The 68937-nt window shown below is 50.5% G+C and overlaps 16 protein-coding genes across 16 annotated transcripts in view; 8 read left to right on the forward strand and 8 right to left on the reverse strand.

Annotated features, from left to right (window-relative positions):
• Positions 1 to 462: 462 nt before the first annotated feature.
• On the forward strand, positions 463 to 2816 carry PC9H_008891 (uncharacterized protein; the record flags this gene model as incomplete). The annotated part of the gene is made up of 9 exons (XM_036778398.1): positions 463 to 673; positions 724 to 993; positions 1050 to 1267; positions 1317 to 1754; positions 1833 to 2003; positions 2057 to 2224; positions 2287 to 2363; positions 2419 to 2511; positions 2564 to 2816. 9 exons carry the CDS (start codon positions 463 to 465, stop codon positions 2814 to 2816), a joined length of 1899 nt encoding a protein of 632 aa, XP_036629826.1.
• A 3725-nt stretch (positions 2817 to 6541) lies between these two features.
• Positions 6542 to 9179, reverse strand: PC9H_008892 (uncharacterized protein; the record flags this gene model as incomplete). Its single annotated transcript, XM_036778399.1, has 3 exons — positions 6542 to 7749; positions 7798 to 8233; positions 8286 to 9179. The coding sequence occupies 3 exons, from the start codon at positions 9177 to 9179 to the stop codon at positions 6542 to 6544; spliced, it is 2538 nt and encodes an 845-aa protein (XP_036629827.1).
• A 9254-nt stretch (positions 9180 to 18433) lies between these two features.
• Positions 18434 to 19018, reverse strand: PC9H_008893 (uncharacterized protein; the record flags this gene model as incomplete). Its single annotated transcript, XM_036778400.1, has 2 exons — positions 18434 to 18649; positions 18704 to 19018. The coding sequence occupies 2 exons, from the start codon at positions 19016 to 19018 to the stop codon at positions 18434 to 18436; spliced, it is 531 nt and encodes a 176-aa protein (XP_036629828.1).
• Positions 19019 to 22155: 3137 nt separating this feature from the next.
• On the forward strand, positions 22156 to 23572 carry PC9H_008894 (uncharacterized protein; the record flags this gene model as incomplete). Its single annotated transcript, XM_036778401.1, has 7 exons — positions 22156 to 22174; positions 22228 to 22334; positions 22574 to 22651; positions 22761 to 22876; positions 23094 to 23240; positions 23295 to 23315; positions 23371 to 23572. 7 exons carry the CDS (start codon positions 22156 to 22158, stop codon positions 23570 to 23572), a joined length of 690 nt encoding a protein of 229 aa, XP_036629829.1.
• Positions 23573 to 24557: 985 nt separating this feature from the next.
• PC9H_008895 (uncharacterized protein) lies at positions 24558 to 25928 on the reverse strand (the record flags this gene model as incomplete). Its single annotated transcript, XM_036778402.1, has 8 exons — positions 24558 to 24598; positions 24655 to 24714; positions 24773 to 24832; positions 24893 to 24952; positions 25012 to 25318; positions 25372 to 25623; positions 25706 to 25732; positions 25779 to 25928. 8 exons carry the CDS (start codon positions 25926 to 25928, stop codon positions 24558 to 24560), a joined length of 957 nt encoding a protein of 318 aa, XP_036629830.1.
• A 1461-nt stretch (positions 25929 to 27389) lies between these two features.
• PC9H_008896 (uncharacterized protein) lies at positions 27390 to 27941 on the forward strand (the record flags this gene model as incomplete). The annotated part of the gene is made up of 1 exon (XM_036778403.1): positions 27390 to 27941. The coding sequence occupies one exon, from the start codon at positions 27390 to 27392 to the stop codon at positions 27939 to 27941; it is 552 nt and encodes a 183-aa protein (XP_036629831.1).
• Positions 27942 to 28254: 313 nt separating this feature from the next.
• On the forward strand, positions 28255 to 29555 carry PC9H_008897 (uncharacterized protein; the record flags this gene model as incomplete). Its single annotated transcript, XM_036778404.1, has 4 exons — positions 28255 to 28518; positions 28568 to 28939; positions 28992 to 29069; positions 29124 to 29555. 4 exons carry the CDS (start codon positions 28255 to 28257, stop codon positions 29553 to 29555), a joined length of 1146 nt encoding a protein of 381 aa, XP_036629832.1.
• Positions 29556 to 31279: 1724 nt separating this feature from the next.
• On the reverse strand, positions 31280 to 32296 carry PC9H_008898 (uncharacterized protein; the record flags this gene model as incomplete). Its single annotated transcript, XM_036778405.1, has 4 exons — positions 31280 to 31629; positions 31684 to 31894; positions 31950 to 32218; positions 32266 to 32296. 4 exons carry the CDS (start codon positions 32294 to 32296, stop codon positions 31280 to 31282), a joined length of 861 nt encoding a protein of 286 aa, XP_036629833.1.
• Positions 32297 to 34962: 2666 nt separating this feature from the next.
• Positions 34963 to 35808, forward strand: PC9H_008899 (uncharacterized protein; the record flags this gene model as incomplete). Its single annotated transcript, XM_036778406.1, has 2 exons — positions 34963 to 34977; positions 35272 to 35808. 2 exons carry the CDS (start codon positions 34963 to 34965, stop codon positions 35806 to 35808), a joined length of 552 nt encoding a protein of 183 aa, XP_036629834.1.
• A 19336-nt stretch (positions 35809 to 55144) lies between these two features.
• On the reverse strand, positions 55145 to 56134 carry PC9H_008900 (uncharacterized protein; the record flags this gene model as incomplete). The annotated part of the gene is made up of 3 exons (XM_036778407.1): positions 55145 to 55784; positions 55833 to 55954; positions 56081 to 56134. 3 exons carry the CDS (start codon positions 56132 to 56134, stop codon positions 55145 to 55147), a joined length of 816 nt encoding a protein of 271 aa, XP_036629835.1.
• A 78-nt stretch (positions 56135 to 56212) lies between these two features.
• On the forward strand, positions 56213 to 58242 carry PC9H_008901 (uncharacterized protein; the record flags this gene model as incomplete). Its single annotated transcript, XM_036778408.1, has 6 exons — positions 56213 to 56514; positions 56565 to 57090; positions 57142 to 57234; positions 57296 to 57326; positions 57390 to 57415; positions 57679 to 58242. The coding sequence occupies 6 exons, from the start codon at positions 56213 to 56215 to the stop codon at positions 58240 to 58242; spliced, it is 1542 nt and encodes a 513-aa protein (XP_036629836.1).
• Positions 58243 to 59969: 1727 nt separating this feature from the next.
• PC9H_008902 (uncharacterized protein) lies at positions 59970 to 61402 on the reverse strand (the record flags this gene model as incomplete). The annotated part of the gene is made up of 5 exons (XM_036778409.1): positions 59970 to 60772; positions 60827 to 61045; positions 61112 to 61174; positions 61226 to 61291; positions 61339 to 61402. The coding sequence occupies 5 exons, from the start codon at positions 61400 to 61402 to the stop codon at positions 59970 to 59972; spliced, it is 1215 nt and encodes a 404-aa protein (XP_036629837.1).
• Positions 61403 to 61893: 491 nt separating this feature from the next.
• Positions 61894 to 63283, forward strand: PC9H_008903 (uncharacterized protein; the record flags this gene model as incomplete). Its single annotated transcript, XM_036778410.1, has 3 exons — positions 61894 to 62390; positions 62445 to 62853; positions 62900 to 63283. 3 exons carry the CDS (start codon positions 61894 to 61896, stop codon positions 63281 to 63283), a joined length of 1290 nt encoding a protein of 429 aa, XP_036629838.1.
• A 593-nt stretch (positions 63284 to 63876) lies between these two features.
• Positions 63877 to 66575, reverse strand: PC9H_008904 (uncharacterized protein; the record flags this gene model as incomplete). The annotated part of the gene is made up of 10 exons (XM_036778411.1): positions 63877 to 64250; positions 64308 to 64457; positions 64507 to 64865; positions 64916 to 65020; positions 65079 to 65255; positions 65303 to 65728; positions 65781 to 65953; positions 66003 to 66192; positions 66243 to 66332; positions 66556 to 66575. The coding sequence occupies 10 exons, from the start codon at positions 66573 to 66575 to the stop codon at positions 63877 to 63879; spliced, it is 2064 nt and encodes a 687-aa protein (XP_036629839.1).
• A 615-nt stretch (positions 66576 to 67190) lies between these two features.
• On the forward strand, positions 67191 to 68468 carry PC9H_008905 (uncharacterized protein; the record flags this gene model as incomplete). Its single annotated transcript, XM_036778412.1, has 6 exons — positions 67191 to 67221; positions 67294 to 67367; positions 67422 to 67585; positions 67636 to 68176; positions 68230 to 68303; positions 68327 to 68468. 6 exons carry the CDS (start codon positions 67191 to 67193, stop codon positions 68466 to 68468), a joined length of 1026 nt encoding a protein of 341 aa, XP_036629840.1.
• An 84-nt stretch (positions 68469 to 68552) lies between these two features.
• The window catches only part of PC9H_008906 (uncharacterized protein), a gene marked incomplete at both ends in the record, with an annotated part of 535 nt that continues 150 nt past the window's right edge, over positions 68553 to 68937 (reverse strand). Inside the window, 3 exons of the mRNA XM_036778413.1 lie at positions 68553 to 68611; positions 68683 to 68746; positions 68802 to 68919. Coding sequence (XP_036629841.1) covers positions 68553 to 68611; positions 68683 to 68746; positions 68802 to 68919 — 241 coding nt within the window. The remainder of the gene's footprint in view (positions 68612 to 68682; positions 68747 to 68801; positions 68920 to 68937) is intronic.

Genomic DNA, 68937 nt, shown 5'->3' on the forward strand with positions numbered 1-68937 from the left:
AATCTCAACGTTCAAACTATTGAGCACCGTGATGGCATGGACACTCTGATGTGTCTTGTTCTTGCTATAGGAAGCTTCAGGGATGGAGACATATGTCTACGGGAGGCTGGCTTGCGATTGCAGCTCAGGAATGGGGACTGGCTTGTCTTTGACTCGAAAAACATAACTCATTTTAACATGCCTTATGTAGGTGAGAGGGCGTCTTTTGTCCTGCACTCAGACAAAGCTGGAGAAAGCTGGATTAAGAACCGTAACGGTTGGATTAACAACTCTAGTTTCATGTAGATACATAGTACTTATTTTTGAAGTAATAGATTTCAAGAGAGCGGACAAACTTTAAATTCACCGATATTTTCAACGATATTCAGGGAGACTTTTCCTTACGTCTTTGGCATACTGTACCTCTTTTCAACGTTGACCTCTCTCTCCTTCCTCCATCCATCTTCCACCTCACCGCCCACTATGGCCAGAGTGACAAGGTCTAACACAGCTGCTGTCTCTTCACCACCCCCGACAAAGAAGGCGAAGAAGGGCAAAGGCAAGGCTGAGGCCCAGGATGAGGATGTGGATGACTCGGGCGTAAAGTCCAAGGCCAAGATGAAAGCACAGGCTACCGCCGCAAAGGTCAAGGCTAAGAAAGCTAAAAAGGCAGAGCAAGAAGCCAAAAGCAGTGGTACGTGCATCATGCTCAGGCAGTCTTAGCTCATGCTTTCTTGATGGCAGAAATCCAAAAGCGGAATGCAGATGTCTTATCCCGAGAGAACTCACAGGAGACGGGCCAGACTAGTCTCGGAAAGTGTTCCATATCATCAGCACCTGACAGAGTGTTGCCCAAGAAGCGGAAAACAGAGGAGGGTGTCCCTAACGCTGACGAGATAGATGGTCTTCAAGATGATGAGGCTAGTGCTAGCGATACTGCTGGTGATGGTCTTGCGGCCAGATTGAGGGGCTTGGCTCCCAAGAATGCGGCTAAGACCATATATTCTGAAGACGGTGACAATCAATGAACTGGTTCTCCCTTGATTGCTAAATCATGGCCTTTTGAGCAGATGAACCACCTGTGGAATTCAAGTCTAAGAAGCCTGAGGAGGACGAGGACGAGGACGAGGACGAGGACGAGGAGGACGTGGACGTGGACGAGCCATCCGACAAGACCAGTGGCTCAGGCAGTAGCAGTTCCATGGAGGACGAGGAGTCAGATCTTGATGTCAAATCCAAGAGGCGTAAGTCGAAGAAGAGCCAAGTTGAGGAGGACTACGACATAGAGGTTGTTTCACTGCTTTGCATGCTAACCAAGCTAATGACTCTTCAACCAGATGTTCCCGTTGAAGAAGAAACCTCACAAGAGAAGCGCCCAGGTCACTTCCCTTTCTCTTTCACTAGAGATGAAGCTAACCAACATTTGGCAGACTGTAGCAGAGGATGGCGACGATGAGCTAGTTGGTCGCAGACGGGTTCTAAAGAGGAAGCGTGGTACAGGCCGTCGGAAGGGACGTCGTGGTCCTAAAATCAACATTGAAGACTTCAAACCTTATCCTGAAGCACGACGCATTGCAATCAAGGCTAGGGAAGCCATGCGATGTCACATCTGTCTTCAAGAAGCCTTCCCACGCAACATCAATAACTTCATCTGGGACCTAGTACGTAGTACATGTGATTCTCCCAATGAGATCAAGTACCTCGACGGTCTGGAAGAGGCTGAGCTGGATGACGGCGATGATGATGAAGATATCAAAGCCATGTTGATTACCTATGTAAGTTCAATGTCGTCTCTCTCCCTTCAGAAACCTTCCAGCTTATCTTTCCCTCTTCACCGTCCCTCTGATGCTTAGATCAGCTACGTGGGACCATTGATGAGGAATGCCGTGAAGGATCGTGCCACCTTGTTGGCGCCTGGGAACTATCGGTTTCTTGGCCCAGGTTCAGACGCATCCAGCATTAAATCAAAGGTAGCCTTTCTGTTGGAAAAGGGTCACCTTCATTACGCTGAAGTGAACGCTCTGGTGAGTTTGTTTCTTATTCTCACTTGGATATGAGAATCACAACTTTCATTTAGAAGCGAAGCTTTGACGCTCAAGCTCCTTTTGGCAACAGTGCCATAGCTGATGTTATTCGAAGGGTATTCTTTGACGGCTCAGGCAGTCTGACAACCCAGATGGCCTTTGGCAAAATGCTGCAGCTTAAGGCCATACCGAAGGCCCTGCTCGCCTTGGTAATCGCAGCTGTGAGTTCCCTTCCCGACCTCGTCTCTTTAGTACTACGTATACTGATTATTTTTTGTTCAAGCTTCATCATGCAGTTAACGAATATCGTGATGGATACCGTACGGAGGTCAAATTCAAGACAAACATTGTCAGGCCTATGTGAGTAATATAGTACTCTGGTTATCTGTTCTGATTTGACTGAGGGTGATTGCAGTTACGAGCATTATATGGCCAGGCTTAATTATGTCGAGCAGAAGTCGCCAAACTGGTTCAAGAAGTTTCAAGAGTCTTTATGGCGTGATATAATGTTTGTCCATCTTTCGTCCATCCCTTCATTTCAAATGACCTTTGCATATCAGGAATATTTCCAAGCCAGGATTCTTGCATGCTCATGACTACGGTGAAGATCCAGCGGACGATTTTGATGAGGTGGATTTTGACGCCCTAGAGGCAGGCCCTGGCCGGTCAACCTCCAAGTCTAGTACTGCATCATGTACTTCATCTGTGCCTGCCTCTGCCGCTACCTCGTCTACACCTGCCCCTGTCTCTGCTTCTGGACTAGCTTCACAAACACTCTCCAGAAGTCCAACTCCAGTCCCTAGTGCATCGTAGATATCACTTCATTTCTGTTCCTTCCAGCATACATACATACTATACCTACCTTACTATACAAAGTCATCTAATACCCATTCTGCCCTGCTCCAGTATGCAAATGCCAACACCAATTTGGTGGTGATTTTATGAAATCAATGTGAATTATTTCTGTATTGCTCTAATACTACTCTTTGGTATACTTCCAAGCTTCAACATCTTCAACCTCTTGCATACAGGATATGATCTCTGGTGACTAAAGGCAGATTTTGATTTGGACTAAGTTCTTCACATGTCTTGCAATGGATTTCTATGTTGAATGATGGCTATGAAATCTTTTGATAGGTTGGACAGGTTTGATTGCTTTGAGGGCTTCGGTGGCTTTCAAGGATTTGAAAGGTTTTGGGTCTTTCCAATCTTTGGGTCTTTCGTAGGTGACAAATGACGTCAAACAAACCATACATTAGGATTAGCTCAGGGAAAGAGTTAACATTTATGTTCTGATTGCTTTAACATTTCGATATCCAGTTGAACCTTTGTTTGAAATCTTAGTTGGCTTGCAGAGGTTTAATGGCTCCTGTCAGCTTATTTATGCTCTGGGCAGCTTCTGTCGGGCTTCAAAGCCCAGGGGGTTTTTCCTGATGTGAACAAGTGTATACGGGACGGATTGATGGTCGAGGGATTTCAGGGCTGGGCGAGCTGGTGGGGGTAGAATAGAGTAGTGGATAGTCGGATTAGAGGGAGGGGATGGGCTTGGGGAAGGATGCGGGGGGGATCAGAGGAGAGGGGAGAGATTGGGAGTGGAGAGATGTGGAGTAGTTAGTTAGCAGTACAGTGCTTGGGTCGTCGAGTCGTTCGAGCCGTGGAGATGTGGGATGGCACATGTGGGATGGCACGAGTGAGAGGGAACGAGGACGTGACACGGTGAGTGGTGGAAGGGCAAGGTTGAATGTAGCTTGCAGTAGCCATTGGGTGTTGTAGGTGCCATGTTGAATAGATGACAGCGTCGAAGTACCATGAGTGACGTATGTTGGGTAGAGAGGCAGAAGGCATGGGTAACTTTCCTTCACGTTCGTGTTTGGCGAGTGGCATCAGCGTTGAACGAGGGGTAATGATGAGGGTGACCCTGCACTCCAGCGCACCAGCAGAGCGCGTAAGATGTGTTCGAGAGGGAGTTCACAGAGTTCGGGAGAGAGTGATCATGTGCCTGGTGGGCCCAGTCATCCTGATATCCATGTCTGGACTGTTCCCTCCACCACGTCGTCGGTGTGATGAATTTGAACAGGATCTAGGTCACCAAGTAGGGGTTCCATAACAAGGGGAGTAGGAACCAGATCTATGCAAGGGCTGTCACGGCAGCGAGGTCGATCACTATAGGAAAGGTCTCCCTTAACCCCTTGACACTGGTGCATAAGTCGAGGGATGGGAGCGAGGCAAACGTGAACAACTGCCTGGACAACTACGTTGGTGACTTTGACCCAGGGTTACTAAGATCAGTGTCATGGCAGGTCGAGCAGACACAGCAGTAAAAGATTGGGTTCGCACAACAAGAGGGGCATGTTCACGTCGATGAGAGAGAAGCGAGAGTGCAAGGATGCCCACAACCATTGGGTGACTGCGACCTAAAACTACAATCACAGTAGGTCACTGGGAAATCATGGTAGGCCGATCCCTGCTAATCCCCAGGAGGGAACTACCCCAGAGGATACTGCACGAGCCAGTATGGTCTTAAAAAGGTAAAAGTACTTGAGTAGAGGTATTTGAGATCCGGCGGTAGAAGGATAAGGGATTGAGTCGGAAGGTCAGGCAGATCTCCCAGGGAGTTTGTGCGCGTAAACCTGAATCTAACTCCTTTCTCTTCAGGAAACTCTGTTCTCCAGACAAATAACACAGCTCAGACCTGTCAAGGCCAAGAGCTCGTCCTTTGTCCACAGAACGGATCCTTTGAGAGGGAAATCGATTTCTTTGAGGGGGGCTTCAAGTTCCCCATCTTGGGGAAGAGACCGTAAGACTGTATATGCAAGATAAGTGCTACTCTGAAAAAAACGAAGTGCCTAACATACCCCCGAGACTCAATCCTTTACCTCTTCCACGTACCAGCTCCAAAGAAGTAGAAAGGAAAGGAAGGCAGAAACCTCTCTGGGTCACGTCACTTGTGGCGAACTTGATAGCGTCAACAACAAGTCTTTCCGTCATCTCCCAACTGTGGAGGACGTTCATGACAGGTGCTGGAAGAAGACCAAGGAAAAGGAAAAGGGAGACTCGGAAGAAGCAAATTCCTAGAAAATAAGTAAGCCACTCGCAGAATTTGGAAGCACGTGATGGGCGCTAAGGCGCCTTTAAGTTCAAGTTTCATAATGATAGGAGTGCGCAATAAGAAAAGTGTGAAGGAGACTTACTCCCCCAGGTTGGACCTTGCTTGACCCTGGAACACTGGCCAACTTCGAAAAGAGAATGAGGTTTACCTCTTTCTCCAAGGAACTACGGGGATTTTACATCGCTTTTTTTACTTGGAAACTACCGATGCCGCATGTTTGGTACTAGAGCGTTGCGAGGCCTCGCTCTCGGTGTATGTTGCAGTCCACCACATGTTCATCTGACATTCAGGTGATGTTCGGGTATTCGGGTATTGTTCAGATACTGTTCAGGTGAATTTCACCAAATGTTCAGATAATGTTCAGATTCTGTTTGTAGCCTTTGTTCAGGTTCAGATAATGTTCAGATGGTGTCCAGGTGATGTTCAGGTGATGTTCAGGTGAACAGAGATCATCCAAATTCTATCTGAATGTCAGATGAATGTCATCTGAGCAGCATCTGGACATCACCTGAACATTATCTGAACATTATCTGAACATTATATGAACATTACCCAAACATCATCTGAACCACATACAAACAACACCTGAATATGGTCTCATCAATATGGTTGTCATCCATGGTGTCATTTCTATGTGATTCTACTATTTCTATCAACTACTGCAGAACAATGAAAGTAGCTCATGAGAATTCTACAAATAGTCATATAACCAGGTTGATATACCCTGCAAAAAGTATCTTGGTCTTCCCCAAAAGTATTCACTAAGTTTAATACTGACCATGGGAAAATTCTTGTTACTGTGGGAACATCAGGAAACTCTTTCTTCAGCATAATGAGTGTTTAGCATTGACAAAACAACTGCTGATAAATGTAGTAGACCTCTTAAACAGTCTATACAGTAAGAAAACTGAAAACTTTCCCTGTTTTTTCAAGTAATTTACATTTTTCTCACTAATAAGTCAAGTCCTCACAATGCCTATCTATACCGGCAGAGTCGGAAAAGATGGCTCTACAACTTCTATTTTGGGTGATATTTTCCCACTGTAACAATATACTATTTGTTAGTAGAACAGTGTTCAGAGTAAAAGATATTCTTAGGAAGAAGTATTGTTGACCTCTTTGAACAGTTTTCCCACTTAAAAGGAGCCATTATTCAAGAATTCCTGCAACAAGAAGTAGTACTAATGTATTCCACCTGAATTCACCTAACATTCAGGTGAACATTACCTGTCAAATTCACCTGAATTCACCAAATGTTCAGGTGAACAATTCAGGTGACCTGAACAAAATCTGAACCAAAAAAAAGAGTTTTGGTGGAGAAATTCAGCCAATGTTCGGATTCTGTTCAGGTGTTGTTCAGGTGTTGTTCGGCCATTCAGGTGAACTTCACCCGAACATGTGGGAGAGCGTAACGTGCTCATAATAAGGCTCACATCAATCCTGGTGGCCATAGATGTTGAATGTTATAGATGACATGCAGCATCTCGTGCGCATATTTGGACCGACCACTTCCCCGGTATGCTAGTGCCCAGAGCTTGAGAATTATCACTACCCGCCCTGAGTCTCCAGCCTTTACAGCATCGGCAAACTCCCTTGTCAATAACGCATCTCGTATGAACAGAACTCCATTCTCGAACACCATGTCTCCTTTTGCGATATGCTCATATTCTTTAGGTGCTTCCCCCTCTGGCCGTTTCTTCTTTCGGATGGCTCGAGCTTGAACCTGCTCCTCTGCCGCACGTTGGTCTCGAAGCTTAGTGACAACGTCTGCATTCACAAATTTTTGGTAGATTTGGTTGGCATGCTCTTCTATGGTTGCCCACGAGGTTACAGAACTGGTGTACTCTTCAATGGTGGCTTTGCCAGATACGCGCAGCAGGCAATGGAGTATATGGGCGTAAAGCGACACAGTTATCAAGTCCCGTACGACACGGAATGTTGGAAGTGAAGAGAGGACAACAGGTAGGCGGTCCATGACTGTATTATGGAAACAAAGCGAGCCAGGGCTTTGCTGACCTGCGTTAGGAAGGCCAAAATGGGTTTCCAGAATGCCATGACAATCCGCTATTTTTGCGTGGAAGAGGCCAGGCATTAGGACAACATGCTGCCATGCATGAAAGCCAGATTCGTGGCCAGCGTGTACGTTCAGAACCGACCGTTGGCGCGCTATTGTGAGTTGATCTCCTCCCATAATGCGGACGAATTTCAGGTAATTCACCCCTTTTTGATTCAGCCGTAATTCCTTGTCAATTGTGTTGATTACATCGACATTGCCGACAATCGAGGACTCGTCAATCTCCATCGCAGGAAGAGGGTGTATAGGTGTTGTGATTGGCAGTGGCCGCCCGTCTGCACCCTTCAATGGCTGTATTTTTGATTTCGACTTTGGCAGTGTTTCTTGAAGTCGAGGCTTCCACTTCTCAAAACCTATGCCACCGTGTTCAACTATTACTCGGAGGAGTGTATGCCTCATGCTGGCCTCGTGAAGAGCTTGCTCGGAGCTGGTAAGGAGAATGTCGTCTAGCGTTAAGGGTGGCGCATTCATAAGAGAGTGTTGATACGCCTCTGCAGACATATCCTCCTCTGCTGCCCTAAACAATGGGAATATGGTCGCACATGTACCGTTTTCCTGAGCATCTTCTTATAGTGGTAAGCAATTATCACCACTAGGGATTTTCCACTCACTTTTACGCCCTAGAATTTGCTCAGCTACTTGAAACATCATATTGATGTTATCGTACACCGTAACAAAAAGACCTGTTTTCGCAACATCTCGTGCAGTTTGCCGGCAAGCATCTGAGAGCTGCGAAAGAGTGCCTGGTGCACGCCTTTGGGCAATCTTTTTCAGCGTTGGCATCGGCGTCTGACTTGGACTTGGTGAGTCTTCCTCGTCAATGGCTTCAGACTCCTCTGAGTTGTCCGTATCCTCAGACACGGTATTCTCCCTCCTGGCGTGATGGATGATATTAGGATATGATACACTTAGACCAAGTGTAGTTGCGACACTGAGATGTTGGCGTTGTGCCCCCGTCGACATCAGATAAGTACCAATTACGGCTTGAGGGTAGCTGTTGTTGGAACTAGCTGCCTTTAACAGAGTAAATGCAGCGGATGTCGTCAACTATGTGAAGGTAAGTATAACAGTCTTCAAATGTGCTATGCAATTGACATACAACTTCTTTTTTATCTGCCCATTTCTGCGACACACCACGTTGTCTTTGCCTTGTTGTCGACGCAAAGGCATTGAATAGCCGAAATGCTAGTGGTGCTTTCTCTCGGAGTTTACGCCCAAGCTGCCAAACATCATATCCCAGGAAAAATCCCTCGTCGACAGTTTTGACAGTGCGGTTAAGTAATTTTGAATCGGTTATCCCCTGGCTTTCGGTCTGAACTATGTTCTCTGCTAGTGAAACAATGATGTCGTTGTATGTCGTTCGAGAAGATTTGTTATATGTAGATGAAGACCAGTGCTCAAAGATTTGCCGTACTGTTGTATGGTCTCTCCAGAACCCTGCCCAGCGCCAGTCGAAGGAGAATCTTCGTGATGGATTGAAGACATACTCAAGAAATTCTGCAAGGGTATGGCCATTACTTCGCAACCTATCAAGGATTTCGTTGAAGACCTTTTCCTTTGCCAGTGTGTGCTCCTGCCAGGCCAGGGTGATATGTGCCTCTTCTTCCTTAGCCTTCCTCAACTCTTCATTTGCAGCATTGGCCTTGCTTGCTGTGCGTGCTTCTTGCCGCCGTACCTCGGACCGAGCAGCGAGCACTTTTCTTTCAGTGTCCTCCGAAAACAAGGATGTATCTGTCAATATTCCCCTATCTTCTGTGATTTCTTCATCGCAGATGTGGTCGCCACTGCCGTGAAGGCGAGCCAATGGTATGTCCTCTGATGTGAGCGCCTGTTCTCCAATCAGTGTGGTGGAGGAGAATTGTTTGAACGCTTCAGCCAGTGGAATATCATCGGAAGTTGCGATAGGCAGCATAGTCCCATCTGAGACATCAGAACCATAGTCTGGCGGAGGCGAAGATGGAGGTAAGTTGTTGAGCATATTATCGTCACACATTACTGAGGTGAATGTGGCAGACTTGACCGTTGCATGGCTTGACTCCTATGATGGGTGTCACTAAAGCCCCTGTTTGCCTTTTGCTTCTAGCCTTCACGTCTCCTTCAAATCTATGCAGTAATACAGGAAGCCAGCACCCTCTCTCAACGATGCTGCCACACAAGGCTGACCGTGCGCAAATACGAAAAGAACTACTCTCACTACCGTTGCTCATTCAAGAGAGGTTCGTACTGTGGCGGACGGGCGCAAAGCCATTCCAACTGGAGGCAATGGAGGCTCAAATCCTCGGCGTTGATGTCCTTCTCCATGCTGCAACCGGTGCAGGGAAAACAGGCATTGCAGCAGGCCCCCACCTTCTTCCATCCAGCAAAGGGAAAATCACGATCATGATATCACCGCTCCTTGCGCTTCAAGATGAACAGGCATGTGGCGGAAGTGTAGAGACCCATGCCTCTTTCCTAACCACTGGCATCAGGTTGTGACGTTTGCAAAAGAATTTGGGCTAGCCGCGATTGCAATAAACAGCTCTAGCAGAACTCCTTCAAGAGCCTTGCTTGCAGTACGTGAACTTGTCTGTTTGTAGGTGACTGCTAATCAACCGATCAACAGGATATTATATCAGGCAGATATTCTATCCTCATCCTTTCACCAGAGATGCTGTTATCACGGCGCTTTATAGATGATGTACTTCGCAAGCCGGCCTTTTCCTCGCGAGTCCTTTCCATCTTTATCGATGAAGCGCATTGCATCTCCCACTGGGGAGACTCATTTCGCAAGAAATATGGATCAATCGCCATCGTTCGAGCCTTTCTACCAAAGCAGATTCCTGTGATTGCAGTTAGCGCGACTCTTGTTCCTCGTGTCCGTAGGGACATTGTTCAGAAGTTGCAATACGATCAACAAACATACAAGTTCATCAATATAGGAAACGATCGAGCAAATATTTCTCAGGTAGTCCGCGCCGCCGAGTATCCCCTCAACTCTTTTCGCGATCTCGAGTTCCTGGTCACTGCAACAGTCAAAGCAGCTACAGAGATTCCAAAGAGTTTTGTTTACTCAGATGACGTGAAGGCAGGAACGGGAATAACCGACTATTTGAACGATCGGTTGCCGTTGCGGTTTCACAACTGGGGCATGGTTCGCCCTTACAATGCTGCAATGTCTGCAGAATACCGACAGCAAGTCATGGAGCTTTTCAGGATAGGTATTGTCCGCATTTTGGTCTGTACAGATGCGGCAGGAATGGTATGGCATATAAATCATACTTCGCATTACATATAGCTTACTGTTGGATTTTAGGGCTGTAATATAGGCGATGTTGATATTGTGGTCCAATGGAAAGCACCCGCCACTCTGTCATCTTGGGTTCAGAGGCTAGGACGTGCAGCTCGTGCCATTCCATCCGGTGTTGCTATCATGATTGTTGAGAAGTCTGCATTTGACTATGACCTGTCCTCTCCGCAACCGACCACCAGTGAATCCAAACGCTCTACACGCAGTCATGGAAATTCAGCTCGAGGACGTGGGCAGCAAGGTGGTCAAGGCCAATCAACTTGGAAGCCTCGAGGCAGCACCAATCCTTTGCACTTGTGAGGGTCTCACAGTGGTCTCCATGATGTCATCACGCAGGTCATTGACATACCGCCAGTAGGTGACTCAGCACCAGCCGAAGGCCTTCATGCATACATCCAAACCCTTTGTTGCCGGCGGCGGTTTCTCTGCGTCATATTTGGAAATCCTATGCCAGGTATGTGTTGTGTCTCAAGCATTTTGTCATATTCAACAGCCTAACTGAATTGTAAGATGTCTCATCGGACCAATGCTGTGATATCTGCAATCCAAAGCTTTTTGATTTGGCCCGCCCTCCGTTGCCAATGGTGTCAACAAGAAAACCGCCAGTCAGGAAGGGCTCATTCAATGAGGACATATTTCGAACCTTGATTGCTTGGCGTGGCCATATGAAAGCAAGATATTACTCACGGCAGCCATTTGCAGCGAGTGGTCTATTGGACAATGATACTTGCGAACGTCTAGCAAGTCTTGGAAAATGTCCATTGCCACCCCAACTTCGTGCTTTGATGGAACATTCTTGGTCACATTACGACACATTGGGCCATGAGCTTTGGCACTTCCTTTCTACATCATGGCCTGATCTCCGTGTACCAACCACAGATGCACCTCTTCACACCCAACTACTGTCTAGCGCATCACCGATTCCACTTGCCACCAATTCCACTGGGTCCACCATAGCCTTGTCCACCAACACTGCATCAGCAAGCGCACCCAGCGCAGTTGGACCTGCACCCACCTCAAGTTACCATCCTATACCCGTGGTGTTACCATTCACCCCCGAGCCCCATCGTCCCTGCAACAGTGGTATTGCTGTACCAGGTCCACAGGTACTTTCGGCAACGTCAGGTCCGCACATTGATACGCCTGCAATAGTTCATAATCCATATCTCAGGCCTGGACACATTCTGCTGTAGAAATAGCTTCAATGCATTGGCAGCCTCCGTATCGTGCAGGTGCTTTGTTGACTGCAACGACCTCATATGCACAAGCAGCTCAATCATCCTACTATCCATATCCCCAATATATGCCCTCACAGCCGAGCTTCAACTCAGTTCATCGCACTTCCTCTCCAATACCTCCATCTACGTCTAGTAAGCGGCCTGTAGAAACTGATTCAGCACCGAGTTCTGGTCACAATAACAAGCGCCGCCATCTTTAAGTCTGTTGCGTATGCAGATTATATGGCAAAAAAAGTTCCAAACTTGTGTATATTAATCAACTCAGTTTTTCGTTAGCTTCAACTTTTATATATTGACTTTTGACACTTTTTTTACATATGGAGGGTATCTTTTCTAAGTCGCCTCTCTGAAGTGACTGGGGAACCAAGCCCTCAGCCAAAACGACGCCATGCGTGCCCAGCCGGCCTGACGGCCATCGAGTGTGGAATCACAAGGATGATGGTGATTAGTCAGGCCGGATGGTTCACGAGCCTACTACTATGCAAAAGTTTCCACAATAAAAGGTTTTATTAATGTATTTGAAATTTTTTCTCATGCTCAATACATCAAAAAAGGGGTTCTAACAGCTATTACAGACAAATTCCCACACTAACAAGCTCTATTGATCTATTTGAGGTTCTTTCCCATGCTCACATTTGAAAAAAGCGCCCAACAAGCAATGCCCTGATAACACTATCTGATCTATGTCTATCTAATCTGGAATCAATGATATCTAATCTGTGATCAATGGTATCTATCAGATCTGATGTCTAATCTGTGATGAATTGTGTCTATCTAATCTGGTATCTAATCTGTAATATATAAGCTCTGTCAGCTGTTCATCTTCCCTACAACAATGAAGTCCATTCCCAACTCCCTTCACACCAATATCACCTCCGCCCTTCTGAATACCAGCCATTCTCAGGCCAAGATTGCTCCCAAGTTGGGCTGTAGTACAGCTACTGTCTCTAGGGTAGCTTACCAGGTAATTTCTGACAAGGAAATCCTGGTGGGTGGACATCTTAAGAAGCTTACTATCACTGATAAGAGAGCAATTATCAGCCAAATCAACTCTGGAAAAGCTGAGAATGCTGTTCAGGTCACCAAAAACTTGAACAAAGTTCTCAGTGACCCTGTCTCCACACAAACTGTGTGCAATATCCTTAAGAAGAACAATATGAAGGGAGTGGTGATAATGATGATGATGATCTTCATCTTCATCAGCCTCTTTCATGGCTTTTCTCTGATCCCATTCTTTCAAAGCCGAATGAGTTTTGGCACTAGATGCAAGCGAAGGTTGAGTATAAAGATCCTTATCCAAATCTGTCCCACAAGACTCAAAAAATGCCAAAAGACAACAAGAGGCCAAACAGTATTTGATTGTGAAGTCCAAGAACGACTGTGTCGGCCCTCCTATACCAAAACTGTCATCAACCACAGGCTGAAAGGTATGAGTACTTGAATTATGAGAAATGCTTTGTGCAGAGCTTACTGAGATCCCCTTAGTAATCTGTAAGTGTCAGGCCAGATAACAGCAGACAATGAACACCACATTGTTGCCTAGGGGGGTGGAGTTTTTGGACTTGCGGACTAGTGTTATATCAGATTCATGCAAGTATCCCCTATGGGCTGCCTGACAAAGCATGGTCTTCGAGACATCCAGAGGAATATGAGTGGGGTTCCACAAAGAATTAGGATTGAGGAGGACAGGCGTGGAGATGACGGGTGTGGGGTGGGAGTGGACAGTGTGGAGGCTTTGGGAAGAGGGTTCTCCATGGAGAAGTAGAAGCAGATCTAGGATGGGGATGAAGTAAGTAAACTTTGAGAACAAATTATTTCATGGTTGTCAGGGTGACATGAACAAGATGGTTCCACCATTTCCACAGGGTGGTCTAGGTTGTTCCCTTTACTGTAAGTGTTGTTCATTGCCAGGTAAAAGGGGAAGCCAATAAAGCATTGGCAAGACGAGTGGAAGTGATAACTTGGCCCTTTGTGCCAAATTTGGCCCAGAAACAGAAACCTTGTAGAAGATGGTGAATAAAGAAACACTCTCCCCAGATGCTCATGTGTGATATGAAGCGGGGCCTCAGGGTCATTGGGCCTTATGAAGTCTGCTTTTTCAAAGAGAATGGTGTACTCTCTGCAAAGTCGAATCATAGCTTTGTCCATGGGGAATGGCATGACCAAGAGGATATGGTTCCATTGGACAGCAATTCCCCCCACCACCTTTGACCTGTCCCGCAACTGGGAATCTGTGAAGAGAGTTAGAAGGGTGGTCCCCTGAGAGGTTTGGGTGATGGATTCATTGTCATGCCCATTGAGTTGGAGGTTGAATACCATATACCGTGTCGTAGGTCCTCAGTCAAAACAGGGGCCCTCTTAAGTGCTTTCTAAAGGGATTCAGGCCTCATGGGAAAGTTGTCATATACTAGTCCTCACACCCCTTAGGAGCCCCCTACGCGCCTTTTGGATACTCGGACCTTCGGAGTCAGGTGTATATACACTTCCATACTCTGTTCTCCTAAGGACTAGGAGAGCAACATTATTAACAGTAGAGAGGGGCTATGTCTGCCGTACCCACCTGCTTTCCATTCTGCTTTGACTTCTTTGCAACCAGGATAGCAGCATCATCTTCACTCCTTTGTTTGCTTGCAGACAGGCCAGTGTTTCGTTTTTTAACCATGGCTGTCTGGAGTTGACACGTAATATCGAGAGTTTTGTGGTGATTAATCAAGAACAAAGATAAGCAACCCTTAGAACCAGCCTCCTTCCTGATATAGAGGTTGGTCCACAGCCTAATGCGAGAATACCGATTAGGCTACAGGATGAAGTCCAATTCCTCCAAATATGAACAAAGAGACATGAGATCATGATCTCTCCTGGTGCGCTTGGTAAACCTTTCTGGTGAAAATCTACACTGACGCAATGATGATCTTAGACGATAAACATCTACCAGCAGTTCTGCACGATCCAACTCAAAACTTTCTTGCTGCATCCATCCTCCCCTCAACCTCAACCATTCTCCCCACTCCATCCCACCCCATCACCCCGTTGACAGTTCCTTCAACCTTCTAATCCTGCAAAGGTGCCCCCGTCTGTTTCTGTACCCATTTCCTACCATCTGTGTAAGGGGACACTCCTATTTTCTCCTATTCCCCCTGTCCCGCCCCCTTCCTCCTCCTTCCTTTCCCCTTTCCTTTCATCCCCTTTCCTTTCCTTTTGTCCCCTTACCTTTCCGTTTCCCTTCCGTTCACTCCCTTCGCATCCAAGCCCGTCCGGTGACTCCGAAGTCTTCCCGCGCTTTTGTAAGGGCAACCTCAAGATGGCCGCACAGTGCAAGCCTAGCAGAGGGAGAATCCAAAGAGAACAGGATGGGGATTCTCCATGCTAGGAAGCGAAGTATATACTGTAGTAGCGTGGGAGGAATGAAGGGTAACTGTACAGTACACCAGCCACAGGTACGGACGAATATCACAAGGTACGAGGGGGCATGTGATAATGAAGTGGAAGGGGAATGTACAGGAGTTGTGCCAGCAACCTGGGGAAGTGGGGACAAGGAGTAATGAAGTGGGAGAAGAGGATGGAGGTAGCCCGGACGAGCCCCGAAGTGTATCTACGAGTCCGAGCGTATCCGAAGTGTCCGAGCGAGTCCGAGGTGAGTCCGAAGCCCGGGAGGACTTCGGAGTCACCGGACGGGGCTCGGATGCGAAGGGAGTGAACGGAAGGGAAGCGGGAAGGTAAGGAGATGAAAGGAAAGGAAAGGAAAGGGAATGAAAGAAAGAGGAAAGGGACGAGGAGGAAGGGGGCGGGACAGGGGGAAACAGGAGAAAATGGGAGTGTCCCCTTACAGCGGGGAGGAACACATTTTGCCGATAATCGACAATGTCCGGTCGCTTGTGCCCGTCGTAATAAAGACCCTTCCGATGCTCGATGTAGTCAAACCCCTCCTTGCGCAGCCAGCGATGAGCAGTACTATAGGAGATTCCCTTTGCAACTTTAAGATGGATGTGCGGGAAGAGCTCGACCTCCATATAACGCTTCAAACCCGCGGGCATCTCCTTGTGAACAATCTCCCGCAGATACTTCGCAGCAACATCAGGAGCGAGTTTGTTGGCGCTGAAGTCCGCCAGCTTTTTCGGATCCATGGCCCATTTATTGGAGCGAACGTACGAGCGCAGCTCAGCACGGACCGCAGGGTCGGAGAGGAACGAGAATGACTTCCCATGGCGCCCACGCTGTGATGATGGGAGTTTTCGACCTTCCACCCACTCCTTCGTCCACAACCGCACCTGTCGCCCACCATGCTTGACTGCAAAGCCCTGGCTTTCCGCCGACCGTTCTGATGCGTCAATTCGGCGACGCTGATTCTTGAGGACCATACAAAGATAACTCTGGATTGCGCGTGCACGCAAAGCTTCCAGGCCAGCTTTCCCTGCATGGAAAACCATGCGCTCAGATTTGAGCAACTTTGTGATGTCGGTGAGAGCGGATTCCAGCTTTGTTTGACGATTTCCGCGGGCCTGAGCCTTGGTCACTCGTGCGGGTACCTCGAGCTTGCGCCGTTTCAGTGGTGGCGGAGGACGTATAGGAAAATCGGCTTCGTCGCAAGCCAATGCGGGTACAGGCAAGTTTGCGTTTCCATCGATCTGGTTGTCCCTGCTGACACTACCCTCCCCACCCAATCCTTCGCTTTTGTCATCTCCATCATTGCCACCATCGTCCATACTGTCAAGCTCTGAGTTGTCCGACATGTACCCAGTGAAGATTGTATCGGTGTCTGGATCTCTGCTCTGGGCCAAGGAAACGGCCTGAGATGTACCACTGGCTGTGGGGGGAGTTGTTATTGGGACTGGGCTTGGTGAAGGTGGCAAAGGCAGGGCCGCTGGCGGAGAGGATATATTCTGCTTTCCTTGCACGAGAAACGTACACATCAGTTTGGCGCCATTGCTAACGGCTCACCAGTAAGTTTTTCAGTTGTTTCTGAAAGCGAAAAGTCACTCACCTCTTGCGCAAAACCTTATCCTTCACCTCCTTCTTTCGGGCCTGCTGTGCATGCAGTTGTTGGGTGCGGATTGACTGTCCAGTATAACCGTGGTTACGGTTCTTCTCAGCCTTTTTCCAAACCTCTGTGTTCCCCACGGACTGCATGATGATGGCGAGCGGCGCTGGTAAGTTCAGCTTCCGCATTTCTTCCTCAATCTTCTCAATCAACTCCTCTGCATCCAGATCCGTCAACTCCTCAGCGGAATCAATGTCGGTGCTTGAGTCCGTCCAGCAGAATTCACTGTCGGATGTCGGTGTGTGGTTTACACCACCATCCCAAGATCTGGTGTCGGAGTCGCTCAAGATTGCAATGACCTCGGGGGTGTTGGCACTGATGGGTGGGCCGGGTGCATGCCGCCTATCTTGGCGGCCTTCGCGAGCACGGGCAGCAGCTACGAGAATGGCCTTTTTCTTGCGAGACATAGGGATGATTTTCGTCGGTGGATGGGGTGCCCAAGGAAAACTTGTCTAGCTACACATTGTTCCTTACATTTCGGTACAATATTTCAAACATTTGGCAGCGCTCCTGAGCAGTCCCGAGCTAACCTGCATCGTCCCTCTGCCCCGGCTACTAAATAATTTTTCTCCTGGCTTCACCGGGTGATTTTGCACCTGTTCCAACTTTGCGGTGACTAGGTGAATAGCACCATAGCATGGAGAACCCCCATCATGTTCTCTTTGGATTCTCCCTCTGCTAGGTGAGCAGCTCTCTCATGTATTGTAGTTAGTCTTATTCATTTCTTTGGATTCTCCCTCTGCTAGGCTTGCACTGTGCGGCCATCTTGAGGTTGCCCTTACAATGTGGCGCTTATTAGGGGACGATTTGCATTCTTAACTGCTTGAGTTCAATGACAAACAAGAGATGGAGATCGTGGCAGCAAGAAATGCGAAGGACAAGTCCTGATGCATTCCAAGTTCTCTTCCTCTTTCTCATCGACTCAGTTGTATATCTATCTCAGAATAGAAGGTACTCATCGGCAGCAACTGACTACGTCAATAAAAGGATATCGGCGACAACGGGCCCGGAATATTCCTTCCATGGGCATTGGCTCCAGTTGCAAGATAGCACCTTGGCTTTGCGTTTCGTGCTCGGGTTGGGGGAGGTGGTCACTCCTACTTGGTGATGCACAATAGCATCCTGTGTCTTCATGGGTCTCCCCAGACAGCTAATCTTATGTCAATGCAATATTGTATACGTAGACATCAGTTCGAATTTGAATATTCATCCTGGCACTGGATGCGCAGACATCCATTGAGGGCCCAAACGTTGGGAATCTAGACGTGCTGACGTCTATGGAATCCATCAGCAGCGTAGTATAGCCGCTGAAGGCGTCGAAGACAGCAACATCTTAAGGGGATGGCGGGGTGGAAGCGAAAGTCCAAGAACGCACTAAGGCTCTGGCGACTGGGATGCGCATGACACCCTCCTTGCACGCCAAGCGGTCAAACAGCAGACGCCGAGCATCATGCATAGGGGTTAACTGCAAGTAGAGGGGCTCGCAGACATATCAGGCCGAGGAAGTCCACGTGTTATAGAGTTATGGACCCGCTTTTGGGTCTGAAGTTAGCTGTGAGTTTGTAAGATTGATAGCCCGAATGTCCCCGTATCCTCCTTCTTCTCTCTTCATCTTCTTCGCTGCGCTGAGAGGGCCACCCCAAGGCTACATTCTACTCGCCCGTAGCTCTACGACCTGATGGCCTTTACTTGTGTTGACCCGTCTCGTTGTCCCCTGACCATTCTGCAAGGTTGGTGCGCACCTCGTTTACCTCTGGAAGACACGCCGTAAGCTGAGAAACTTCGGCACAGAGCCCTCCCTGAAACTTGGGATCGAGAGGCTTGTTGGGTGTCGATGTTGAGGCATGGAGGTGTTGGGCTGCGCACACTCGCGCCGCTGGCGTCATATAATTGTCCCTGGACTGTCTGCTGAGACTGATATCGGAGATTGTTGAGGTCGGGATCTACTCACCTACATCGAGAACTTGCATGTTCGTCTTCCTCGCCACCATATGGTTGTGGTGGGAGGAATGCCCCAAGCTGGTAGAGCTGGAAGCACGTACGCGTGTATGGAGGAGGGCGAGCGTGACCGCCTGTCCAGTGTTCCTGTCAACGGCCTCCTCCTCCTCCGGGGGCAGGCGTTGACGGCGTAGAGGGCCCCCGAGGTCTTCCCCGTGTCTGCTCGAGCACGTCGTCGCAGGCGGGCTCCCCACAGACGTCGCGGACACCGCGCTGGATCTCTTCTGCTGCGCGTTCGGCCCACCATCGATTCCTGCTCCCACCGCGCGCATCGTCAGGTTGTCGCCTCCCTCCAGCCGCATGCTCCCCCAATTCCCCGACCCATTCGGAGTACGACATGACACAGGGGCTCGCTCTACACACGCGTGACACGTCACTCCATGGGATGTCTCGACTTTACGTCGTTGGGCGTTGGGGGCGCACAGCAAATGTGAGAACCCTCGTTCTCGGGCGGCACACTTGCCTGTGAGCCGCTGCGCCGTCCTCGCATGTTTCTACGGCATATCCCCGACACGCGGGGCATCCAGCCATTCTCTTGCGATCTGGAGACTTTACGCACATCCCAAGTCGTGGAATCCTAGTGCGCTCGCAAACGAGTATCTGCTGAGGGAGGGGCGTTGGGTAGCAATGAAATGGCGAGGTTACTTGGGGAGAAGGGGAGCGACGGGTTTACTTTCCTCCCTCTTCCTCCCTCCTATCCGTATCCCCCTCGAGTCCCCCTTTTCCCAATTTGCGCAGCGCACTCTCGACACGTAACCTTGTCAGCACCAGCGCAGTCGACCGTCGCTTCAGGCACTCGATTTTGGCGGTTATTGAGGACGTGAACCAAAAACCACGACGTCGTTTCGAACGCTCGCACGCAGCTGGATAGTCGGCAGAGGGATGTAATGCCGAATGAAAGAACAAACAAGTGCCTCTATTATCCCTTTTACCTTCGCGTACTAATGTACTGCGGGTCCCATGGCGTCCTGTCGTCAGGTTCTCGGCCCAGACATACAAAGGTGCACCAACTCCACCAAGTGAGGTGACCTTTGCTTCTACAGAACTCGACACCAGCATCAGCGACTGGCGGGGAGATACGAAGGGGATTGGATGGGATGGGACATTTGGTCGTTCGTGGCGCAGCCTCGCGCGTGATACTTGGGACCTGCATCGCTATGCCAGCATCGGCATCTTCATCCAGATGTCGTACCACGGTGAGTGAAGCGTTGCGTAGGGTGAGGCCTTGAGGGTTGAAGACTTGGCGAGGTCTCCTGACGCTAAACATACCGTCTAGCGCATAATGTCCAAGAGCCGAGGCGGATCCTACGCGTCCTGCACATCCTACCATCTTGACCCATCGACTGGTGTGGCGACGCGGGGGTCATTGAAGGAAGGGGATGCGTTGGAGCAATGGTCGTTGTAGTGGACATCCAATGAAGTATACACCTATAACTCCTGGGCGCAGAAGTTGACGCGGACACATTGACGTGGTGTGTATACGCGCGTGAGACAGCGTACGGGGTCAGCGGCGTGCTGGAATAAGGGCCAGCATACACATACAGGGACAGAGACAGCGGGATTCGCAGGAGTAGGAGAAGGAGGTGACGGAGGTGCGCGCTATTCCTCGATGGCGCACGCCTTCTTCGTCTTCGTCGTTTGCCTTCCCTTCGTCCAATGCCCAACGCAGAACGTCGGGGGTCGAATGTCTGGCGGACGGGTCCATGTGCACCCGCACGAGCAGGGCGAGCTCTGCAGGAGGACCAGGCCTGAATATTTAACAAAGTACCGTAATTGGGCTACCCGCCGTAGCCTCGTCCCCTGCGCCATCATCCCTCTTCCACACGGTGGGCACGACGGCCCCTCTCCAATGGAGCGCCGACCTTGAGAATGACGAGGGGGAGGTTGAAAGAGACACACCGTCTCGCGAACCATCCCGTTCACCGTGGGTCTCGATCAACTATGACTGCCAGTGTCTGCAGCTGCGGGCTGCGAAGGAGGGTGGGGGTTAGTGGATGGCAGTAAACAGGAACGAGAGCGAGAGCGAGAGCGGGAACGAGTGGAAATACATGAACGAAACACCAAACGGGAGGCGATGAGGACAGACGTGCAGCAGGCTTACCTAAGGCCGTTATCCAGAGTTGGTTTGTCTTTCGGAGGAGACTTGGCGTTTGTCCAGGCGCTGGTTCATCATCAAGATCTGTCGAAGCGCTTTGTGCCGACGTCAAGGGTGCCAAAACGTCGACGAAGCAGTGGAAATGGCAGACGTACTCTCTGCGCACTGCCTTGTGGACAACAAATGTGCGTTCTGCCATGGCCGTAGCCCCGCGTATTCGTGCTGGTACGTATATGTCTCCCACCGTATTCCCAACTCGCTCGCTCATTATGGCGCTCTATTTCATAGGTGTCACTAGCGTCTATGGTCCGACCTTCCACTCCGAGGCACATACGTAGGTGTTGTCGGCCTTGGGTGAGCAATCTTTGCCGCATCATCTCTTCGCATTCGTTGTGTAGTTGTCATGGATCTTCCTTTTTCTCTCTTTTCCGCTTTGACCCATGGCTGATGATCATCCTTGTGCAGCGGGTCATCAGGCTACGGATGGTTCGATGTGGAGAACCCTATCAATTGCCATCATCAGGTGAATGCATTCTATAGGAGCATTTCGTGGGCACGTACTGGCTGTTCGATGATATGCACACCTTGCGCCTACAGTCAGCCCCAAGCGGCCCTGAGTTCTGCAATTTGCGAGAAGCGATGATGAACTCACCTCGTTGCCACCAGTTCCTGTATCAGTGATACTTGACCCCTGTAGCAATTCGAGCAGCCCGCGCGAAGTTCTGTTTCCGCTGGCATTTCACGAGGTGAACCTTGAGGCCGTGCGCCTTTTGGATGTCCAACTTTGGGCCTGCAGGTCACTGGCATGAGTGCGAAGAGAAGAAATAGCAGCGCCAACGCGTGTGGCCCAGAAGTCATGGATGCTTCGGAGGTCTCAGCACGCGTCGCGTCCTCATCGAGTATCGGGGCAGACACGAGATGAACCTGATTAGCAGGCCACCTGAGATTGTGTTGCACCCAAAGCAGCATCCTCTCTGATTATCAGGGGATGGCTACGTCTCGGTCTGGCTTCAGAGTGAGGATTTCTGGCGAGCGCACCCTATATGATTGCGAGCTACGCTCGCAATTTTGGTTGATATGCCCGTACAAATACGAACAAATAGTAAACGCGAAACTTTGGCCTCCTTGCCCATCTCGTTTTGCTGCTTTTTCGGACAGACTTCCCTGACTTTCCTTTCGTGTTCTTTGTTCGTTCGGTCAGTAGAAGCCTCTGGTTTCCTCAGTTGAACCAGGTTGAACCGCTGCCTGAAAATCTTTTACGCAACACTCTCAGTGACTCTGTAAACAGGCGACTCTCCATTTTGGTAGGCTACGATGGACGAATACACTATTGGTATGCTGTTTACTAGTACCTGTATCTTAAACACTCGACTCACGGAGGGCCAGAATATATCCTCGAGGCTAAGCGCCTGTCTGCGACGGACGGTATCCCCTTCTCAGGCCAATTACCCCCAGAGAAAAAGAATTATGCTCAATACGAGTATAAAATCAAAGTGAGTGCTCTTCTATATGTATTGATCTACAACCATGAACGAGCATGTACCCTATAGTGGGAAAACTATCCCATGGCTCTGCGGCAGCTCCTGGAATCATGGCAAGTAACGAGTGAAGACTACATGCAGCGCAGAGTGACTTGACTTGATATTCAAACATCACATGATGCATCAACGGAGTGCCAAATGATGGATGATATGATTATCGCAGGCGCACACCGACTACCCCGCTCCTCGAGTCACTCCTAATCGACTACGCGACTGCGGATGAACCTGCTACGCTAGGAGTACGTAATGGTCTTCGATGGAAAATGATGGTCAGTATCACCAAAATTTCAATCTTCCGGCACACGGCCAGCACTCGGGGACTATAGTGATCAAGTTCTGTTGCGACGATTGTAATGTACGGACCGTACTGCCTCGAAGTATAAAGTCTTCGACTTCCCTCCCCCCCTCCACCTCCTTCAAGCTGCGGCCAAGACACAATTACCGAGCGCAGAAGTCGAACAGATGTCAACATTACCGAACTTGTTGCAGAGGGTGTGAGTAGAATAATCCCTGGCCGCTATTCACCGCCATGACCTCGCAGAATCGCCAAGCCCGGAATTCCAAGTACGACACGACTTGCGTCCCTCATCGAGTCGGGTTTCTGGCTAATATCCTCGGCAGGTTGTTTCAAATTAGGCGTGGCTCGCGATCAATATTGCCTCGAGCGTAGACCGTGTGGCGTCAACATCTAAGAACCTATCATCCATATAGCTTCACCAAGGTGGTGCAGCAATCCTCAAGCCGAAACGGTCTCTCCCGGGACGAAACCGGGCTCATCCTGACCGTCTGGATGACGGTGCAGCTAATCCTGTGGCTGCGGCCCGGGCTGGATCTCAGGATGCCTGTCTACTTCATTTTGTATGTCAGGCTACGCTTCTTCGCTCCCTACACCTACTCATCTTGCGACTCAAGCGGTCATGGCAGCGGATCACTGTACGTCCTTTTCACTTGGGAAAGGTGGGGTTGAAGTTCCCTAATATTCATACAGACATACCGCCTGGCTGCTGGAGATCCTGAACGCCCGCACGGCCCTCGATGAGGACGTCCCGTCTGTCGTGGACCCAAGTGGCCTTCCGTCCGCCCCAGGTGAACTGCGATTCAAACACCCAACAGTCGATGGTGCTGAAGTCGTGATCTCCGTCATGTCAAGGTCTGGGGCGAGCCATGGGGCGAGCGACGAGGCAGAGTGATTCGTGTCCACTATTGACGGCAAACAAGCGGTGTTAAGATGGTGAGGAGAGTGGGGACGCGAGCATGAGTTGTGATTCACTCGCCAAAGTAACAAACATGGGGCAGACAGGATGCCGCAATGTACATAGCCTCTTTATACGGTGATGCAACATAATTGATTCAAGCCCTTGATAGTGCCAGCACGCCCATTCATGCGATCGCGATCGCGATGTTGGGAAGAGATCGAGCTTGTGGATGACCAGGATTAAAGGCTGATGGACTGTTGGTCTATATAAACAACCCCACCAAAATTAAGGAAAGATTCCGCGGAAAGGAGGGAGGAGGGGAGTTTGGATTTCCTGATTCCTTGAGCAAATATATTGACCCGCCATGGCTTTGTGGGTCAGCCATAGGGAGTGTGATGACGAGTTACCCGTAGCGGGGATGTTCACATAAACAGCTGCTGGGAGCGCATCCCTTGGCACTTGGCGAGAAGGTTGTTGGCAATGCACGACGACATTGGCTGGCTACTCGACCACGGGTTCAGAGGACCTGCCCCGCCTCCAATGGCACGTACTGCAGAACATGCTGCGAGTCTTCAAACACTTTGGGTACCTCGTAGCCCTTGAAATCCGTCGCAAGCCAGCACCACCACCTTCCACAGCCTCCCGGCATTCACAAACAAACCCACAATACCAGCTACAGCCCGGCCCAGGCGCGCTATCCCCACCCCATTCATAGTCGCCCGAACATGGGGCGGTGTTCCCGGATGCAGACGTTGGCGGGGCGCTTCGCTGATCATGAAGACGCAGGAGGGAACATTTGGGAGGATCACAGCACATTCCGAACTCTGGAGTGGCGGTTCGACGACTGCGATTGACGCGCTCATCAGCCCAGTGGAGGGCGCCGCAATGTGTGCAAGCTACATCCATTCTGCCTAAGTCATGTCTACTCTCAGGCTCTCGATAAGGCCGGTGGGCAGCCATAAACAAACCAGCCGCAGCTTCAGCAACACTGCTGCAATCTGGCACCTCTACCACCTACAGCTGCAAGAAAGTCATTAGCAAACATAGACGCGCATCGCAGAGCAAGGCAGACGCACCCTGCGATGGCCTAGGGTGAGATTGTGTTTGGGGCGGAGTCATGATACCAATTTCGGACACTATTTACAAAGAAAGTCAGTCCTTTGGCGAGTGAAGGCGGCTGAAGTAAGAACGTACCTCGTTCGCGTGCAGCGTTCGCAGGCTGTGACATTAGCGACGTCGAAGGCTCAGCCAGTGCTACATACAAAGCCAGTCAGTTTTTCCTTCCGACTATAGATATCTGAAGAGGGAGCGTACAATGTTCGCGTACAGCGTTTGGAAGCTGCGTGATAGGCAGCATCAAAGGCTCAACTGGTGCTAAGTACGCAGCAAGTCAGTTTTCGCGTTAACTGAAGGCGTCTGAAGTGGGAATGTACCAGGCGCTCGTACAATATTTTGGGGCTGCATGGCTGGCGGCGTCAATGGCTCAGTTACCCGAATGTGAGAGCGAGACGAATTTCTACTGTGCTCGGAATTTAGAGCCTCGGACTGGCGTTGTGCACGCTCCCTAGCACGGCGATCGCGCTGGGCCTGAGCTCGTCGACTCAAAGTGGCGGCCGTACACTGATCAGGAACGCTCGTAGGGGCAGTCAAAAATGTTTCGGAACCCCGCTGATGAGCACTTGCAGCACGGGGGCCTTGAGTTGCAGGAGGTGTCGCGCGGCCAAAGCCAGGGAAAACGGTCTACACATACGGTTAGCGATGTTAAGCAGAGCGGCGATGTGAAGCCTTCATACGTTTTGGATTGGCCTTAACGGTGTCGTGCCACCTGAAGCGCGAGAGGATGCCCGCGTTTGTGCGACGAAAGTCATGGGTGGCGTGTTCTCGTCGTTGTGGCGAATGCGTCGCCTTCTGGGACTTGAAAAAAGTGCTTCAGTCATGTTTTGCTCGCGAGAGCGTTGTCTGTCCCTAAGCGACGGATCATCGTTGTCCAGAGTGGGCACGTTGAGAGCAGAGGTCGTGATTCGAGCACCACTGGGCAGGTCTGGCTGTAGTGTGAATAAGTCAAAAGAGTCAGCGCCTCATATTATACTCCCATGGCTGATGTCGATCTTGATGGAAGAAGCTTACGATGCGGCATTTCCCATGGGTGATTTCCTGCCAGAAGATGCACGTTGCGCGCTGCGCTCTAAAGGATGCTCACTTGCGGACCGCGTCGGGAAGCGACATTGAAGATCCCGCTCGTGGAGGGTTCAACGGGCGCGAAACACATGATAGCAGTAGTCCGCTTGAGAACCAGTGTCCTGATGGTGAGTCTATTAGCCCGTCCCTTCTCTAGGAGCAGTCCCCACATGACTGAACGACACATGTACGCTGGCAACATGTCAGAACTACATCGACATGACTGGCTCGCCCAGCTCAGCGGTACACGGCTTCAACTTCGAAACCTACCTGCTCAGCTTGAACGCCACTCAATCAAGCCGTTGCGCAGAATACGACCTTCAAGGGGCGAAATGCGACAGAATACCACACTTTGCTCCAGCCATCAGAACGGGTATCGCCCCGTTGTAGCTGCGACACAGAAAGCCCAAGTGAGATACAAATTGACAAACGATACGTCGTTGATTGGCTTGAATGGTAATGCTTCGTTAAATGAGATCAATCTATGCCTTTCGTCCTTCCATAATATCTGGATACGGAATTTGAAGCTGGTGCCGCTGCAGGATTGCTTCCTCGCGCCGGAGACGTTTCCCTCTTCGTGGAACGCTTTGTAAGTCCATTGTCGCATGTTCAATTGAGCTGGCTGAGGCAACACGCGATAGGTACGACACTGTCGGCCTTGTTACAGCAAGCAACGTCTGAGTCGATAACTGCAAGCTTCAGGATCAACTGAGCGGCGAGTATGTGGAACCAGAGATTGTCCAGCCTGGGCCGCAGGTCAGTCGTCTTTGTATACAAAGCCTTTGTGCAAAACACTTACATCGCGTGTATATGTAAGGGCAACCTCAAGATGGCCGACAGCGCAGGCCTAGCAGAGGGAGAATCCAAAGAGATGAATAAGACTAACTACAATACATGAGAGAGCTGCTCACCTAGCAGAGGGAGAATCCAAAGAGAACAGGATGGGGATTCTCCATGCTAGGAAGCGAAGTATATACTGTAGTAGCGTGGGAGGAATGAAGGGTAACTGTACAGTACACCAGCCACAGGTACAAACGAATATCACAAGGTACGAGGGGGCATGTGATAATGAAGTGGAAGGGGAATGTACAGGAGTCGTGCCAGCGACCTGGGGAAGTGGGGACAAGGAGTAATGAAGTGGGAAAGGAGGATAGAGGTAGCCCGGACGAGCCCCGGAGTGTATCTACGAGTCCGAGCGAGTCCGAAGCGTCCGAGCGAGTCCGAGGTGTCCGAAGCGAGTCCGAGGCGAGTCCGAGGCGCGGGAAGACTCCGGAGTCACCGGACGTGGCTCGGATGCGAAAGGAGTGGGCGGAAAGGAAGTGGAAAGGAAAGGAAGCGAAAAGGAACAAAGGGGAACGAAGGAAATGTAGGTAAGAGTCCATGGGATGAAGGAAAGGAGAGAAAATAGGAGTGTCCCCTTACAGTATACGCATAGGTAGATCACTTTGGTGGTAGGTGCTGGGATGGTATCGGGTGTTGGGGTGGATGCTGAGTCGCGCCTTCCTGCTTAGGATTGTTCGACTGCGAAGATGGCACGGACAATGTGACCTTCTCCTACAAAGTCATCCGAAACCACCAAAAATCCCTGCTCCTCCGTGGTGGAACGAAGGAAGCCGATTAAGATTTAGGCAAGATGTGCTTCACTATCTTCGGGAACTACTTCAACGGTTCCGCTTCAAGAAACCCCACCATGCGCTTCGGCTCCTTTGATATCTTCTCAAACGTTTACGATTATGAGGCTCGCAACGACAAACCCCCGCGTTTCAACGATGCAGGCCAGGCACACAGAAGGGAGGCGCTGGGTCCAACACCGCTAGATGGGGTACTCCAGTACCATCTTGATGTTTACAACCAGTCGCGCGTGCAAGTTAAGAACAATGTGTTCCTCCAGTACAGCGCTTTCCCGAACAATATATCCTACATCTTCACGATCAGCGAAGCAACCCTTTCAAACCGCCCCGCAAAGGTCTGCATTCGGGAAATGCCTCCCCGTTTTCCGTCGACTATGAATGGGGTCGCGATAGCCAGCCTGCGCCAGGTCATGGCCAACACCGTGGACTTTGTCGTGGATTCTGAGGGGTGCTGTAGAAGGCGCGGTGGTGCTGACTTGCGATGGATTTGGGGGTTACAAGTGGCCCAACGTGTTCGAAGGCCCAGGAGATGTTCTGGAGTATGTACTCTCTGAGGCGGGGCAGGTCCATTGATCTGACTGTCGCCCTTCTATCATAGCCCGACAAAGTAGGCAACGCTTCGCGTTTTGAACATCCGATGCCCCTCTACTTATGCAATCGCAGTGCGGCTGAATGTTCAAGGGGTTTATTGTGGATATGTCTTTGCGATCCTGATTCTTCGAGGGCTTAGGGTCTGTTCGGGAGCGAATTTCGGGTGATAAAAGTTATCAGGACCTTCCGTATATAGTAAGCAGGAATTCTGAGGTGACATTGAGCGCCGGTGCTACGTGTCGTGCGTACAACTGCATCTGCAACGACCAATCCCCCATGTCAGACGTGTCTGCTCCCTCTAATACACCTGCTACCCCCCCAAATGTTGTTCCTCAGCCTCCACCGCAATCTGGCCGCACGTCCTGGTCCCATAAAGATGTTGTCAGCATGCTGGAATGCCTCAAAGTCCATGTAGCGGAGGCGGGCGAAGGTGGAAACTTTACGAAAACTGTGTTTACGCAGGTTGCTGTTGAGGTGAACAAAATCCGGAGCCAGGGTGCACCGAAGACGGCAGAAACCTGCAAGACCAAATACCGCAATGTGAGTAGTATTCTGTGAATGTTTTTTCTCACACTCATGGGAATCCAAGCTCAAGGCTGTGTACGACCTTGTTAGCTCTATACAAGGCAACTCCGGGTGGTCCTGGGACAACAGAAACGGCGCGAATATCACTCACGAGAAAACGGGCATCTGGGAAGCCTACGTGACACGCTATCCCAAGGCGGCCCCTTTCCGCAACGAGGGCTGGGTCTATCTCGAAGCATTTGATGCGCTTGTGCCATCTACGGCCAAAGGACAGCATGCCTACCGCACTTCGAAAGGCACTGCCAACCCTGCGGCGACACTTCTCTCCACTGAAAGCGGCCCTGGAGAGTGTGAGCAAGTGCGTGAGCCCAGTCCAGAGTGGGACATTTGCAAGGACAGTGCGGCAGATGCAGAGAATCACTCGGGACGTTCTACGGTGTGTCTCATCTTATGCTACTACATTTGAATGTACTTATTTGCTTCTCTAGCCTTCGATTACGGAACCACTTCAAGATAGCGAAGCTTCGAAACCGACAAAATTAACAGTGGAGTCCATATCTACTGGGGTAAGCCCTGTTTTACACCATGCTTCTTCTCATTCTTATCTTCCTCCATTGTAGGCGCACCGCACCACGGATACTGTCACCACACCCATGCGAAAGCGCTCTGCAACATCGTCGCTCCCACCCACGCAATCAGAGAAGAAACCTCGCAATGTGACTGGTCCAGCCGCGCTCCTCAATTTAAGTGAATCTGTTGACCGTTTTGGCAGCATTTTCCAATCAGCGTTGGTGGGTTCAAGTGCTCTGGTGCCCACACCTTCTGTCTCTGTATCTGTGCCTGCATTACCGGCGTTGGACTCATCACCTGCTCGCAAGCAGACTGCTATGCAGCATTTGCAGCGGACACAGGATTGGTTGTCGGTACAGGAGAAGTTGAGAATGGTCAAGCTTTTTCAAAAGGATAAAGATGCAGCACTTGCTTACATGAGTTTAGAATCAGAGGAGCTTTCGAAATTATGGATTACAGATATGTTATATGGTTTAGATTAGCTAGTCAATAGCATCACTCCAGCTCCGCTGCTTCGCCACGCTCTCGTAGTACTTGAACATAGTTATCCCACATTGCCTGAGCAATGATGTCCCGCTTTATCTTTGCCCGTTCCTTTTCGGCATTGCTCGGTGGCCCTCCAGCAAGGCTACCAAAGTCTTCGGTGGGCATGCTTCCAGGGTTGGGATCCTGAATACCTTCAGCAATCATATCTTCAAGCTCGACTGGGTCGTGTTCAAGGATAAAGTTATGAATTGCTGCAGCAGCCGGTGGGACCCGGGCCTGTATACTCATATTGTATTGCGGTGCGTGGTTGAGAATATCCCATCGCTGTTTCAATGCACCAAAAATGCGCTCAACGACATTTCGTGCTGAGGCGTGACGAAGGTTGTAGAGTTCTTCCCGGTTGGCCGGCCTAGATTTGTCAGTGAAGTTAATTTGGTATATAGTACACACAACTTAGCAGCTCACCTTACGCCAGCACGCCCCCATTCCGCAAGATGATACCGGACACCACGGTATGGAACCATCAATGTATCACAGCCACCAAATCCACCATCTGCAAGGTAGTATTTACCATTCGGAATTGGCAAATCCTCTGCACGTGCTTCATGGTAGAGTGATGCATCACCAGCAGAGCCCTCCCAACCGCTAAGGATGTACTGAAATTTGAAGTTGAATCCACAGCACGCTAAGCAGTTTTGGGACATGAATCCTTTGCGGTTGCGGCAAGCGTGGCGCTCAGCAGCTGATGGACAGGAAACAATATGTGTTCCATCCATTGCGCCTATGGCGCCTTCGAAGAAAGGAAACCAGCGAGGATTGTTGAGAATAGCCGAAGGTATGGGATCATCTGACGTAGGAAGGCAGACATGGGATGTGTAAAATGGTGGAGAGGAGACCGCAAAAAGGATGCAACAGAAGTACCTGATAACACATCAAATGAAATGCAGAATTAGCCACGGTAAGAAAACTCACTTGGAAATGGTATCATTCGAACGTTGAAAGCGCTCCCCGATGTGGCGAACACTGAGGCCTGTGACACATGCATAGAGAAAAATAGCGACCTGTTCCTCAACGGAAACACCATGCTTGGAGTCTGATATGCCCAGCAGACGTAGCTCAGCAACCAGCACTAGGAAGACATGGACACACATCCCAAGCTCTGTTCTGATGCGATCAGGATGGCCGTTGATCAGCTCCTTGACCCAGGCTGCACCTGACAATGCTGAATTGTGATATGGCTGCTTCCAGTACCATGAGCTCGCATACAGAGCAGCGGCTGCAGTGACAGAGTAGATAATACTGGAAGCAGCCATAAGAATGTTTCTTCGATGCGCCTGTGAAGCGTCGTCCGGTGTAGCAGACATTGTTGAGGACAAGGGAGATCGATGGCAGCGTTGTAGTCACGGTAATAGGGGCAGTCATCACACAAACCGTCACATTTGGTCACGATCATCACAAATATCATGATGGCTATATACGGAAGGTCCTGATAACTTTTATCACCCGAAATTCGCTCCTGAACAGACCCTTAGTGTCTGTATTGGTAGGTTTCCCTTTCCGAAAATGTCCGCTGAATTGATCCTCTCCTTGAGCATCATGGTGTATGCAAGGATACTGTACTTTTCTTGACAACTTGATATTTCCAAAGATTGACATTCGCACTGTACATACATTGATCAAGAGAAACTACACATCATGGTATCATATTATCATCTACATTTCATTCTGTCAAGCCCTTCAAAAATCGGTATCTTTTGGAAGGAGGATGTACTTCGGAATAAGGCGTGATGTTGAATTGTTCCCTCCAGTAATTGTAGTTGAAGGACCTCCAACGAACCTTCTGAAAGGTCAAAGCTGCGGTGAGAAAAGATTCAAATACATTAGGAAGCCCTTTGCATAGTTGCTGGGCGGAGAAACTGTTCTTCAAGACAATAAGTTGTACTGCCATCAGTTGCGGGCTGGGGTCTGAGCCCATGACCTCTGCGAAGTCGTTGTCCCATGGCATACAGCCCCCATCAGCCACATGGACCAAAGTGTAAGCGAAACTGACAACATCGTCCTGAAAGGTTGCTATCATCTGATAAGCCAGGAGTTAAACCAGAAAGAGAGTTGCATTGGACATACGAAGGCCATGCGCAATGCGCTCTACACCTGAGTAGTAGGGGGAATACCCATAGGTATCCGCATAGTTGAAGGAGGCATTGGGGGAATCCCTGGAAAATCGTGAAGAGCCAAAGTCGATTAACTTGATGCCAGAGCTCAACACAAGGATGTTGCCAGGATGGATATCCCCATGAATAACCCCTTGCATATGGATGGATACAAGGATGGGAAGCTGTGACAATAAATTAGTGTAATCTGCAATCAGACAAGACGATCGAACTTGCCACAGTACTGGCGATGGTGAACGCCAGGTCCAAGCAATCAAAGCACCCTATCCCCCGGACAGCCATATCCAGCATGCTCAACAGGGAGCCTCCGGCATACTCTAGAGTGAGATACGCTGTACCAGAGTGTTCACCGTAGGAATAGTGTTTCAAGATCCCAGGGGTGCCTTGAAGCCGAAGATAAACAGTGTTCTCTTTGCGAAGCTGGCGGACACTGTCAGGAAGGGCCCATTTGACGACAAATCGACCTCCTTCGTCTTTGTATACATTGCCTAGACACAAATGAACAGGACGCCACAGTAGAGAAAGGGATCCTTACTATGGGCTCCAAACCCCACCTTTTGTGACATGTCCTGAGACAAGAATTGCTTTGAGGAGCGAGAGTGGAACCACCAGACATGAGTGATATGCACGTGACAAAGGTCGACGTTTGTTGTCTAGGGTTGTAATGCGGGATTTTACTAATCTTCGGGGAAGAGCCAGGCGGACTTGAAAGTCGGAGTCAAAACTTTCGAGCAAATGCGTTCCGTCGGTCATAATTCCTAGTCTCGGCTCCAGTCCTTGTGGTCCGCGCGAGACCGTCGGCGTTTCAAATTCGCGACTGACTCTTGCTCTACAAGGTCTGGTGCAACTCGTAGAGGAGGGGGGGGTTGATGTCACGCTGTAGAAACATATGATAAATTTTGTAGATTAGTCACCATCCTGAGCCACAGAATGGGGCACGATTGCCTTGTATATCCACAGCGCGTCCACAACGCCGCCTCCTAATGCGAACTCGAGAAGAAGAGCACGAAGAACACACGCGACAATCAGCGCGACTATTATGCGAAGCTGTTTTACTTGCGACGAGAAGAAGGAAATATGATTCGGCGTTGACGCGAGCCAAGATACATGAAGAGTTTACACAAAAAAATCCGGGCAAGACGCCCTATCCCTGGCAGATTAACGTCGCGGAAGCCATCTTGCTTGGACTTGATTGCACTGTCATTGCGGGAACCGGTGCTGGTAAAACGAAGCCGTTCATCATGCCGTTGTTCGTTCAACCCCAACGAGTGGTCCTGGTCATATCACCCCTTAACGCGCTGGAAGAGGATCAGGTCAGTGGCAGACAAGTTCGGCGACTGCAACCACTCACATATGTAGGCCGAGCGATTCCGCGGGATGGGGCTCAAAGCACTAGCAGTTGCCAGTTAATGGGGAAACATATAATGATAAAATGCATGTTGTAAGCATGGCACGTTTTCGAAGCGATGAACTCACTGTTAATACCATGTTAAGGAGATGAAGAAGGGCCGAGTTCAAGTCATCGTGACTGTAAGGGGACACTCCTATTTTCCCCTTTTCCCCCTGTCCTGTCCCCTTCCTCCTCGTCCCTTTCCTCTTTATTTCATTCCCTTTCCTTTCCTTTCGTCCCCTTTCCTTTCCGCTTCCCTTCCGTTCACCCCCTTCGCATCCGAGCCTCGTCCGGTGACTCCGAAGTCTTCCTGCGCTTCGGACGCCTCGGACTCGCTCGGACTCGCTCGGACTCATAGATACACTTCGGGGCTCGTCCGGGCTACCTCCATCTTCCTTTCCCACTTCGTTATTCCTTGTCCCCACTCCCCCAGGTCGCTGGCACGGCTCCTGTACATTCCCCTTCCACTTCATTATCACATGCCCCCTCGTACCTTGTGATATTCGTTTGTACCTGTGGCTGGTGTACTGTACAGTTACCCTTCATTCCTCCCACGCTACTACAGTATATACTTCGCTTCCTAGCATGGAGAATCCCCATCCTGTTCTCTTTGGATTCTCCCTCTGCTAGGTGAGCAGCTCTCTCATGTATTGTAGTTAGTCTTATTCATCTCTTTGGATTCTCCCTCTGCTAGGCCTGCGCTGTCGGCCGTCTTGAGGTTGCCCTTACAGTGACATCCCCGGAGATGTGCCTCCAGCATGCGAAATTCAGGGAGCTTCTGAGTTCTCCGGATTTTGCAGCAAAGATTTGCAGCATTGTCATTGACGAAGCACATTGCATTTTACAGTGGGGCAAGGACTTTTGGCCGGAGTACGCTAAACTGGGTACACTGCGATTCTTTGTCCCAGTCCAAGTCCCGTTCTTGGTCACATCTGCAACGCTGCCTTCGCCTATCCTATCAGAAGTCCGCCACAACGTCCACTTAGAGAAGGAGTACACGTACCATGTTCATTTAGGAACTGACCGCCCAAATATTGCCTGGTTCACATGGACGATGAAAGGCGGCAAGAAGGACCTGGAGTCCTTAGGTTCACTCCTGCTGGCGGAGAACACGACGGTGCTCGATGTTCCGCAGACACTTGTGTTCTTCGACAAAATCAATGTTGCAATTGAGGCATTGAAGCACCTAAGAAAGAGGTCGAGCCGTGTGTCTCATCCATATATCCAGGTGTACCACTCACAGAGGAGTCCTCGAGCCAAGAAGAAGCTTCTCAGGAGGTTTCGGAACGACAATATCAGGATTCTGCTGAGCACTGAGGCGGCAGGAATGGTAAGTTCTCTGAATACAGCCAGCGCGTCACAATACTGATGAAGTTTCCAGGGATGTGATATTCCCAATATTGTACAGGTAATCCAGTTCATGGTCCCTGAGTCCTTGGCCATTTGGATGCAGAGAGCTGGCCGTGCAGGCCGAAATCGTCAGACCAACGCGCGCGCGATCTTGCTAGTGCAACCAACTGTCTTCCAGGAAGTGAAGTCAGCGCGGAAGAAAGATGAGGAGGACGAAAGCTTGAAGTACCGTAAAGATGTTGACGTTGGTTTACGTCGATGGATTGAAACAAAAGGATGTCGTCGAGATGTGGCGGCTGAATACCTAGATGATGGGTGTCGGAGGAATGACAAGTCATCTCCTCAGTGCCAGAACCAGCGCTTGTCACTTACGGACATTACTTCCCAGCTCCCACAGACGTGTGCTGTGACAATTGTCTCCATGTGGAAGGTCGTTCTCATGCCTTGTTAGAGACGCTGCCCATCTCCTCCGAACTTGCACATAGCCCACAAATGATAGAGTCGCAGGTAAGCTCGCATTACACATTATTGAACAGGACACCATTTGACAAACAATGCACAGAGTACAGGTGACCTCGGAGTTGATGAACCAAGTGAGGAAATAAATGCCTGTGGTAAACGACCAATCCGATCAATGCCAATCATAGCCTCTGGTGCTGTTGAACGCATTCCGAATTGTCGGGACACTCACCTGCAGGATGCAAGAAGCCTTTTAACTGAATGGTGCCGAAGCACTTGGATGAAGACGTACGCAAAGCAACCATGGGGCGTGCAGGTATTGCTTTCTGACAAGTTTCGCAGCACGGAGACGAACTACTATGCAAACTCAATGCTTTCGATCTCGAATGGCGCCTTAACCATGAAGAAGCAAAGAAGGGACGTGGCGAGGCCAAGAAGCAGGAGACGGAGAGAAAACGGGCAGAGCGAGTAGCACAGAAGAAAGCTGAGCAGGAAGCTGCTCGTGCACTACGGGGAAAGGCCCCAAGGCAGCCCCGACCTTCACGCAGCAAGCATATCATTGCAGAGAGCAAGAACATACCTCCTCCACTGTCTTCGCCCGACTTGCATGCACCTTCATGCCCAACATTGTTTCAGCTGACACCTTTACACACTTTGCGTACATTCGGAGCCTCATCCGGTTCATTCACCTTCCCAAACGGCACCGGCATGTCAATTCCACAGCAATGGGCTGGCTCCATGCATGGGTTCTATCAGTATCCGCTCAGTACAACGACACCAACTGCGCAATCGACTTCTATGGTGCATGGAAACTTTTCGGTTCCTTTGACGGCAGCATCATTCTATAACTACACTACCCCTCCTCGTCATTTGCCCTAGTCTACTGAAGTATCCCAATCTTCTGTTGTAGCTCGTGTGTATGTACGCTTTGCAAACCAGTCTGGTATGGTATGTGACTCCAATAAATTTGTACCACCTTTTGACACATAATCACCGGCATGATCACCTGCACCTTTTATTCTACGCCCTGGAGTTTCACTATAGAGGGTAGACTCCACGTAGGAAGCAGTGAGCTTTGTGACATCAGCCTCCTTATCCGGTACACCATGTCGTTTTCCTCGGCCCTTTAACACAGCGAACTGATTGTTCACAGTTTCCTTGACTTGTCGAAGTGCAGGTATTGCGGGGGAATACTTCGATAGATACTCCATGCTCCCTCCAGGACCCTGTGCTTGATAATTGACCTTGATGTCTCTGATATTCTCTTCCTGCCCCAAGTCGTATGGCAGCCAACTGTTTGGTTCTCCTGTGCGGGTAATGTAAGGGTTGAACCCTTTCGTTCCGTGCAGTCCGACCTCCCCTATCCCCTATCGCCCCCTCTCCGACTCTTCGGACACGCTCGCACATGACTCGGACGTCACGAACCCGTACCGGCCACACGTGATAACGGATCAGACAGCTCGGATCAATCTTTCGTATATCTTTTGTTCTCGGACTCTAATACTTGGACTATACTAGCACCATTATTCGTTCCTGGTGCCTTTTCGTCTCGGACTTTTCCTTCATCTGACATTTTTCTTAGCTACAAAAGCCTCCTGTACTCGTAGTTAGAGGAATCAGATTTGTTTCCCCCCCACATCGAGTCAGATTCTAAGCCGTCCGAACCTTTCTTCTCATCCGTTGTCAGAGTCCGCCGCTGTCCGAGTCCGAGCCCGAGTCCGATCCGAAGTCGCTTTCTCCTGCCGTCCTTGTCATTCTCCTGCCGTCCTCGTCGTACTATCCGAAGCCAAGTTGTCTGTTCGCGTCCGAGCGCGTCCGAAGGCATCCGAAGCCGTCCGAAGCGTCCGAAGTTTCTCAGTTGTTCGTTTCACTCTCGGACTCATCCTTATCACACTTTACTCACGCGGGTGTCGCACGGACTTGTCCTGCCGGAGGCGGACCCTCGCATTTTACTAGACTACACTACTAGTCTACGCGTACATTCACTACTACATTCTGGAGCCCACCGCGAGGGTTTAAAGTTCAAGACACCCCACCCGTTCCACCGTCACCTAATCATCCTATTCCGTCATTGAATTCGAATCCCCTCCCGATCCTCTGCACGATATCTTTCCGGAAGGTCCGACGCAACGGGCTATCAACTACCTCTTCCGGAAGACATCCGAATATTTTCCGTTCAAAATAGTCCGCTCTTGGGTTCCCGATCCCAACACCGTCATTTGGCAGTTCGCACTTACCGGACGCCCAGAATCCGAGCATCCGAACATCCTATCACGCCCTAATCCTCCATCCCTCCGGCACAGTCTGTTCTATAATCCCGCCGCGGCTTATCACCGACCCACTCCGGAGTCAAACGACACTACGTCCGGAACACCCTCATCGCTCACCGAGTCGTCCGAAAATCTTCCGCCCACTTCTTCACCTTCCCCTATTCCTCCTCCTACAATGGCCACAACTATGCCCGTCCGCGGTCACCATACCGCTCCGAAATTCAACGGAAAGCCCGAAGGACTCCATCGCTTCTTCTCGGAAGTAGAGTACCTCGCTGCCCGTGCTCAGGTCGAAGGCCGGGATCTCATCCGAGCTACGATCGGATATCTCGACGACTCCGACTGGGAGATCTGGCGCAGCAGTGGCGATGCAGCCGACGGAGACGACTGGGATGCTTTCAAAACGTGTATTGGGAAGCTCTACCCCGGATCGGATAACGAACGACGCTGGCGTCCGTCCGATCTCTCCACCATTGCTGCTCTCCAGTCCCAGACACCGATGCTCACAAAGGATGATCTCGGAGTCTATCACCGAAAGTTCCTCGTTCCGGCCAATTGGCTTCTGTCCAAAAATAGCGTCTCCACCCAGGACGTCGGACGAGACTATCTTGCAGGATTCGATCCGATCACCCGTCAGAAAATCAAGGACAGATTGGCGATGGTCCACATGCAGCATCATCCGGACGATCCTTACACGATCACGGAGATCTATACGGAAGCAAACTTTATTCTCGGAACGTCGACTCCGGCGACTCTCACAACGTCTTCGACATCTCCGACAGTGAGTCCGACGGCTCCGGTTACGGTCAAAACCGAATCCGCTGACATCCGTGCCCTGCAAGCTATGATGCAGCAGTTCATGACCATTCAGCAAACGCATCCGCAGTATCCTCCTCCTCCTCCGCAATATCCGTATAATCCGAACTCATTCTATCCGTATCCCCCGCCTCCGACCGCTCAAGCATACGCTTATCAACCCGTCCCTCCCCAACAAAGCTACCAGTATCCGCCTCAGCCACCCCCATCTTCCCAGAATCAGCAATCACGTCCTCCTCCGCCTCCTGCACCACAAGGGGCTGATCCGAGACCCCCCCGGAAGTGTCACTTCTGTCATTCCGTCTACCACACGATGGGCTCGTGTCCGGATGCGGCCCGATACGAACGGAGCGGGTGGATCGGTCGGAACGAAGAAGGCCGATGGATGGTGCTCCCGACCAGAGAGACTATCAATCGTTCCTTCCCCGGAGACTCGTTCAAAGAGCAGATCGACAACTGGATGAGAGCCAACAATAGACCTCAGGATCGCGATGCCCCTCCTCACCCGATCGTCACCCCAGCAGCCACAAGTTCCGGAGTAGCGTCCGCGAATATGGTCGAGGTTAGCACCTACCACTATACGGAGGCCGACGAGTCCGAGTCTCGGGCGTTCATCGAAGAGCTTCCGAGCCCGTTTGATCTGGAAGAAGAAGAGAAAGAGGAGATCTTCTTGCAGGTTCTCATGCAGCGGATGCCCGACGTAGCGAAAAAGTACGCTTCATCTCAGAAGAAGAAGGACGTCCGTTTCTCCGAACCAGTCGAAACGACTCCGAGCACTCCGGCAAAGGCTCCGTCCGAGCCACCCCTTCCGCCTTCGATTCCGGTCCCCTTCCCTTCCACTTCGGCCCGTTCTCAGCTAGCTGAAGCCATTGAGACCGGTCGCACGACGTACCGTCCGAACTATCGGGTCCAGTCGAACATCGAGAATCCGAAGGTGGCCTCGGATGTCCTGGAACGCGCCCTTAACACCACGCTCACTATCACTCAACGGGAACTTTTCGCACTCTCGTTTGATGCCCGAAAAGGACTTCGGGATCTCATTTCGTCGAAGCGGGTCTCTACGGAGACTAACTACGCGTCCGTCAACATGGCAGCGTGCTACGACGACCCCGAAGACGTCGTGGAGGTTCTGATGTCCGCCACCCGCGATCCGAACAAGGAATGCATTGTCGCAGCTCCGACCCAGTCACTCCGGATCATCCGGCCTATCTTCAACGATCGGTACGAGGTCGAATGCATCCTGGACACCGGATCGCAGATCATCGCCATGCGCCGCGACGTCTTCGACAATCTCGGGCTGCTCATCGACATCGACAAGTTCATCACCATGGAGTCCGCGAACCTATCCTCGAACCAGACCATCGGACTCGCGCACAACGTGAAAATGTCTCTCGGACCCGTCGACCTCTACGTCCAAGCTCAGATCGTGAACGATGCGCCCTATGAGGTACTCCTCGGACGCCCCTTCTTTTGTCTCACGTCCGCTGTCACCCGCGACTACCCCGACGGTCGTCAGGACTTGACCATACACGATCCGAACTCGAGCCGTCGTTTCCTCATCCCTACTTTCAAAAGAGTCCACCGCTCCCGAGAGCCTAAGGAGCATTTTTAGATACCGTCGAGGAACCCCTGTGGCGAGACGAGTCTTTTATACCCCCATTCTATTCCTCTCTTATGATATCCTTAACCGATTCCGCTCCTTCTTCGGTTCCGATCCGTTGCGTTACTTACCCGAAAACACTTTTATATCATACATCCCCTTCCGTGTCCGATACTTCACTTCCCCTTCTGTCTGTCCCCCCTTCCATGGACCGAGAAAGTACATATGATGCTCCGCGTGATTCCGGGCTCGACCCGATGGCTCCGGTGTATACTTGTGTCCCTCCGGCCGTACCTAATACTCATTCTTCTTGCGCGTATGACGATTTGCCGGATGAGCGACGGATCTATTCAGGTCTTGTTGATATCATCGAAGATGGCGTTACTCGGAGTGCTTCATATTTGGATATTCCCCTTTTCACCACTACTTCCTACTCTACCTTTACATCCTGGTTTATCTATAGCGACACCGACGCTCCGCCCGCCTCATCCGAAGATCCCGCACCGACCCCGACAGCAGAAGTCTTCGCAGCGACTGCACGGATGCCAACATACGGAAAGAAGCCCTATCGGAAGGTCGCCAATCGCACAGTACCCGTCTCCACTACCCTGCCCGAACAGTATCGGATTGTCCGACGCGAACCTCCCGACATCTTAGCCGACCTCCTCCCGCTTCCTACTCATCCACCCGACTTCACTCCGGGACTCCGGTACACTCAGGAACGCGCTGACAAACAGGCCGTCGATCCGGACAACTGGCTTTCTCCCGAGGAAATCAAACTCGCGCACTGGTTCATCCGGACTGATGAGGACGCTTTCGCATGGTCCGAGGATGAACGAGGCAAGTTCTCTGACGAATGGTTTGACCCTGTAGTGATGCCGACGATCGAGCACGTTCCCTGGGCACTCCGAAACATTCCCATTCCTCCGGGCATCTACGACGAGGTCGTCCGCGTCATCCGAGACAAGATCAAGTCCGGAGTCTACGAGGAGTCCAGTTCTTCGTACCGGTCCCGCTGGTTCTGCGTTCTCAAGAAGGATGGAAAGTCTCTCCGTTTGGTCCACGATCTTCAGCCTCTCAACGCCGCCACTATCAAGGACGCCTCTATTCCGCCTCGGGTCGAAACTTATGCGGAAACCTTCGGAGGCCGGTCGTGCTACGGCATCTACGACTTGTTCGTCGGATTCGACCAACGGAAGCTCGCGGAAAGCTCGCGGGATCTCACAACATTTCAGACGCCTCTCGGAGCCAAGCGTCTCACTGTCATTCCTATGGGCTTCACCAACTCCGTCCAGATTCAGCACGGCGACCTCACCTTCATTATGCGAGACGAAATCCCCCACGTCACCGATCCGTACATCGACGATTGCCCTGTCAAGGGTCCGCTTACCCGATACGAGCAACCCGACGGATCCTACGAAACCCTACCCGATAATCCGAACATCCGGCGCTTCGTTTATGAACATATCGCAAACATGCATCGGATCGCTCACCGGATGAAGAAGTTTGGTGGAACGTTCTCCGGAGTCAAGCTACGTGTTTGTGTTCAGCGCGCATCTATTGTCGGACACATGTGCACTTACGAAGGTAGAGAACCCGACGATGACAGGGTCCAAAAGATTCGCGATTGGCCCGTGCCCGAGAACGTCACCGACGTCCGGGGTTTCCTGGGTACCATCGGAGTCATGCGTATCTTCATCCGAGACTTTGCGAAACATGCTAAACCACTTGTGCAGTTGACCAAAAAGGACGTTGACTTTGTCATGGGTTCGGACGAACTAGCTGCCATGGAGACCTTGAAGAATCTTGCCATCACCTCCCCCGCTCTCCGAGCTATCGACCACTCATCCGATCGCGAAGTCATACTGGCCGTCGACTCCTCCACCGTAGCCGTCGGATTCATCCTCTCCCAGGTAGGCGCGGACAACAAACGCTATCCGTCCCGTTTCGGCTCAATCACGTGGAACGACCGAGAATCCCGCTACTCCCAATCCAAAATCGAGCTCTACGGACTCTTCCGGGCACTCCAGGCCACGAAGCTTTGGCTCATCGGAGCTCGCAATCTCACCGTTGAAGTCGACGCGAAATATATCAAGGGTATGATCAACAATCCGGACATCGTTCCGAACGCTGCGATGAACCGCTGGATCGCGGCCATTCTTACCTTTTCCTTCAAACTCAAGCACGTTCCCGCTCGGGATCACACTCCGGCCGATGGCCTCTCACGACGAAGAAGAGCCGAAGAAGACCCGGTCCTTGTAGAAGATGTCGAGGGCTGGATAGACGAAGCGTGTGGTTTTACTTTACAGGTTCACTCGGACGGCGACGCCTCTATCTCTCGGGTTGCGCAGAACCGTTTCCGGGGTCATCTCGGGTCCCTCGTCCGCACTTTCATTTATGATGAAGGCTCTGCTGGATTCAACGACTCCGACGATTCCGACGACATTCCCCGGACTCCGAAGGCCGCGGGTAAGGACGCCCGAATGTTGGAGATAGAGACCTTCCTCCGGACTAGCAAGGCTCCCGTCGGACTCACTGAACCCGCCATGCGGAACTTTGTTCGACAAGCGCTCAACTTCTTCTACCGCGATGGCAAGCTCTGGCGCAAGGATAACCACGGGAAGCATAAAGTCTACATCCATCCGGGTCGCCGTCTCTACCTAATCCGGGCTGCTCACGACTCTCTCGGACACAAGGGTATCTTCGTCATCCGCACGCGCCTTCTTGAACGATTCTGGTGGCCCTTCCTTGACCAGGACGTCCGCTGGTTTGTCAAGACTTGTCATCAGTGCCAGATCCGCTCCAATTTCAAACTACACATTCCGCCGTCTCCGACGATCCCACTTTCCCTTTTCCGCCGCGTCCACATTGACTGCATGGTGATGCCTGCCGCCAACAAGTTCAACAAGATAGTCCACGCTCGGTGTGCTCTTACCTCTTATCCGGAGTGGCGCGCGCTTCGCCGGGAGACCGCGGAGACACTGGGCATGTTTATTTTCCAGGAGATTCTATGCCGCTGGGGCGCCATCGAAGAACTTGTGACGGATAACGGTACCCCGTTTGTGAAGGCAGTCGAATATCTCGCAGAAAAATACGGCATCCGACACATCCGAATCTCTCCGTACAATTCCCAAGCCAACGGACTCGTCGAGCGAAGACACCGGGACGTTCGGGGATCGCTCCTGAAGACTGCGGATGGCAATGAGAAGAAATGGGTTGAAGTCGCACCATCCGTCTTCTGGGCCGAGCGCGTCACCATCTCCAAAACCTCCGGAATGTCTCCTTACTACATGGTACATGGCATCGAGCCCCTCTTTCCGTTCGACCTCCACGAAGCTACCTATCTCGCCCCTCCTCCCGATACCACTCTCACCACTGAACAACTCATCTCAATGCGCGCCCGACAACTCCAGAAGCGTCCGGACGATATCGAACGTATGCGGGAGAAAGTTATTCGGAGTCGGATCGCCTCCCTTGAGGAATTCGAACGTCGGTTCGCCCGGACGATCAAGGACTTCAACTTTCTTCCCGGACAGCTTGTTCTCGTTCGCGACAAGAAGATAGAAGGAGATCACTCACTTAAACATCTGCCTCGCTACATGGGACCTATGGTGGTCGTCCGACGCACTCATGGCGGATCCTACGTCCTGTCCGAACTCGATGGCTCCGTTTCCAATCTACGTTATGCAGCATTCCGCGTCATTCCGTACTACGCCCGACACCGCCATCTCTTTCCCGTTCCCCAATCTGCCGAACCCGAGGAATCCGATGACTCCGAAGATCTACCGGAACCTCAGTCCGCTGCAACCTTCGCCGGACTACAAAATACGACGAACGACCGAGTTTTGACGCCTTCGCGGCAGCCTAACCGTCTAGTACTCTAAAATTTTTTCCACCCAGACCAGGGTTCACCCTGTGTTGTATTCCGGTCTTCGGGCCTGCTCCGTCTCTCGTCTCTCACTTGTTCCGTTCATTTCTCTTTTATCCGATGCTTATGCTCTCTTAAATCAGTTGTCGTACGCGTCATCCGACGACTCCGGTCATCCATTTCCGGTTCCGAAGCTCTCGGACTTGCCGGTTTCACGCTGCGTGTTTTTGTTTCACTTATGCTCACTTACTCATTTTGTTGTTGATTCACAAGAAAACTTTTACCATTTTGTTTTACCTAAAGTCGGACAAGAAATAGCTCTACGGGCCAAGTGCCCCTTCTCGGTCTCACTCTCCGTCATACTCCGCGTCTTCGTCCCTTCTCCTGTCCTCTTCCCGTTCCTCCGTGTCCGCCGCGTCCGCCCGTTGCGCCTCCTCCAGTTCCCTTCGCAGCATCAGTGCCGCCAGACTCCTTGTTGCCGCGGCCCGGGTGCTCTCCGCCTCCTCCGTGGCCTGCTTGAGAGCCGCGATCCGAGCGTCCATGGATGACATCACCTGGACGATGGTTCGCAGCTCATGGTCTGCGCACGCCTCTGCCAGAATTGGCACGAGGGCACTGCCCGCCGCTGCCCGCGTATTGCGGCTTGTCTCCCTGGCCTCTCTTACCCGACTCCGTGTTCTCGGGATCGCTCCTGCCCGCTGCTTTCCCTTACCGGGCGTTTTGCTGCCCGACGCTGTCTCCTCCGCTGTCTTCGCCTGCTTGGTCCGGGTCTTCGCGTGCGAACACTTTACCTTGGAGCCGGTGCACGACTCGCAAGCGTGGCAGCCGGTGCCGACGCATGAAAAATGGCCCTGCTGGCAGCGGAGGCACCGCCGGTACCCAGAGAACTCCACTCTCGGGTGCGGGCACGACTCCTTTGAGGCGCCATATCCGCAGCCCCACTCCTCGTTCCGCGGGTTGGTGCTCCGATCTGTTCCGGCAGTCAGTAACGATGAGGCACATGGGCCGATGGGCTTACCCGCCGGGTTGTATTCCCCGTACGCCTCGACGTCGTAAGGTGCAGGCGGGGGCGGGGTTCTCTCGTGCGCGTCATCCAAGTTTCCGGCTCGTTTCCGGATGCGCTTTGTACGCGGAGTTGTCTCCGCGTCATCGCTCTCGATGGCTTTGCGCTTTCCAGCCCGGATGGCGGCAGCTCGTCGTCGGGTGCGCGGCACAGGAGTATCTTCGTCGTCGGCCTCCGATGTGATCTCAATCACCTCACCGAGATTTTGCGTCTCGCCCTGCTCCGCCGCAGTGCTTCCGCTCCCAGATCCGACGGTTCCCGAGCCGCCGACGAACTTGGATTTCCGGGCGGCCTGGCGTCGCGCCTCAGCCGCGAGCGCGTCCCGCCGTCGTGTGTCACGCACCTCCGCAGTTCTTCGAGCTTCCTCTGCTCGTCGTTCCTCCAATGCCGCTGCCTCCTGTCGCCGTTCGTCTTCCTCCCTCTGACGTTTTGCCTCCGCAGCGTCGCGCTCCTCCTGCGCCTGTCGTTCGTCCTCGGCCTGCCATTCCGCGAGCCGGCCCTGCGCTTCGAGCAGCTGCCCTGTGGCTGTAGCCATCCTTGCCCGAACTTCATCCTCTACACTCCCTTGCAGCCCCCGCGCGACCAAGATCTCCTCAGCGGCCGACAGCCAGTCCTGGTGCCTGTTAGTCCGAAACACGCAGACACTCGCCTAGTACGCACCTGCTGATGCTCCATATCAGCCACGGCCAGCTCCACGTCCTCACGGTGTTCATCGTCCAGTTCCGGCATCACATCTCCCATCCCGGCGAAGTACTGGACTTCGGTTTCATAGGCGACGACCGCCTCCTTCTTCTTCATTGACCGGAGTTCCTCGGTCGTGTGAGCGGGGACGTGTTGCAGAGGATTCGACATGGCGGACGACGGTAGTGGTGATGGAGGGAGAGAGCAAGAGTAGATGTTGGACTTCGTCGAAATATCAACAATCTGTCATGTGACCGCGCTTCCTTTGGTCTCACGCCACACTTTCGTTCACCCACCCACCTGCCCACTTCGCAATTCTTGCTCGCCGTGTACGTTGCCCCGGAGGGTCAACACATAAAGTCCCCGGGGGATGTAAGGGTTGAACCCTTTCGTTCCGTGCAGTCCGACCTCCCCTATCCCCTATCGCCCCCTCTCCGACTCTTCGGACACGCTCGCACATGACTCGGACGTCACGAACCCGTACCGGCCACACGTGATAACGGATCAGACAGCTCGGATCAATCTTTCGTATATCTTTTGTTCTCGGACTCTAATACTTGGACTATACTAGCACCATTATTCGTTCCTGGTGCCTTTTCGTCTCGGACTTTTCCTTCATCTGACATTTTTCTTAGCTACAAAAGCCTCCTGTACTCGTAGTTAGAGGAATCAGATTTGTTTCCCCCCCACATCGAGTCAGATTCTAAGCCGTCCGAACCTTTCTTCTCATCCGTTGTCAGAGTCCGCCGCTGTCCGAGTCCGAGCCCGAGTCCGATCCGAAGTCGCTTTCTCCTGCCGTCCTTGTCATTCTCCTGCCGTCCTCGTCGTACTATCCGAAGCCAAGTTGTCTGTTCGCGTCCGAGCGCGTCCGAAGGCATCCGAAGCCGTCCGAAGCGTCCGAAGTTTCTCAGTTGTTCGTTTCACTCTCGGACTCATCCTTATCACACTTTACTCACGCGGGTGTCGCACGGACTTGTCCTGCCGGAGGCGGACCCTCGCATTTTACTAGACTACACTACTAGTCTACGCGTACATTCACTACTACAGTAAACAACCAGCAATTTCGCTTGATGTACTTGCTGCAGAAGGTAAGTATCAATGAGTGTATCAACATATGATGATATAAGTAACTTACACAACGGCGGGCGGCCATTCCTTGTACATACCCTGCATCATCTCCAGAAGCTCTATTGTGTAGTTACTGTTCCCTCCACCTGCAAATCTCAAGAGAAGTGTTGGTGTTATGTCTTCCATTCTCCTGACGTCACCGGAACAAATGAAAGAAATGAATAAGACTAACTACCATACATGAGAGAGTGTAAGACAGCTCCAAGACTCCAATTCCCTCCCAAATCTGTCGCTTGGCCTCTAAGCATCACTTCTCGATCTGGTCGCTGCTCTTCTCCGCTGTGTACTTCTGATATATGAATCGTTTCACTAATTCTTAGAATATCCGTCAGAGGTCAGGACACCTAGAATATCCCCTTCGTAGAACTCGCCACGGACCTTCGTTGGCAGAGGGAATAACTGCGTCAACTCTCTCTTCAGTGGTATACTTGGGGGTGTGGGCCATTGCAAGGCATGGCATGTACGGGTCCTTTTTTTGTTTAAAAGTGGTAGATTCAAAAACAACAGCCTTTAGACAATGTAAATATGAAACACATAGTAAGTACATTCTGCCTCAGAGGCAATGGGGAACCTGTCCATATAAGTTTACTGTGTAGGTCTGATGTGGACCCTTGGTGACCGAACATACATAGCAACAATTGCATCCATTGATCTGCATGTAGATAGGTCAAGGCTTGGCTGGTTGCTATCATACTCCATAAAGCCAGAATTAGACATGCCATCATACACCCATATCCGCCCACCTCTGTCAATGTATCTGCCAATGAAATGAGATCTACCGTGGTAAATCACACCCTTTAGATGATATGGAACATCAGTGCCATGGATGTCTAAGTAAACCTTTCGATCAATGTTCACAGCACCAGCAACAAAGTCGAAAGCAATAAAGTATGATGGATATGTATGCACCTGCCTTACTAGGATTCTTTCTGAGCACACCACACACAACCGGCGTGTTTCTGACCCTTGACTGGAACACCAGGCTTCCACAGAGTCACTGGCAGTGCCTTCCAACGACACAAGAAAGCTGGCATGAGAAGCAGATACAATAGAGGTGCAATGACCAGCAGGACAACTATAGGACAGATTGATCTGACCATTGGTACATCCAAGGAGTGCATCCAAAATACCTGACACAGAGGCATATTCACCATATGAAAAATCGTTTGGTCGTTGAACACACAGTTCTTGCCGCATGTAATCTCGAACTTCAGTCAGTCTTTCTTGGCTACAGTTTACCTGATTGAACATCCCTGCAACAGCTGGAAACAGATTATTAGACAGTTCAGGAAAGGCAAGAACAGATGAGGGCTTGTCCAGCCAGGCATTGTACAGAATGGCCAATACAGTGTCATATGCACAACTGTTGTCACCCCATTGACAACCAACAGGTACAAGGCAATCAGCAGACGGATGACTTTCAATACTTGAAGTAGTTGAAACTTTGACCCGCTTCTTCCTTGGACCATCTGCTGGTGATGTCTCTGAAATTTGGTTGTTAGATCGCTTTAATGATCCTTTGTCTGCACTCAATGCAGCATCTTGCTCAACATTGCGACTGTCCAAAACAGAAGGCTCCACCACTTGATTACTGCCATTGCTGCTGTCGGTCTTCCAACTGTCAGTCTTATCCTTCATATGCTTTATATAATCATCTGAAAGAAACTTTGTCACCTGTTGAGTTGGTATGATGCTCCATTCTAAGTTATTGAAATCTGGCTCAACATAGGGCTGTTTCTTGTTCCACCGTATTGCACTATGCACATGTTGAGGAACATAAGAGTCTGATTTACACTGTCTAAATGCATGCACAAGTGTCCGTCTAGTATCACCTACCACTGAAGCTGGAAGCCTTCCCTCAAATTGTAAACGAGTTATGTCATCAAGAAGTTCAAGATCACGAAACTCTTGACGTAATGCACCAGAGCATTTCTTGTCGGATATTATGAAAGGGTTGAATGCTTGCAGAATCAATGTTCCAGCTGCTGTCGCACTCCGAGAGAGGGCAGTGTAGTATCCCTGATGACTTGTTGTATCATTTAAATGAACCACATTATTTACTCTGGTTTTCCCCTGAGAAGCGAAATCAGTCATAGCGTAATTGACTGTCACTTCTACTTGACTTCTGGACACATGCATTCTTTTTCCTGATGGAAGTTCACACCATGTTGGATTAGCAGTCTTCAAAATTGGTACCACATTGAGTGGCAGCCCTTCAAAATGAACACTCACTGGAGGATTCGTCAACTCAACAAAGAGAACATCCAATACTAACTGACCATATACCCCAACAGCTGATACCCAGTCGTAAACCGTTCCTTCCTGTCCATTTGTCATGCACAACTCGGTGGCACTGTTATCTCGCAGCATCACTGGCATACCTTTGCACAGGTTCAGCTTAGCAGGGATTTTCTTCTCTACAGAGCATGCAGGCTGTTCCCACAAAATACGCTGGACCTTCTCTTCCAGTCTGACTTTGGTTGCCCGCCTCTTTCCTTTTACCTCATCCAAATCTGCAATCGGTGCCACAGTGTCTTCACAGTAAAAGGTTGTCAACACTTGGTTGTGCTCAGCTGCAAATCGCTGCTCTCCCAGAACATTGATTGCATCTTTATTAACATGTCTAGCAGTGATAATGGACACATTTCTGAAATTAATATCACAAACAGACTGTCTTCCTTCTATGTTGGCTGACACTCTTCCTCTCAAGAATTGGATATCCTCAAGTGTGCAAGACCTGTATCTCATATTCTCAAGAGCAGTGCGGAACTTGGCATCTTCTGTAGTTTGTGATTTCTGTCTCATATTTTGGCGTAATATAACCACTGTTGTAACCTGATGCCATAGGACCTTTCCAAAGGCTTCTTCTTGCTGTTTCAGCTTCTTCAAAGAATATCCAATTGTATGGCTATAAAGGGAGACACTCTCTCCACCAATGGGTGGAGGCAGCTGTGCAAAGTCCCCAGCAAATATCATATTTAACCCCCCAAATGGGGTACCTGGAAGAGCACTCAATGACAAGCAGATTCTGACACTAATATTATGCAAGTCTCTAGCAGAGCACATTGAAATCTCATCAAAGAATACATATGAAACACCCTCAAGTCTTTCTTTTGTTGTGGACAGGATTTTCTTTGACACAGCAAAGTTTATGCCAAATGCTGAATGATAAGTCATACCTCCTGGGAGCAAACAAGCAGCACTAGCAGTGGGTGCTACCACAAGCAGTTTATGTGACTCATTACGACTTTCAAATAAATGAACGAGAGCTTTAAGCACTTGCGACTTCCCAGTTCCACCCATGCCACCAATGTACATCTTCAGTTGACCGCTGTTCTCAGCTACAGAATGATTTGCAACAATAGTGAAGGCTCTGTTCTGCTCTTTGTTTAATGAAAACTTAGATACACAATCCTGAATAATTTTGCAATGGTTTTTTGGAACATATGCTGCTTCCAAGTATGACTTATCAACCACTGTCACGGTATTTTGATCCTTAATATGGGAAGCAGGTATTTCATTGACATCAGTGTTAAGCATGTCTTTATGTTTTCGAGATTCCACAACCTGCTTGCGTAGGGATAGCACAACTTGCCGCCATTCCCTTGGTGATTTCACAGGAAATCTACCTTGCGGTGTGTCATTGTTGTCAGTGCCTGCAGTGTCCACAACAGGTAGAGGATTTGCCCAGTTTGTATTTTGCATCAGATGTTTCATTCCTTCAATTGCCTTATTCCGATTGAGAGCAGCAGTGCACATCTTCTCAGTTTCAATCTGTAAATCAACATTATCTGTCTGCAGTAACACATTGTCAAGGTCATCTTCACACTTCTTGGACACATACATATCATCACTAAATGGAAGGGATAGGTCACCACTTGCGCCAGTCTTCATTTCAGTTCTGAAATCATCCTTGGCATCGAGACATTCATATCTGAGATTGAAGTTGTTCATAAGTCTAGTATGAGCAGTGCTGAATTCTTGTTCGAGGAATGCTTCATCCCATGTTTTATTAGCAGCCTTAAGATCCTTGCCACTTCTCCATGGTACAAAGAATGCCAGCATAACACTACAGTAGTATTCACGATCTCCTTGATCTCTTCTTGGGGGTGCACTCATGAAGTTGAGAACCACCCTGCTCAGTTTCTTGTTTTTCTCCATCATGAGAGCACACTTGTGTGTTGAATAAAGGGGATGGTCTGGTAAGTAGTCAAGAAGAACTTGAGATGATCTCTTAGAGCTGGATAACAGTCTTTCTGTGTCTTCATTGTAATCACTGTCCATCTCATCATGCTCAGGTTCATCACTGTTGTTCTTTGAACCGAACGAACTGTCATCCTGTTTCTTAGTGAGCTTGACTCTTGTGCACCTCAACGCCCAGTCATATAGACACATACCTTCTAGTGACTCTGGACGAAACACATAGTCAAACACAGGGGATAGACCCAAAACTCTATTACCCGCTTTTATCAATGCTACCTTGTCTGTGCTTTTGTATGCATCATCGGGATGCCAAAAGCTACGTGCCTCAGATATATAAGCTGTCCAGTAGAACACCTTGAAAGTATGGCTAGTGTAGTGGTCTTTGTGACCAAGTAAATACATACATATCATGGGTGAACCCATCTCAAGCTTTGCGCCCATCAAGTTAACTACCTTAGTCATAATCTGGCGGGCTTTTACAGTGGAGTCAACACCTGTGTTGTTTAATATGTCTGGATTACGGTTTAGGACAGCTTGGATGCATTCAAAAACAACATGTGTTTTTAGACCACACTTAGTGATGTAGTCAGATACGTAAGCCACCACTGCTTTAACTGCAGTTCCTGACATCATTGAGGTTACATCTGTGTTTGATCGGACTATATATGATACTAGTGGAGTGAATGTGTTTATCCACGACTCTAGTTTTTTCATAACTATGGAGCCTGTCTCTTTGTCTACTTTTGTATCTTCAACAATCTTCCGTGGGAAGCGGGCTTTACACTTTCCCCACTTATTATCTTTACACCCCTTATAAACATGAAGCTTGTTTTGAGTGTCATCTTTTTTTAGATACCGATCACAGTCGTGGACATTTGATTGTAATACCATTTCATCAGTTATATGTGAAAACGTAGACCACCATTCCTGCAAGATTATACATGAATCACAGGACTCATCACTACAGGTACAGCCAGATGTATAAGGAGGAATCTCAGGTACATTCAGTGTATGGTCCACATATGTGTTGTTAAGCTTTGACTTGGCTGTCCGAGCTTCAACCTCTTCTTGTGTTCCTGTCAAGAATTCACCGACATGGCAACCTTCTAACCATTCTACAATTTTCTTTTGCCAGATGCCATTTGTGTCGAGTATCTTGTTGCGTATCTCTTGTGGAGATAAGGAACCTAGAATCCACAACATTGCATGTAAGTGCAGTGAAAGGCGGCCTTGCTGTTCTACTGTGCCATAATATGCCTCGACGTCTCCATAGACTCCAGGACCATCTGCGTCAAAACGTAAAATCTCATATATAAACACCTCTACCATGAACTTGAAGAATCGGGCACATGCAACTGGATTTGATGTGACTGTTCGCATCCGCTCTTCAGCTGGCATCACAGGCTGAAAGGTCTCATCTGAACCTGCATAGTATATGCATATTGGATGTTTGATGTCAACTGGAGACAATGTGATGTACCAAATGGGGCTTCCAACATGATACATTAGGGACCATATTTCGTTTCTTTGATACTTCTTTGAAGTTGGGGAACCATTGACACCAGCTGCAATGTGATCTAAATCTCTCACTATGTCAAAGCAGTTCTTTTCCTCATCAGTTTCTGGCCTCACATGCTCTCCGTTTGCTGTGCGAGCAGCTATTGAGGCAAGTACATCTTCATCAATGCTCATGATTCTCTCAGAGATTGCTTTGAACTTGGACTTTTCTGTCAGCAGAAATGCTTTATTTGAACTTTTCATTATCTGCTCGTGGCTGAATGCAACAAATGGGAATGTTGCATCAGTTTGAAAATGTTTGTCATGATACATAAGCAACCACTTTTTGTGATATGCAGTTGACATGCGATAGACAGAACCTATGCCTCCAGAGCCGTATGGGAAGAGCCAAGGAAACATTGCAGGGTACAACTGGGGATTGTTCCATATAGATTCATACTTTGATGACTGTCCGATTGCCAGCACTTTGCCTGACTGATTGAAGTACTGCAGGGCTAATGTCTTCAATGTGCTGGTTGACATCTCTTCCATCTGAGCACCAGTCAAACCATGAATAACAAACGGACAAGGACCTTCCTCTGTGCCGTCCTCATCATCCATGTCATTGACCACAGGTGTTCCACTTAGCTTTGCTGATGTTGTTTCTTTGTACTGTATAGTCACTGGAGCGTCATCATCACTATATTGACTCAGATTCTCACTGTCCACCGACACTTGAGCGTAGTCTGAATGATTCAGTATTAACCACTCTAACGCAGTCCTCACCTTGTTGGCACGCACCAAAAATGGTGTTCTCTTTAAGTCATCTTTTTCAGGGCGCCTTGGACCTGTAAACAATATGACAAGTACCTCGTCAAGCTCAGCTTTTGAAATTGGCAGTCGAGCATATATCTTTGGGACCGGTGATTCAAATGCCAGTGCATTTGCTATCATCTTTCTGAACCCACTTGACACACGTACAAAGCAGTTACTGTACCAAACTCGCGCTATGACAAGCTTCTCAACAAACCTCAGATCTTGTAGCTCCGGTGGCACTTCACCTATCCACAATCCGCGAGCTAAAGCGTTCTTTGGCATCTGATCCTTCCGAAGAGCAGTTCGACATGTGTTGCATATTCTGCTAATTGAATGGTCAATCACTGGGCCAGGGATTGATTTGACTGGATCACGATCTGTCTTTCTGATCTGCCGTGTCACGCCTGGCATTTCTAGTGTATGAAGCAAATTCTTTACTGTCTTCAGCCTTGAGAGCTCGGTCATTGGAACTAGCTGCGCGCAAACGGAACAGCCTGCTTCTTCAACCGCAGAAGGTTCCATTCTCTTTGCACATGCAGTCACCATAGCTTTCACAGTGTATTTTGATGCTGGCAATGAGCACGTTGCGCTCTCCCACATGTTCGGGTGAAGTTCACCTGAAATGGCCGAACAACACCTGAACAACACCTGAACAAAATCCGAACATTGGCTGAATTTCTCCACCAAAACTCTTTTTTTTGTTTCAGATTTTGTTCAGGTCACCTGAATTGTTCACCTGAACATTTGGTGAATTCAGGTGAATTTGACAGGTAATGTTCACCTGAATGTTAGGTGGATTCAGGTGGAATACATTAGTACTACTTCTTGTTGCAGGAATTCTTGAATAATGGCTCTTTGTAAGTGGGAAAACTGTTCAAAGAGGTCAACAATACTTCTTCCTAAGAATATCTTTTACTCTGAACACTGTTCTACTAACAAATAGTATATTGTTACAGTGGGAATTTATCACCCAAAATAGAAGTTGTAGAGCCATCTTTTCCGACTCTGCCGGTGTAGATATATGGCGTTGGATCTGTCCAAAAACCCTATCCCGACTAATCCGGCCAAACTTGAGTGCCCGAAACATTTTTTGGTGCCGAAACATTTTGCTGGCTACCGAGCATTTGACTCAATGGCAAGCAACACTTTATTGCTCCTTATGCGACACTTTCTAAGATGTTGCCCGAACTTTTATTCATTTCCCGAACAATTCCATATGTTTGCGCAGACACTTTTTCCTAGCGAACACTTTTCTTTTGAATTGATGCCGAAGGCACTTATGAGCTGTACTGACCGTGGGATAGCTGTACACTGACTGTGGGAAAATGGGCCATTAACATGCCCTGTGCCCTTATGTTTGCTATTGCCTCGCTGTGATCGTTTCTTCTGGCAGGCCACTATGACAATAGTCACCCCAGGTATGTGTATTCATTTACACTGTTATACCACTGTCTCACACCCCATGTTGTCGGATTGATATCGTCGGCCTCCCTCTCTTGCTGGCTCCACGACAGTCAATAGTAGGTGTGTACATTCACATTCTGTTGCCACAGGCTGACCTCTCCCGCTGGCTGTAGCAGCACTTCCATGGTCGCCTCGTTGCCGCCTCCATGGCCTCGTCATCGTCGCTTCGATGCTCGCCTCGTTGTTGTCGCCCCACTGTCGCTTTGATAATCGCCTCGCCGCCGCCTCGCCGTTGCTTCAATGCCTGTGTCGCCGCCTCGTTGTCGCTTCAATGCCTGTGTCACCGCCTCATCGTCGCTTCAATGTCGCCGTCGCTTTCGATGCCCGTGTCGTCGCGTCATCGGCTTTGATGCCCGCGCCATTGCCTCATCATTGCTTCGATGTCCTCGCCGCCGCCTCGCCGTTGCTTCAATGCCTGTGTTGTCGCCTCGTTGTCGCCTCCATGCCCTCGTCGTTGTCGCCCCGCCGTCACTTCATCGTCGCTTCCATGCCCTTGTTGTTGCTTCGATGTCCTTGTTGCTTCGATGTCCTCATCGCCACCTCGCTGTTGCCATCTCAGCGATGTCCACCTTCCTTTTAGTTTTGCTGACTCAGAGTCAATATTGTGGACCTGCTGTCAAAATTAGGGACCTGCTGCCGAGATCATGGATCCGCTGTCGATATTGTCAGCTCGCTTTTAATACTGTTAACCCTACCGATATTGTTGCGGCAATGGTGATGTCATGCTGTCTGCTTCTCCTCGCTGCTCCCTTATTTGCTCTATACAATTTCATAACATGACATACATACTAGTTATAGTGGAATGTACATTAGCATGAATGAATAAAAGTTGTCGCCTTCAGTACAGCCTGGTTAATCACTGGCTTATTCCATTCAACTTGAGCGAGCTTCTCCATTACTGCTTCCTTACACCCATTGCTCATCCCCTTAATTGTTCCTGCTTTCACAATCTCCACTACATCCTCCAGATCAATCGGATTGTCGGGGTAGATGATCTTGCGGGCAACATTCCTCCACCACCAAGCAGGCCATGCAGCCTTGCATTGATCATGGGTGCTACAGGTAGGCAGATCGGCATTGGCTTCCCCTGCTTCAGTAAGATCCATGGGCTGATAAGCGATGCCTGCGCGGTACTTTTGCAAGGCCTCCTTCGCGCCTGCAATTATGACAAATAGCCCTATGCCCAACTGGTCGATTTCGGTAGATGAAAGGCTGCCCAATGACCTCCAAAGAACTAGCGACTGTATGGATGGTCTAATCCATTCATCGACTGTGAACTGTTGTGCAAGCTGTAGTCGACGGGTGGCTGGGAGCTTGAGTCCACCAAGTTCGGTAATGGCCTCGTGAGCAGCGCGGTCCATCATGAGAAAGCGGCTAGTGGCGAGAAGCATCGTATACTTCTCTTCAAGAACCGAAGGTGTTGCTCTTAATTCTGCTTTGTCCCATTCTCTACATATTGTCAACAGGTAGACTTTGAGCAACCAATGAGGAACTCACTGGAACATCCAAGCAATCGTATTTGCGAGCTCTTTCCATGGAATGTGAACCGTGAGAGGGTTTCCTCTAGAGCTACCATTGTGGCCAGGACCTTGCGGGATTCCGAACATCTCTTGAAGGACCTTCGAGTGTCAGGTCAGAAGACGAAGATGGATCGCCTGAATTTCAGTTTCACTTGAATCAATATCAATACCCTGTATATGTACACATCTTAGCAAGGACATTGCAGTAGGCAGATTGATGCCTACCTTTATCCATATGAGGGTATCAGCATCAATGGTGCTGCCAGTATCTTGATCCATCGCTTGATGTGGAGGGGGCACTATGATAGTAGTGTTCAAGTTCAAATTCAGGCTCAACTCCCGACTTCTACCTCACTTATGCTCCCCCCAATTCCTGCACGACCAACAGGCGATGCATGGCCATTCAGTCTTCTCCAGGCCTATGAACAGATTGACAATGTCTGCAGTGCAGCCAGCCATATGCTCAGGCAGGAAGCAGAGGCAAATCGGTTACGATATCATGCCGAAACATTGATTACTGAAGCTGTCCCTCTGCTTCTTGTCATCGAAGAAAACTCTGAGCAAGAAGGGATTCCAAGCAGCTGGTTGCATGCTCTCACAACTGCTGTGGGGGTTCTGATTGCTGAACTGGAGCAGGCATATAAGACTGCTTCCAAGCAGTAAGCATTTTGGTTATAACTGATTACTCTCAAGCTCACAGGTAGAATAGCGAGGATAGTAATGTCTTCATTCCACAGCCTGTAACATTGCTTCCATCTGGTGACAATACTACTGGTGGGCGGCCCCGGAAGGAGATTGATCCAGATTTCCTCCGCAATGCCCTCCAGGGCGGCCGTACGATATCAATTGCTAAACTCGCCAGACTTTTGGGAGTTTCCCATCAAACATTGTACTCACGTCTTCATGAGTATGGTATCGATCATCAGTTCTCTCAACTTACCAATAATGAGCTCGACAACCTGGTCCATCAGTTCCGGGAAGCACGGCCTGCCTCTGGTTTACGTTATCTGCCAGGGTTTCTGGCAGAGCAAGGCCTTCGTGTTCAAAGGCAGCGGACTCTGGATGCCCTGCGGCGTGTCGATGGTATTGGTCAAAAGGTACGGCAGCAGACATCAATCCAGCGGCGTTCGTACCAAGTTTCCCGTCCCAATGCACTATGGCATGTGGATGGCCATCATAAACTCATTCATTGGGGAATTGTTATTATGGGGTTTGTTGATGGTTATAGCCAGACTGTGAGTGATTATCAGATTTCACTGTATTTGTTTTATATGTTACTGGTTTAGGTCGTTGGCCTCCGTGCCAGTGATAACAATCAGGCCGATACTGCATTAGAAGTCTTTATCCAGGCGATGGGCAAGTATGGACAGCCATCCCGTGTACGTGGAGATCGCGGGCGGGAAAACAAGGGGATTGCTGTATGTATGATTTTACTCAAAGGTGCCAACCGTGGCTCTTTCATATGGGGAGTGTAAGCTGTCTGCATAGTTGATCTGGCAGTAGTAATAGTTTGCTAACCTCATTTATCTCATAGATCAACACGCAATACATGGGCAGAACGTATGTGGGTGGAGATTGGTACCCAGTTCGGACACCAATGGCGTGCTTTCTTCCAACATCTCAAGGACCTTCACCAGCTTGACCGCTTTAACCCCTATCATATTTGGCTGCTGCATGCCTTATTCTTGGAGGATATCAATACCGATTGCTGCCGTTTCCAAGCAGAATGGAACTCACATCCATTGTCACGGCATGGCCATGATTCCTCCCCAAATGTAAGCTTACTAGACACCCACTTTTACTATCTGCTTATATTCACATAGGATCTCCATCTTATGGGACGCCTAGAGCATGGCGAGTACCATGACGACTGTGCTGGGGTGACACCTGAGGAAATGACATCAGCATATGGTGTGGAGGTCCCAGATGGTGACACTCTAGCAGCACCAGCAACCTACAACACTGGTGAGGAGGAGGAGGAGGAGGAGGAGGAAGACCTAGCTGGAGCTGGTGATGGTGAAGAAGATGAAGAAGATATGTGGCGAGAGTTTGAAGAAATACTTGGTCAAGAATATGCAGCTAACTTTCTACCGAAGAGAGTGGAACCCCCGAAAGCGATATCACCTTTCACCCAGCCTGGTGATGCTATATTTGCTGAGACCTTGGCCAGAGTCCATGAAGCAGCATTTCTTCCTGGAGGCTTCAGTATACGGCCTACAGAGTGGGCTGCCAATGGGTACCCAGCCTTTGAAATGCTTAGAGTAGGGAAGAGAACAACCAAGCAGACCCGAGTGGCTCTTCCTCCAAGCATTTGGCAGAGGAAAGCTGAACTTTGGGTGCAAGGACTGCATACAATGCAAACTATGATGTATTCACTGGATAATTAGCTGAATAATCTAGCTACTGCTATGTGTTGGTAGCCAAAAAGCTTATCCCTCCAAAAAGCCCTTATGTATACCGGAATCTCCTCAGAAATAAATCTGCACTCACCTGGAATTGAACTCACAACCTCGTGGGAGGTTGCACAGTCAGGCCTTTATCAGATTCCGAGATACAACCACTACACTAAAATGCTGTTTAAAACAGAATATAATTGTTCCATCATGGCAAAGTCAAGCTGCACATGACTCATGATCGTAATCAGCAGTGATCAGCTGCCTGCCCTCAGCTTCACTGATCTACCACCACTACATACCAGCAACTATGGCAAGGAAATCTGCAAGCATACAGCACTTGAGCCAATGTAAGCATGTCAACCCTCCAGTAGGTGTGGTTGACTTTTGAGACTATAGTTATTGATCTGGTCTTATCATGGGGGGATCAAATTCTTGCTCTAACTGCTGCTGATGTCTATGGATCTTCACCTGCTACTCAGGAGATCTTACAGGCATTCCAGGCTGATCTACCTAGCATCCAATCTGTAAGTCCTCCATGTTTATTCCTGGAAACATGCTCAGCTCTGGATTCCAGCTCCAGGACATTTGTCAGAGAGGAATGAGGCCTGAGGTGTTTCTGAAGGATTCTAAAGGCAAGTTTAATGCTTTAACCCAGTAAAGTAAAGTAATATCGCATGCAGGCAGCAGGATATGCACTCATATCAAAGCCATTCTCCATGAGGCGAGCACGTTACGCTCTCCCACATGTTCGGGTGAAGTTCACCTGAATGGCCGAACAACACCTGAACAACACCTGAACAGAATCCGAACATTGGCTGAATTTCTCCACCAAAACTCTTTTTTTTGGTTCAGATTTTGTTCAGGTCACCTGAATTGTTCACCTGAACATTTGGTGAATTCAGGTGAATTTGACAGGTAATGTTCACCTGAATGTTAGGTGAATTCAGGTGGAATACATTAGTACTACTTCTTGTTGCAGGAATTCTTGAATAATGGCTCCTTTTAAGTGGGAAAACTGTTCAAAGAGGTCAACAATACTTCTTCCTAAGAATATCTTTTACTCTGAACACTGTTCTACTAACAAATAGTATATTGTTACAGTGGGAAAATATCACCCAAAATAGAAGTTGTAGAGCCATCTTTTCCGACTCTGCCGGTATAGATAGGCATTGTGAGGACTTGACTTATTAGTGAGAAAAATGTAAATTACTTGAAAAAACAGGGAAAGTTTTCAGTTTTCATTAAACTTAGTGAATACTTTTGGGAAAGACCAAGATACTTTTTGCAGGGTATATCAACCTGGTTATATGACTATTTGTAGAATTCTCATGAGCTACTTTCATTGTTCTGCAGTAGTTGATAGAAATAGTAGAATCACATAGAAATGACACCATGGATGACAACCATATTGATGAGACCATATTCAGGTGTTGTTTGTATGTGGTTCAGATGATGTTTGGGTAATGTTCATATAATGTTCAGATAATGTTCAGATAATGTTCAGGTGATGTCCAGATGCTGCTCAGATGACATTCATCTGACATTCAGATAGAATTTGGATGATCTCTGTTCACCTGAACATCACCTGAACATCACCTGGACACCATCTGAACATTATCTGAACCTGAACAAAGGCTACAAACAGAATCTGAACATTATCTGAACATTTGGTGAAATTCACCTGAACAGTATCTGAACAATACCCGAATACCCGAACATCACCTGAATGTCAGATGAACATGTGGTGGACTGCAACATACACCTGGCAATGGTGGGAATTCTACGTCCATGGGCTCGTCAGCTTTCTTGGATTTGACCGTCCGAGCTGTCTCTATGTGTTGTTTCTCTTGCAAAGGAATACGACTGAAATAGGTAGTGAACTTTTTTGTTGCCCTTATCTCAAATACATATGTGAGGGAGTAGCAAATTGCACACGAATGATTTTGAGCCATATCAATAACCAGGGACTTTGCACATTTCTTACCACACAGAATGCCATGTTTGGCTGCCACAGAGACACATTCACGAGCAGTAAGTAAAGGCAGAATGACTGCAACATCTGCTTTGACATGTAGATAAATGCTGGGAGGATACTCCAAAACCTCTATGTCAGAATACAATCCCTTGAAGATCAGTCCTAGGTTGTCAATATCTTCTACTACAGGGCCATTCACTACGAAATCCTCAAGCTCGCCATAATGGATAACACGAGACAGATGGCCGCCGATCGTGCGGCGACTGCCATCGAAGACTCTCACTGGAGCAGTTTGGTCGAGAAGAAGCCGCGAGGCTAGGGCCAACAGGCCAATACTGATGCATGCAATCAAGACATATGCTGCGAGACATTTCAGAAAATGGGACGTACCCCAGACTTGTAGGAAGACATTGCAGGGCAAGCCGTGCATAGTGTGGCATGGCCCTCCCAACGTTGCACTGGGAGACTCGACGACACCGTGCGACTTGACGACACCATGAAAACCCGGCACAGCGGAAAACCCCTCCAACAGCGAGCTGTTGAGGGCTTCGCAAAAGGGTGAGTAAATATCTGCATAGAAAAGAAAACTGGATCACTCACTAGGGCCGCTGCTTTCAGATCGATGTCCAAGAGACGACGGCCTGCCGCCCATTTGGCAGAGTGCGTCCTCTTCTGGATGTACACTGGACGGACGGCTAGGCGAAATGTGCTCGGCGAAGGGAGCCCCGAGTCCAGGGGCGTGTGTGGGAAGGAGGACGTGCAGCGCCTGGTCTTGGCCTGCTGACGGATGGGTACTGGGGCACTCCAGAGCCGAGCAGCCTGAGATGCCACAGTTAGCAAGGAAGGATGTGGAAGGGTGACGCGCGGCGCGTACGAGACACGTACGGAAAGAGGGTAGACTCTGTCCACGAGGGGGCAGGCCGGGGTCGTACAGAGCGGTAAGAGACCCTACGCGACAGCAGATCAGCGAAATGAAGCACGGCAGAGCGGTTGACAAACCGGCTACAATCCCTGAATCCAAACAGGTCTGAAGGCGCACAGAGGCGCATGGGAGGTGGGTCTCTGCTTAGAGGTCAAGAGGGGAGCCCGACGCTGGCGCCAGCGAAACGCACCTGACGACGCGCAGAAAAGGAGTAAGTTAGCGGCGAATTTGCGAGATACGGTAGCTGCACGCATGTCAGGCGATTATTCAAGTTTGTCGTTTGCTGGATCTCGCGGAATGGGGCGCCGACAAGTTGAACCAGTGCGGGAGACCCTCACATGACGGGGAAGTCAAACTGTCACATGTTCGCACACGTGATTGATAAACAAGCCACAGGCGCTCGCCATCAACACCACCAGCCAACCACCTGCGCCACGCGATGCCGCCTTCTACAGGGAGACACGGTGAGTACACGTCCGAATGCACACTACGCAAACACAGCGCTCTTCCGCGCCTGTTGTCCAGTTTGCCTCACCCCTGGGGCTAGTGGTCAGCAGGCGTCGGAAGCGCGTTGTGCATCGCTCCATTGCCTTTGCCCTTCGCTGAACCTTTGCACATCTAGGTCTAGGCGATGTGCTCTGCCCGAGGCGCAAGGTGAGACGCCGGGCTCTGCTCTGCCCTTAAGCGCGATCTGACCCCTCGAACCTAACAGCTTCGCTCAGGGAGCGAGTTCAGCCCGTACACAATGGAGATCGACTTCGCATCCCTCCTCAAGAATGTAGAAAATTCCTGCGACCCCAGCCCCTTCTGCCGTCCTGTCGAGGGACCCGCATGGCTTCAACCTCAGCCCAACGCGCATTGCGACGCGTCGCCAGCAGACGCGCATCGAGCCACGTCGCCAGCAGACACGCATCCAGGCGTGTCGCTGGCAGGTATGCCTTACGACGCATCCTGCACTAAGAAAACTCCAGGAGCGCGCCCCTACAAGGCGTACAAGAGGAAAAAGGCCCGAGAGGACGCCTACAGGCACGGCAAGCGCGTTTCCTCTGCGAAGAAGAGGGTCGCCGCCATGTCGTCCGCAATTCATCACAGAACCACCCTCAGCAGTGGCAAGCTCCCAGCCGCAAGGGACGGGTACACCTCCAAGAACAACACCCATCACCCCTCCAAGGACTCTGCCCACAACTGGACCGTGCAGGAACTACTCGAGGAGGGGTTCGATCTGATGCAATGGGACGGATGGTGAGCACGCAAACTGGTAAGATGCGAGCCCAGCTGACGAGTGGATGACCCTAGCACCCCGCGGCCGCTGGTAGACTCCACTGGGCGCATCTTCGCAGTGCTCGCCGGCAGGCCCAAAGACAAAACCTTTGAGCAGGACTGCCAGGCTGTTTACACCAAGATGCAAACTGAGCTGCTCGGCTTTGATCTGAAGGAGACGGAGTGCGAGCATCGACGCGGAAGCTTCCCAGCGCTTGCCGTAGGCGTATCCTATGGAAACGGACAGAGAGAGCCTGCAAGGCTGGCTGCTGGAGAAACTGGCCCCAACGCCGAGGGACTTTGCCGCCTGCTGAACGACCCCGCCGTCCAGCGCGTGGCGTCTTACGGAGACTCCGCATTTGAAATGTGGGCTCCCAAGCTCCATGCAGGGTCAGCTCGACAAGATGTACACTGCCCTCCCTCATCTTCGCAGGAATTTCCTAAAGTCAGTCTTCCCTTGCGCCACTTTCAATTTTGGGCCTAGGGTACAGTCCATCCGTCACCGAGACACGTTGAATCTCGCGCATGGCTGGTGCGGCATCACAGCTCTGGGTCGGTTTGATCACACCAGAGGGGGGCATCTGATCCTGTGGGACGCTCGGGTGGCTATAGAGTTTCCGCCTCATTCCACCATCCTCATACCTTCGTCAGCAATCCTGCACTCCAACGTCGCGGTCGACAGCGAAGAGGTGCGCGCCTCGTTTGTTCAATACTGCGCAGGAGGAATCTTTCGCTGGGTGGACAACGGCTGCCGAACACAGGCAGCTTTTGAAAGAGCAGACCCCGTCAGCTATGAAAAGAGTATGGAGGACCGACTGCACGGCTGGGAGAGGGGACTCAAAATGTTCAGTTTACTTTGCGAGGTACAGCAGTAGAAGGAATTTGTTTTTTGATTTTACGCAGTTTTGCAACAAATGTAATCATCATTTCCAGAAGCAAACCGAACAACTGTTATGGACCGTGTCGAGGGGCCTCCTGACTCGTCCGCACAGGGGCGCGGGAGCGCGGGCGGAGCGCGGGAGCGCGGACGCGCGGACGAGCGGAGCACACGGGACTTGGCTTCAGCTTTGATGCTGCGCCCTCCTAGCCCTGCGGTGTCCCGATTTCGGAGAGAGCAAGGTGAGAGGCAGGCTCCGCGGAGGAGCCCGCAGCGAAGACTTAGAAGGACAAGTGACGAAGAAGGAACTAAGATTCAGAGTGAGGAATACATGTCTACTAGTGCTACTATAAATACTAACTAACACATGTATGTAGTGAGGCTTAGTATGTAAGTACACATGTAGGTGAAACATGTAACAAGTGAATCCAAGTGCTGCGCACCATGCATAGGCCGCGAGGGCGGAGCCTGAGGGGCTCCGAGGGTCCGAGTATCCGAAAGGGGCGTAGGGGGGAACCCCTAAGGGGGCGTGAGGACTGGTATGTGACAACAACATGGGATGTAAGTAAGTTCAACGTCCAAGACCGACGTTCAAGAAAATGCCTGTGCCTGCGCGGCAGCGGCAGCGCTCGCACGGAGGGAGTTAATCTTCTCCAGCGTAACGATGTTGCGAGGAGAGCGGTGCTCCAAGCAAGTTCCCAGCAGGATGGAGAAGATCAGGTTGAAGGACACCTGAGTGGCGTTGAGGTTGTCAGAGGGTTTGAAGGTTCCCATGGTAAAGGCGACCAGGGCCACCTTGTACTGCTCTGCAGTGGCAGGCGTAATCTCAGCAGGACGGCTGTTATCGTGGGCTCGACCAGGAACCGAAACTGGAGCACCGTACAGCGGCATGCTGGACAGGCTTGCCCACTGTTTCTCCTCCAAACGGAAATCGCCGTATCTGCTCCGGCCGTTGTACACCGGAACTTCAGCAGGAGGGAGGTGAGTCACACATTTCAGGAGAATGGAAAGCAAGGACTCACTCTTATCGTAAGGGCCGTAAACATGAGGATACCTCACATCGACGGGTGTGCGGGCAGTCGTCCTCCGCGGGGTTCGATGCGGTTCAGCAAACGAGAGTGCGTCTTGAGCAGTCTTCCCAGGAGTGCGTGGGGTGCGTGCATCTGTGGAACCTAGGAAGCTCTCACAACACTGCTGCAGAAAAAGGGAAAGAACACCTACTGTTTGATTTGCCCTTCAGAGAAGTGAACTGAAGGGAAAGGGAGGTCATGTATGCATAGACGGAGTCGAGGTTGAGGACCGAGCCTATAAAAGAAGAAAACAACTCAAAGACTTCGTTGAATACCCAGCCGGTGAGCTTCAGGTGCACGCCGTCTCCCCACTTCTCGTTGATGACCACAGGGGCAAGCAGGTTGCATTCCTTCACAACGATGGGCATGACGAAGACCGCAGGGTTGCCTTTGTTGACGCCAGAGCTGAAGACCACCTTCTGGCCAACGACGTGGAACAATTTTGGATCAGCGGTCAAAGGATTCACGTAGACTCCCAGTCCGCGGAAAAGGAGCGAGTCAAAGATGGGGCTGGCCAGAAGATAAGTACAGCAGAGTGCAGGAAGGAATGGGAGACGTACACCATGGCGTACTCGTTCTTCATCTTGCTCAGGACAGTCTCTATTTGAGGCATTTTTGCTGGCGCCTCATCCCGGGCCGTATACTTTGGCCTGAGCTCGCTGAACCTTGTTCACAAGTCAACAAGGCGCAAAGGAGGGTAGGAACGAGAAAGCTGAAACTCACTGGATGTTCTGAATCCTGCCGCTCGATTTGAGGTAGTCAAGGATGCCTGCGAGGATGGGTGGGATACTGGGGAAGTTGATCACATCCACCTCTTGCAGCGTCTCCTCAGCTTGCGAGGCGACTGGGTGTTCATCCACGTCATCGATGTCTGAGTCCATATAGAATATGGGGTTATCCCTGGCACGCGCTGAGCATAACTCAAGGGGAAGATAAAGGGGGCTTACTGAGTGCCAGTGCCATGGGCAGCAGCAAAGACGTCTGCAGAAGGGCCATCAACGGCAGCAACCACAGGCGGTCGGACACAGTCAACGGAGGCGTTTCCCTTGCCTCCCTTGGCCGGCGCTCCTGCGGTAGAAGACTTGGGGGCTTTCTGAGCCACGCGCCTCGGAGGGGGGGAGTCGTCCAGCCAGTCACCAACGGCATCGTCCTGCAACCCACCGTCGTCTTCATTGTCTCCGTCCACGGCCTCTTCCGCCTCCAGATCAAGCATTGCCAGGACGCCGCTCGGTCTGGGTGTATCCGGCCAGAGCTCGTCCTCTCCACCGTCCGAAAGGGGAGGAGACAAGGCAGGAACGCCTTTAGAGGGGATGTCAATAGGAGAGGTCTTGGAGACCTTGTCAACGGAGTCTCTACGCGCAATGGGACGAATGCTACAAGGCCAGGCCATTAGTCGCCCTCCCAGTCACAAGATTGAGTACTCACCGCTTGGCAGGATTTGCCCGCCTCCGATCTCTAGCGGCGTTGGCACTTGAAAGCGACTGCTTCGAGGCCTTGATCGTGGACCTGGGAAGAGTCAGCAGGAAAAACGGTGAGGTAGAAGCAGGGCGCATGGGGGGGAGGGGGAGGGGGAGGGAGTTGGGGTGGGGGACTCGTGCCTGCACAGAAAAGGTGAGCGCCGCGCCTCTCGACGGAAGGGGCGAGAACAGCACACCTCCGTTTGAACCCAGCCCGCTTGGAAGGTGTGGAGGCCTCGACCTCCGGGGACGCCTCTGCCTCGCCTCTCGTCGCCACCGGCCTATGAGCCTTCTTTGGGGAAACGACGACCTCAGCGTCGACATCAACAGTGCCAAAAGACAGACGCCGAGAGAGCACAGAGGAGGGTGCTAGGTTGGAGCTACAAGAGCAACAGTCAGCACCGGATAATGAGGCGAGCACAAGCCAAACCTAATAGCAACTGCAGGCAACTCGGATGGCGCCTCGCGTTTCTTGGGAGACACCCTCACGGCGCGTGGAGTAGGAGGGACGGAAGGAGCCCTGCATTGTGCTGTAAGTGAAGGAAAAGAACAACAGAGAGGAGGCGTATGGAGGAGACGTGGGAGGAGTCACATCGACATCGATGGCCGCTTTTGCAGAAGGCCTTCGGGCTCGTACAGACGTGCGGGTGCCACGGCTGTCAGCAGCAAACAAGGGAGTCGACAAGGTCAGCGCATGGATTGGCGTAACGCAGGCAGGCCAGAGCAAGAAAACAAGCACGCACCTAGATGCTTTGGGAGGCATTGCATACAAGCGAACAGAGGGGGGAGTGAAGAGGTTAGGAAACTGTTGGTAAACGAAGGGCTGGCAGGAGCGACTTGTTTGAGAGATTTACTGCGGCCGTTCTCTGTACTTATAACTGCGCCGTTGGCTTGGAACTGGACGGTAGACCTCGGAGATTGGGAGATACAACAGAGAGCAGGCGCGGTTGGAATCATGCACACAGCAACACACGAAGGAACTCTGACAGAAAAGGGGGGACACGGGAGCGTTGCAAGAGACGTCGACGGCGAGGTGCACCCAATCTGAGGAAAGGAAGGGCGTGCAATTCAAAAAAAAAAAAGGAATCGAAGGGAAAAAACGTACAACCCGACCGACGAGGCGCTGCAGATCGACTGCAGCGGGACAACACCAAGACGGTTGACTACATGCTACCTCAACGAAGTAATTGAAACCATTGAGTTAACCGTAGCCACGAAGGAGGCAAGAACTCTCGGCGCCTTGCGGAAACGCCACTCACGTGAACATATGTGCCTCACACCCAGCCAACCAGTCGAGCACCTGCACCCGCTCGACGGCACGTACCTGAAGCCAGAAAGCTATAAAGACAGCTACGTTTGCTTGAAAATGTAGGACAGCATGGACTCGTTCTACGACAAGGCAAAGGCAGGTAAGTCGCACAGACTCGGTGTCTCCCTCGGGCTCCACACTCCAGAGCTTACCTGAGCTAATCTTGCTGCAGTTCAAACCCTCGAGCAACTCATCGCGGAAAGGACCGAAGCCGCCTCAAGCCCGCAGATGTATCGAATGGATTCGGTATGTCCCGTCAACTGTAGTTGACCGTTGCTGAGGCAGGAGTATTCTGTGCAGGAAGCAACCGAAAAGTTCAACCTCAGCATCCGCAGAGAAGTGTCGGACACGGCGTCGAGGTTAACACAGTGCAACGAAGATACCGGAGAGGCGGAAGAGGCAACGGTCGCCATTCAGGGCATCATATGTGGCGCGAAGCTCCCGCCTTTTGAAACATGGTCGAGGTAAGCTCCATTTTAATTCACAGATCGTGCTGAAACTCAAAACGACTCAGCCGCCCAGAGGACGCGAAACGCTTGGCACACTCCCGACAGAGCGTAACGCTCACGGGATTAGGCTCGCAGAGCTTCGAGCACATTGTCGAGAATTGTCGCCGAGCATACTCCATGTTCAGCCGATACACACCAAACGCGAGACTGGTCCCATCCCCCGAGTTTTTAGGCAGGCAAAGAGTCGGTGGCAGCGACGATACCGACGAATACTCCACGATCACTGCCAGCAACCGCTTTTTCACGCCTTCGAAGCAAGCAGCTGGCCTGACAGTCGTCGACATTAACTCCGAACTCGACCCCCGAGGGATTCTTGAAAAGGTGGACAAAACTAAATGGCTGCATACCGAAGACAACGCCGTGGACTACTACGTATTATCCACCGGGGACAACGGAAGCAGGCACCTCCCCACCGCTCCAATCGTCTTTCAGATCGGCGATCTAGTCGAGCTGCAAGCCTCCTTGATCTGCATCCCGAACAAGGGAAATTTCACCGTGAAGCTCATTCTCAGAAGCATGATTCTATTGAACAGCGAGCTAACTACAGTACGTCACCCATACTCTGCATACACTTTCTGTCCCACAAAATAACTTTGCAGCAAGCTACCACCGCAAGGACATTGATTGGCCCAGCTGCCACACCGGTGCTGAGGCGTCTGAAGCGTCGCAACCCGTACGCCGTTGACATCAACACAGAAGCCACGGCAGTGCCCCGTACCCTAGAATCGACGCAAACAACAACGACAAGAGTGCCAGCGTCGCGGTAGATGCAGTGGTAGACATCGCCGAAGACGCCGACACAGACAATAGCGGGAGGGATGAATGCATGGACAATTGAACAATGTATTTCGTAGAACAGAACACAGATGTAGACATTGACATAGACTTTGCCGGTACACGAAATAAAGCCAGTTGAATCAAACTATAACGCCTTGGGAACCTCCACAGAGCTAGTGTCGCGGCGGAGGCAGAGGTCTAAGTCTGCAAATACTGGCGGATGGGCTCTAGGCAGGAGCTGAGCAGGCAGGCTAGGTAAGGAGCAAGCCACGCACCGAGGGCGACGCCCAAGACAGCAAAGCGAATGGTAGTCGACGCGGCAGCCTTGTCGATGTGCGTCTTAACAAGCAAGGAGTGAATATCAGCAGCAACCAGAGACAGGACAGGAAGTCACCAGAACGAGGCAGCGAGTCTGTGCGACGACGAGGCGAGCTTGCGCCGAGTCGAGGGAGTTGGAAACCCAACCAAGATGATTCTCTGCACGACGTCGCAAGACTTCGTCGTTCAACGTACTGCCCAAAAAAAAAGAA

This window comes from Pleurotus ostreatus (genome assembly GCF_014466165.1).
Source record: "Pleurotus ostreatus strain PC9 chromosome Unknown scaffold_6, whole genome shotgun sequence".
Classification (NCBI taxonomy): Eukaryota; Fungi; Basidiomycota; class Agaricomycetes; order Agaricales; family Pleurotaceae; genus Pleurotus; species Pleurotus ostreatus.